The sequence below is a fragment of the Ricinus communis genome, chromosome 4 (assembly GCF_019578655.1).
Source record: "Ricinus communis isolate WT05 ecotype wild-type chromosome 4, ASM1957865v1, whole genome shotgun sequence".
NCBI lineage: Eukaryota > Viridiplantae > Streptophyta > Magnoliopsida > Malpighiales > Euphorbiaceae > Ricinus > Ricinus communis.
In genome coordinates, this window is record NC_063259.1 from 79,846 (window position 1) to 151,934 (window position 72,089).

Below are 72,089 nucleotides of genomic sequence, written 5' to 3' on the forward strand. Positions count from 1 at the left end.
TTTTACTGTAAAATATTTTTACTCTCACAAATATTATAAGTTGAAATTTTGAATGAAAAAATACAATAGTAAATATTAGGTATATATTTCTTTTATAAAATGGTATATTGTCATTAGCAATTTGATATATATTTTCATAAATTTTATGATATTTAATTTTTTTGATGTATATTTAATATATCTTTAGTATATTTTTTTATATCCATTCGATAACATGAATTTTGGTATATATAATTAGCATCTAAAACTATTTTTAGTATTTATTTTATATATTTTAATATATATAATATGTATGTAATGCCAAAAGTAATATTAGCACAAAACATGTAATGCCTCGATTTTCAATTTTATTTTTCAGAGGTACTGATATTATATGGAATTAAAGTGAATTTGATAATATATTGATTTATGTGGTATTCTATTTTCATAAATTTAATTTTTTTTACTTGTTTTATATTTTTATGATATTTATTTTAATATAATTTAATTAATAAATGTTATTATAGTGTATTTAGAAATAAATAAATAAAAATATATTTAGAAAATAAATATGTTTGGACCAAGCATCATATATTGACAGCATTTTTTTAGTCGGACAGATGAACTTTTAAAAGAGACGTTTTTGGATTTTAATTAGATTTTTTTTTAAGAAAAAAAAAAGGGAAAAGTATGTATGTGTGTCACTGTAGTGAATTATATGTAGGAGAGCTTAACAACAATTTGTCATAGTAGCTAAATTGTCATTTTGGTCCCTTTCCCGCTCTTTCTCCCTAGTAGCTCTTCCCTCGCTGTTCACTGGTGCTCCATTGTTGTTTTTCTACCAAACTCCTCCCAATTGCTCTTCTTGATGTTGCCAGCATTTTGCTGCTATTTGTTTTATTGGAAACGACCAGTTAGCGACAGAACGAGAGAGATAAACTTTCGTCACCATTGTTGTTGTTGATTGGCCTAGCTATTAGCGTCTTCTCATCAGTCCGACGTTGGAAATGGATTATCCAATCTTAGAAACTTTCAACACTGATGAACGAGAAATTATCAAACCCATAAACTATAAAAGTGAAAAAACAAATATAATATAAATGATATATTATATAAATAAAAATAATATATAAATAATTATAATATAAATAAATATAATTTCAAAAATAATAATATATGGTATAATTTATTTTTATTTTTAAGCTATATGAGGTCATCTAATTTGTACTTTTGCCATCGTGTACTTTTTAAAGCCTTTCTAAGTCTTTGGATACCAACATTCTCTTTTAATTGTTGAAAAAAAATTATCCAAGATTAAAAGAAACTAATGGCACTTCGGGTGTTAATTTTACCATTCAAGCCACTCAAATTGCATAAGTGGTAATATTGGAACAATGCATCAAAAATCAATTCAATTTAACGTTGAAAACTCAACATATGAATTGGTTGTAACTAGAGAAAATTTCAAATTATTAAATTAATGCAAAACAAACTAAATTATTAAAAATGTTGAAATATCAAGGTACTAAACTGATGTTTTAAATTTAGTACTTTCAAGTGTACGAACCGAATGTTAGCACATGAAAGTTCACCACGAGATCGATCTTATAAGGAACTGTAGAGGATATACTATAAAGACCAATTATCACACAAAAACACTAAAAATAAATCTAAACACTCTAAGCCAATGTTTGATAATAGTTTTGAAGTTTATAAAAGAAATTAAATAAACTAGAAAGTAAATAGGCAAATGAAATATTTAATGTAAACTATATAATAAAATAGCATTTAGTCTAGCTTATATTTAGTAATCCCTTTATTTTCCCTTAAGCCCGAATCTAATGAATGAGATGGTGATATGTCTTTTTCCTAAGTCACTCAAGCTAATGATGCAACCTAGATTTTTTATACCAACATAGATTAAAGTAAAGATGGTGTTTCTAATACTTTTAACCTAAAGATTTTCATAACAAATACTATATATTAAATTAATATGATGGTCAATCAACAATAATAATAAAACTAATACATATATGAAGGTAAAGAAATCATTAATTAAACTCAAAATAAATAAGGTTCATACATAAGTAAAGAGTCAAACTAAATACTTATGGAAATTAGCCTGACATATTTAATCTAATGGTCATTGTAATTAAATTGAAAGACATAAGAATATAAAATAGAAAATTAAAGCTCCTTCAAAATCCAGAAGTTCTTCAAGGGATGAAGATGATTGGTCATCAATCTCCACGTCCTGAAAAGCTTCTTTGATCTTTGAAAAAATAATACAAAATTAAGTAAGTGTTTGTGGAAGATTAACTGTAGAGAATTTGCAGAGAGAAAAATGATAAATCGATATCCTTTATTTAACTCATCTCCACCACTTGTAGAGATTACATATATTATATAAGATAGAAATATATAAAAACTTAATAATTTCTATAATAACTTACTATATAGAATAGAGTTATTATATAAATATAAAAAATTATTATATATTGTTAATAGATAGTTAGCTATTTATATAATATTTTATACAATATAAATTTATATAATATAATATAATTATAATTATATAATATTTTATATAATATAATTATAATTATATAGTATCTATAGCTATATCATAAGTATATATTTTAAAGTTTAGTAAATTTATGTTTATATTCTGTGATTTGATTTATATCTTATAAAAGTTTAGTATATTGACTATTATATAAATTAAGTATATAAAAAGAATATATTAATTATACATTGCATAAAAATGATTTTCTAAAAATAAATAAAAGAGTTTTAAATACATACAATAAACAATATATTATATATTAAGTATATAATGCATTTAATTCAGGTATATAACTCTTTGATACTTATTGAATTTTGCTCGTTCAACTTTTAAATTTTTTATATATTTCTTATTTAGACATGGATATAATATTTATTTTTTCACCACAATGGACATTGGAAATAAAAAGATGAGGTATGTAAATTTTGATATAACATGCATTCTCATACCGAAAGACAACAATTTTTCAAACCTCATTGTTAACAGTACATAGTATACTATGAGTATATAATTTACACTAAATTTATTTTGAGTATACAAAAAATATCATTGAAGTATATTATGAGCGTATAAAGGATATCATCGAAGTATATTATGAGCATATTCAACTTATGCTCAAACATGCTTATATTTAAAAATTCTAAATATATAAATATTAATTATAAAAAATTCAAATAAATATATTTTATAATTTAAAATATGTCTAGCTAAAATATCTTAAAAACGACTTCATTATATGATTTCTTAAGCTTTTAAAGTTGTAGAAGATGAATATCAGATTTCAAAATTCAGATTTATAGAAAACTAAGAAATTAGATTTGTTTTGTCAAAAAACCTAAAAAACAGTATATATCGAGTATATATAGGTATAATATAAGTATATATTTATTTGTATATAGCTTGTGAAATTTTTGTATATTAACTATTATATGAATATAAGTATATAAAAGAAATATGTCAATTATATATTATATAGAAGAATTATTTTCTAAAAGAGTATATAAATATAAATAGTTTTTAATGTATACAGTAGATAGTATATAATAAGTTTATTTCAGGTATATGATGCTCCAATTCTTACCAAATTTTCTCTGTTTAGATTTTAAAATTATTTTTTATATATTGATATAGAAACAATACTTATTCTTATCCTTCATTATAATGGACATTGGAAAGAAAACATGAGATATGTAAACTTTGATGTAATGAACATTCTCATACCAAAGAATAGCAGCTTTCAAACTTTATATAAATAATGTCAAATAAAATCAAAATTAAAATAGAGTGACCAAGAATGCAAATTCAATATTAAATATACTTTGAGTATAAAAATGGTATCATCAAAATATAAAACAAGTATATTTAACTTAAATTCAGACTTATAAATTTAACAGTATATAATATATGTTGATTATATTATGAGTATATAATGAATATCTACTATCATTTTTTAATTCATTAAAAAATCTATATATTTGTTGCAAAGTACTATAGATTCTAATAAATGATTTTAGCCATTCATAATAGCTATAAACTAATTATAAAAACTATTTAGTTACATAAGTTTTGATTTATGTTTTGATTTATGTTTTGATTCATAAAATCAAGTCATGAAATTGAATATAAAAGCTATTGCTATTAAATATCTTTTGCATCAAAATTTATATATCTTATAAATTTAACAGTATATAATATGTTTCTCTCTCGCTCTCTCTCTCTCTCTCTCTATATATATATATATATATTAAGAACCTAAATAGAGAACAAACAATGACAATTATAGTATCATATATATATGAAATAACTCATTATATATTTAATATATACTTTTCACTGTATACTTTAAAAATTATTTTATCTTTTTTGAAAAATACTTTTTCCTATCTAATGTATAACTATATATATATATATATAGGAGAGTGTAAATCCATTCCCCAATCAGAAGGGTGAAGGATTCTTTAAATGGTGCATGTGGAGTATGCAGGATTTTTATGGGTTTTGTTCTTTTTGAAATGTTTGACTTTGTAGTGGGCCAAAAGCCCAATATAAAAAAAAAAAAAAAGACAAAAGACAAAGTCAAAAGAAAAAACAAAAGAATTTCTCTTTCCAGAAAGGTTGGCTAGAATCTTCCCTAAGCATGACTCTGGTTAGGAAGGTGTCTTTGTAGGTTTGGAAATTGCTAAGCTTTTTGCAGGTTAGGTTTTCCAAAATTCTATCTGGAAACTTTGAAGTGAATGCAAGAGATCTCTCAATTGGGGTGATGGTGCCCCGAGAGATATAATGTCCAAGAAATCTTATTTTTGTTTGAAAAAGAGATATCTTGGGTTAGGATGTTGTTCCTATTTTCAATTTCTAGATCTGGAGCAGTACTCCTAGGAGTATGCCAGGTTAATCTAGGGGCTTGTAATCCCAATCTGTTGATGTTGGAGGGTTTTTCAAGCTCTGAATTATATATTATACACATAATAAAAACACAAAATTTACTAGATTTTAAGAATATATACTTATGATATACCTATATATACTCAATATATAATATTTGATGGGTTTTCTATAAATTTGAGTTTTAAAATCCAATATTCATATTCTATAATAATATCTATTCAAATTAAGATATCAATAATTTATAATATTTAATAAAAATTCTTGAAAATGATTGCATATTATAAATATATCTTAATATTTAAACTATGCAGTGATTAACATAAAAATATATACTTTATTAGAGACATATATCTAATAATTAATAATTTCTTATATTTATCTTATTCAATTTTTAGTCTATACTATTATTATTTTATTAAAAATGTATATCAAATGTATAATAAGACATAGGTAATATATATATTAGACTAAATTTGCAATAATGAATAAAAATATGGTAATATTGTTTATAAAATATTGTTCTTAAAAAGATATTTAATTATCGTATGATAAATTGTGTTAAATTAAAGAAATGTTACTTTATTTTTATATTATTATTAAGTTTATTTCTTTGGAGGAATTATTATTATTATTATATTAAACATCATAAAAAGATAAACACATATCATTATAAGTAAATTTATAAAACTCATTGATTAAAAGAAATTATAAACTTCTGAAATAAATAAAAAAAGTGTACAACTTGTTAATTTGGTGATTCATACGACAAGATCCAAATAGGCACAGCTTGGGCTATTGATAATACATAAACATACACAAAAAGCATAAAAACAAAAGAAATATTTAGCAGAAATATAAACTTTCAAAAGCCCACACATAAAAGTAAATGATATGAGAAGATGGATACTTGGTGTAATTTCCTCTTTTGATTTTTCCTTCACCTCAATCAATTAATAATAATATTTTAAATTTTAACATTGACTAATAATAATATTTTATATTTTAATACTGATATAATATAAACCGTTGATAATAATTAATTTTTTAATAATGTTACATCTAACCATACATCCTAAACTCATAAATATAATTAAATTTTATTTTAAAAAAAAGACCTTTAATTCAACTATTAATTACAAAAATAAATTTTAATGTTTTAAGCTCGCAATAACTAATCAGCTTGAAAATAATATATTAAAACTAAATTAATTTTAGTGATACATTATATTGATTTGGAATAAAGTATTAAAAGAAAAAGTATAAAAGTATTATAAAAGAATATCCTAGAAGACTTATTGTGAAAAAAACTACATGAGAAACAACAGGCATCGTTAGCATATCTGACAATAAAGGGTTAACGTATTTAACCACAGGATATTTATTTGTCAAAAATACTTATTTTTATCGTCGAATGAAACCATGTGAAATAATTTCGTCCTTTTCCACTTTGTTTTTCTGTTTTTTTCTTTACTTAGTGTCAAAAATTGTTTTTCTTGGATTGAATTTAAAAAGAATGATGGAAACAGTTCCTTCTTTTACTTTCCCAGAATAATAAATCCTTTCTTCATTGATTTTAAATCACATGGTGTTAGGGGCATCACTCCATCATGCAGCACTGATGCAAACCTCCATGAACTGGATGGAATAAATCAAAATCCATATCAGTAACAAGCAGCTAAGAAAAGGGACAGGAAAGAATATATTTTACAGTCATGAATTGTAGTCCCCCAGTGTCTTTTTTTGGCTCTCCCTTCTCCTAAAGCCTTATTTCTTTGCCTTTGCAAACCTCAGGCATCTATACTTTTCACCACTTACAGTGATTTCTAAAGCTCCATCTTGATTATCTTGATTTGATGCTGTTCCCATTAGAACACTTTTCTCTTTCTCAAGATTTTCTTTTTCCATCTTCAGCCTCGCTTCTTGGCGAGCAATCTCTGCCTGAAACCAAGGAAGAAAAAGGTTCAGGACATGACAGAAGAAAATCAAACAAGGACAGATGAACATAATTTGAGTGCTTTCCTGATAGATAAACCAAACTTCAAGAAGCAACATCATATACTCTTCATAACACTTATTTAGCAGGGATAAGGAGTTACTTGACAGAGAGCGCACCCATGTTCCCAAAGCTACTGAGGAAGATACTCTTAATTCCAATCATATAATTTTCAGTCAATGAGCAAAAACAATAATTGGATGCTCGGAGAAACAATACGTAAGAATAATCAGTATTCAATCTCTTAACAGTTTAAGACAAGCTTCCTTATTAGAATCTTAATGAAAATTCAACCATCTACTTTGAAATAACTTGATGTGGCAAATCCACTAGACACAGAATAAAACAGTGCTGAAGCTTGCTGCGAAAACAAGCATCAGTATGTATCATGAAAAATCTAACATCTGGGAACACTGAATGCTATTGAAGCTGTCTCAGTTCAAAGTAATACATTTTTAAACCAATTTTCACAATTATACCTATGCTATTGAAGCTATCTCAAATCTCAATTCAAAAGCTATCCTTACAGTCATATTTATCAAAGTGATTAGATGGCAATATTAAAGTATCAATGAGAAGCTAATACCAAAGGAATCTAAGTAAAAAGGAGAACCTAGTTACAACAAATTAGATTTAGAATTTCTTTTCAGCAATTCAATAATATGAATGTAAGATATTAATTTGACATTTTCTAGAAAAAAATTAAATTAATTATTGAGAATCAATTTATTATTTGAAAAAAGAAAAGCCAAGGAAATAGCCAAAAGACCTTCCACAAATATGCTAAGTAAAAAAAAAAGAAAAAAAGAAAAATTGTAAAGATAACTTTTGAGCCTTAAATCCAAACAAAGCAAGAGCGATTATCAAGTATTAACGCCTAAAAGACCATATGCAATAATGGTCATCTCTTGTAATGTAAATTGTTAACATTATTAGAACCTGCCAAAACTTTTAGAAGCAACCCTAGGTACAATAAAATTCTAAAGAAGAAATATCGTTTTCTTTTAGAGTAAAGTGCTTACACCTAAGAATGGTCAAGTTGCATAACTAGACCTGCTTTATACTGAAGTACTAGACGCAAGTATGAACACCTTAAGATATTCTGCTGCACCACATATACTACAGGTTAAAGAGACATCAACTACTGAAAAGGAAAGCATACTCTAATCAAGCACAGTTTCCAATCTTCTTATATGTTTCCTTTCACTCTTTCCAATGGGCATAATATTGGCCTCCATATTATTTGGGCATAATACTGCTCTCATGAGGTTCCCATTTCTAGATCTCTTTGAGGGGCCAAAATGATTACAAATCTTCTAAGGCATAGTATTTCATAGGCTAGAATATTCTACCCAATGAACTTCAGTGAGGCTAGGAATTACTACTGCAAAAGAAAAAAAAAACTCTTTAAAATAATGATACTTGACTAGTTCCTAATTCGCTTACACAATTGTTAGCATGATGCTTGATTAAGACTAGATTAAACATTAAAAGGCCACAAACTAAAACTTGACCCAAAGTATTTGCTTTATGAATTCACCAAATTGAAAATATAGATTAAAAGATGAAAAAGGAAAATAAGAACCTCACGACGAGAGAGCTCAGCCTTCCAAGCAGCTTCACGCTCAGCAACTTCGCGTTCACGCTCTTCAATATAACTTTGCATCTCTCTCTCCTTCATTATCCTGTCTTGAATATCAGCATCTAGTGCTTCCTTCAGTTCTTCCACGAACTTGTCTACCACTGCTTTTATTCTTAATGACATCTTATTATTCTTTCTTTTCAGCCAACAGTATGCTTGTTCCACTCAATCTCTAATCATAACATATGCTACACTATGATCATCAGCCCTTTTTGGCATCAAATGCTGTCATTATTTATTTTATGTACAACTAATTTAACAGATAGAGGAACATAGATTACAGATGGAGAGAGAGAAACATAGGGGTCCCCTGCTTCTAGAGAGAGGGCAATATGCTTGATCAAAATTTGGGGCCTTTTCAAATTTGTGGTGCCAACCAAACATTGACAACTAATGCGGACACCTGGTTGTAAGAAACCATTCTCATTAAGAGATATTCTACATATACATCCATACAAATCCACAGGCAGTAGATGACTATATCAACACTTAACACTGCCATAAGCACACTCAATAATTCCAAAACAAGCAAATGCAAATAACTATTCTTATACACACATAACTCATATATAGCAGCAAGATAATAGTGCAAGTAGATAATTGTTGACTTGATAACAATGTAATAAGTGCAAGAAAGAGCACCAAATTGGCACCATAGAGTGAGTGCAAATGGGCAATTAAGAGAAAATCATATTTTTTCACAACCTGGGTGGTCTTTTGGTTGGGAAGAGACATTCTCACTAATAAAATACACCAGCAGATATAGTTCTTTCCATTGGACAAAACTAGAACTGAATAGTACTAAAGAAAACAACTAAAAATGGGATTCAACCACCAATAGCAATAGAAACGCTATGACATAAAGTATTTCCCTCTAATTTCATTTTTTTTTTTTTCATACTCTCTCTTTTGAGTCAAAATGAAATCAGTTTTACAGGGGTCTAAAAGCATCAGAACGATCAATTTTGACTAGTGAAACAAGATGAACATAAAGAATCAGTTGACCAGATTGAAGATAGAAAAGAAAAAAATCAATTACCAAAGAACATAAAAACAGTTCTGTTGTGCTCAGGAATTTTAACGTCTCCCAATCATGGCAACAACATTGAAACTTTTCTACTCATCACAACTAATTTAAAATTAGACAAGCTTACAAGAAAGAATCAAGAGAAAAGAAAGAGAGAGAAACCTGCAAAAGTTGTAATCAATCAGAGTAGCTTCCCACAAGCAATTGAAACCTGCAACAACTTGTTTTTTTTTTTTTTCTTTGAGCTGGAGATGAGACAATGAAAAAGAATAAATGGGTTTTCACAACTTTCAGTTTTGTGGGTGCCCAACAAACACTGGCCTCTTTCTTTTCTTTCCTTTTTCTTTTCTTTTTTCCTTTTTCTTTTACTCTATATAGGCCACTTAAAACAAATTTTATTCTTTTGAAAACAAAACCCTAAGTGCTGCCATGGTTGGATGGGGCAAAAGACTTTCAAGTACCAAATCTTTGCACAAATTTACAATCGAGTCCTGAAAATTATTTTTCTTATATACTATATGTATAAAAATGTCTTAGTGCAAATTAAGTAAATATCTAACTCTATGAGATTTTATCCCGTTTCTTTTTTAATAATAAAAAAATTAATTTAAGAAATTATTTTTTTAATTTCAGGATATAAAGTCATGTAAATTTCATAATATATACGAGTAATATTGACTAATAAATTAATAATTAAACATATAATTATTATAATTATCAAAAGGCCTAATTACTTAAAAAATCTAAATTTTAATATTTTTACAATATCTAGTCCTTTCAACTTCTACATAACAAATGCAATGCTTGCAATTTTTCTTTTCTAGTAAAAAAATCTAACGCTTTTGAATTAAAAATCTAACTAGTCTTTACCAACATGGCACCATTACAAAATAAGAACATTAAGACTTTTGCTGACGTTGTGTGCCATTTACAGCTTAAGGATGAGCACCTTAAGGTTGCGAAACCTAATGCCTAAGCTTATATAGTTGAAAGCTCTAAGCAAGCTTCTAGGCACAAGCGCAAGAAGTTTGACAAAAACTGGAAAGGAAAGGGCAAGATGCATAAGGCTGGTCCGAAACCAAAGAAAGAAAACAAGCAGCACAAGCATAAAAGAGGAAAGCGCGGAGGGAAAAGGATAAGACAAAAGTGACTTGCTACAATTGTGGCAAGCTGGGTCATTTTGTTCATGAGTGCACTGAGCCTCGAAGGGTAATGTCTTATCTTAATTCCTCATATAAGTGTATTATTTCTAATATTTTTGTTTCTAGCACTGTTTTACTCACTGAATCTCATCCTATGTTGAACGTAGACTCAAGAACTAAAGACCATGTAGCTAAAGATAGAAATGCATTTATGAAATTTTGTCGAATTCCAAGAGGAACAAAATGGATTTATGTAGGCAACAACGCAAGAGCTGAAGTGAAGGGAATTGGCACCTGCAAATTAGATTTGCAAGAGGGTTGAATTCTATACCTATAATGTCCTTTATGCTCCCGATATCGATGAAATTTGGTCTCGGTGGTTGCTCTTCTACATTTAGGATATAGTTTGTTATTCAAGAACAATTATGTTAAGATTCTTTCGGTACAATTTACTATGGTTGTGGATTTTTTATGGATGGTTTTATGGTTTTAAACACTATGTATTGTAATAGTAATCGTAATGTTTATTTTTTCTTGTTTATTGAATCTAGCAATCATGATATATATGCTTATTTATGGCATGCTAGATTAGGACATATTAGGCAATATAGAATGAATAGACTAGCTTGTGATGGTCTATTAGGATCAAATGCAAAATTGCTTTATCCACTTGCGAGTTTTGGGTACAAGGAAAGGCCACCAAAAAACCATTTGGAAAAGGCACTCGAGCTGATTTTCCTATATAACTTATACGCTCATACATTTGTGGACTAATGAGCATTCAAGCAAGGCACGAAACCTCATATTTTATCACTTTTATAGATGACTTCACTCGATATGGTCATGTTTATTTGATCTCTCATAAGTCTGAAGCATTAGATTGCTTTAAAAGATATTTAAATAAGGTTGAGAATATATGTCTGACCAATTTAAAGAATTGTGTCATGAAATGGGTATTATGAGGTAATTAACAACCCTAAGAACTCCGCAACAAAATGATGTTACCGAGCAAAGGAATAGAACCTTACTAGAAATAGTTAGATCGATGATGGCTCAAGCTAATCTACCAGTACAATACTACGGTGACGCTTTATTAACAACAACTTATGTACTTAACTGTGTACCTTCAAAATCAATCTCCTCAACGCATTATGAGTTATGGACAAAAAGAACACCAAATTTGAATGAGTTGCATCCTTGGGGATCCACAACATACATTCTTGACTCTTCTCATAAATTTGGTAAATTAGGACTAAGAGGGAAGAAATGTATCTTTAAAAGATACTTTGAAAACTCAAAAGATTATGTAGTTCTCGGCGAGGATTCTAATGGAAGGATTACAGAAATTGAGTCCCGAGGTGTCACTTTTCTTGAGAATAACTTTCCTAAAAAGGAAGATGTGGATAAGGAATATCATCTATATAAGATGAAAGAAGAAAGGATTACAGCTTCCTTTCTTTAAACTCAACGTCGGCAGCAAGGAAAAGGAAGGAGGAGGCGGCGCCGACGAGGGAGGGAAGGGGAAAAGAGTTGCCGGCGGCTGGAGGGGAGGCAGGCGCAGAAGGAAGGGTGGCGATGAGGGGGAGGGGGAAGAGAAAGGAAGAAGAAGAAGAAGAAGAGAGGGGAGAAAAAAAGAAGAATTTTATTTATTTATTATTGTTTTATTATTTTATTATTTAATTTTTTTGGATATTACACTAGCTGTCACCTGAAAATTTAAAATTGAGATTGTCAGCCTCGAGAGTGAGTTAAAATAATATATTCTTAAAATAAATACAACATTCTCAATAAAATATTTATTTAATTAGAATAAAATATAATATTATATCAAAATACGTATCATGCCATGATTTAGAAAAAATACAATTTAAACGTTTATGGGACGAGTACCTCAACAGAAGCCTAATCTCAATACTAGCAGCATATCAGCTCTCTTACTCCAATAGGACTTGTGCCCAGAGAGCGAAGCTCAATCAAGGTCCTTAAATCCAGCCTAGTCACTTGATTTCCAATAAAGTCGGGGCCAGAGAGCAGCGCTCGACCATGGACCTTTCATCCTAGAGAGTTGTACTCGACCAGGACAAATCCTAAAAATAATCTTTTACTACCCGTCTCTAATTAATATCAGTGCGCACGCGGTCCTAATGCAATCCATCAGGTGGCATATTCTACTACCACCTCATTCTGAAGTTATAATTATAGCAGACATGAAAATTATATGTAATAATAATAATTAATAATAATAAAATAAAAATAAAGATAATAGCCAAAAATAATAATAATAATAAATGACATAGGGATATCGAGAATAACAAAAATAAAATTTATAATGATGATGCTACTATTATTCGTAATAATTATTAATCAAATAAAGTTAGTGATAATAATGCTAATAATAATCATAGTACTAGCGTTGCATGTAATTTAAACATGACACAAGTGCAGTTGACTATATGACTTTAACTCACAGCTATGCACACTCGGTTAGAGTTGGACGAATTATCTATTCACGAAAATAACTCAATTAATAAGATATTCTTAATTTTTTTTTAAGCCTAGACTCCTAAATTAGACTGCCTAAGAAATTCCGACTCGAAAATTCTACCGAAAATTCGGCAGAACTTGTACTAAAATATAGATGTTTACCCACCGTATAACGGGTCCAGAATATGCTAGAAACACTTCAAATATTATGCAATTATTTAATAGGAGAGTCGAGCCACCAAAACTGCATTATTTTTTCCCGATTCCGCAACACACCATACATCACAATTAATAACGAACGGTCCATCATTAATATTTATTCCACAACCTACTAAAAAAATTCTTGATATTTAAATTAATCAAACACAATCACATCTATCACAAAACAGAATAATAATTAATCATAGTAATTAATTTATAATATTTATAACTAAGTTATAATTAATTAAATCTAATTAAATTAAATTATTTATGATTGAAAATTAATAGTAATAATATTCTCTAAAATTATAAAATAATTTTTAAAGTCTAAACAAAATTATACCGAGCTGAAAATCCGAAATTCTGCACATCCGAAAAACACCAGGGTCCGAAAGCCGATATCGCCAACGGTGTCAAATTTTGAATCCAGAAGTGCCTACGCGAAGCTTGAGTTGTGGGAGTCCGAAAATGCAAAACCTTTTTCCGGAAACTCGCCGGAAGCCATCAGATCAAGGCCGGAAAATTTCAATTCCGACGAGGCTATACACTAATGTCGGTGGAGAACAACAGCAGGGGAGCTCAGCTTAGGGGTTTTCGACGACGGGAAGCTCGCTTTTAGCGTCGGGCAAGTGAAAAGATGGTGGCAGCTTCCTTTCTTCAAGCTCGACATCGGCAGCAAGGGAGAGGAAGGAGGAGGCGATGCCGGCGAGGGAGGATAAGAAAAAGGAGAAGCTTTTGGCGGCTGGAAGGAGGTGCAAGGGGCGAAAAGAAAAAACAAAGAAAAACAAATAAAAAGAAAGGGAGGTGAGAGAGGAGAATGAGGTGATGGGAAAGGGGGGTGTGGGGAGGAAGAGGGACAGAAGAAAGTAAATAAAATTTTTATTTTATTTTATTTTATTTATTATTTTTATTTTTATTTAAGGGTATTACAATATTTTTTTTGCACAAGTGAATTCTCTTGGATTACATAGAATTCAGATAAATTGATTATCAAATGTTGTTGAGCTTATATTTTACTATTTTAAATGAATAAAAATGATTATTATGTTCATGAATATTTGATATTCATTTTATAGCATATACACATCAGATATTGCTTTATTGAAAAGCTCAACATAAGGATGTAACACAGATTTTAGATTGACTAGCTCACACAAATAATTGCCTTTGCCGATGAATTGCGAGAAGAGATGAGACATTATATTAGGATTGTTGCCTTAAACGAAAATGAGATGAGATGGACTTTATGAATACATTCGTTTTTAGATTGCCCACATCCAAAATAACCTGTGCAAGCCAGATTTAAATTCTCAGTATTAGCCTGCTATAAGCGAGAACTTAGAAAAATTCAGGTTAGGCACTGAGTAGCGACTAGACTTAGATCTGTACAGTATTTTATTATACATCATAAAATTAGAAATACTATAACACGTGATTTATACCATGTGTGCTTATTCAACCAAGAAGGTAGTGGAAGGATAATCCCTTATATCTCCACTATGTGAGACTTATAGGATAATAAATATCCTCACATGTGTACCCTTATACTTTTTACTGACATTTGTATTTTATACTTTGTGCTTCACTGTCTTAGCATGTTACCTATGGTTATGGATTATTCAACCTATGAAACCTATCTAGAAAAGTAGCTAAGTCTGAATTACAAATCTCAAGTTAAAAAGAAAGACTTTGTCTAGTATATTCATTAGCTAGCCAATCTTGTCACTTAAATAAAAGAATGACTTGATTATGAATATACAAAATATGGATATATATAGAACATGCTCTTTAGGGGATTAAGGGATGATATGATATCTCAACGAGACAAAGTCTAGGGTACTGTGAGAATAACAAATAAATTTTTTAATTATTTATTTTTAGGTTGAAGCTACTATGTTATTCCTAATAGATGCATAGTAATAGGCTCCCAAATGCAGGTTTGCTCGCTAGGTCGCACAACCCATTTACTAGTATGAAAGTTTTAAATTATTTAAAAATTAAAAAGATTCGCAACAAGGTCTATTCGTTATGTGCGAGTGGGAGATGTTAGAATTCGAGTCGGTCGCCCATGATGAGTTGACCCAAACTTATTTATATATGTTGACCCATATTAATTATAATTAATATTTATTAATATAATTAATAATTGTTAATTGTTTGTGTTGATAACTACTAGGGAAGTTACTAACACAATACAATAAGAGGAAGTTAACTAAAACTGTGTAACTTCCACCAAAAAAAACATAACATCAATATTAGAAATTAAGAGAAAAGCTCTCTCTCTAGTTTCTAGAAAAATAATTAAGAACTTAAGATATTTGGGTTGTAAATATTAAAATACAATTCTTTAGTGAATTATGTTAGTGATCTAGTGTACATCAATATATTTATGGAATCATCAAGAGGTAAGTGTTTTTCTTTTAATTTCCGCATAAACTACATAGACTTATATTGATATACTTATTTTGGGGAGACTTATCTTTGTGGAGGACTCTTCTCTATATATATCTCTGCAAATTTTATTCTAAAAGGAGGATGAGAGGTTTCTCCTATTTGTTCTCTGTCATCTCTCATCTACATTTGTTCACTATTCTTTTTCTATGACTCTCTACAGTTCATCTTCCAAAAATATTTTAGCTTTAGTTTTCATTATTCTTTTAAGATCTAAGGAGCTTTTCAAGAAGTGAAGAACGAGAACTAATCATCTTTCTACTTGAAGAAATTTTGGATCTAGAGGAAACATTAATTTTCAATTTTGTTTTATGTCTTTCTATTTAATAAAATGATCATTGAGTTAAATATATTAAACTAGTTTTCATAAGTGTTTAGTTTAGTTTTTTTACTTATGTATGATCTTTGTTATTTATTTATTTAATGAGAAATTTCTTTACCTTCATATTTTTATTAATTTTAATTATTATTGTTAGTTAACCATCATATTAATTTAATAATGATAATTATTATGAAAATATTTAGGTTGAATGTATTAGAGAGACCATTTTTGCTTCAATCTATGTTGGTAGAAGAAACTTTAGTTGCATTATTAGTTTGAGTGGCTGATGTGCGTAAAATACACACATCTAAATGGGGTTTTTAAGATTGATTTTATGAACATTTGGATGTGAATTGGTCCCAACACTCACCCTATGCGTCTGTTTGTGTGCATTAGGTCCAAAAGAGGTCAAAGAATGATAAAGGGGAGAATTGGAGCATAATTGGACATCAAAGCTGCCGAAACAAGCTAAGTACGAGCATGAGGAAGCTGAACATGGCCGTGTTGGTTTCAACACTGGCCGTGTTCCCAACACGGTCACCAACACGACCGTGTTGGGTGCATCAAACATCAAAGAAAAAGTAATTCTTAGGGAGCATGGCCACAGAGAGTAACACGGCCAGGAACACCAAACTGTATTCCCAACATGGCCAGGAACACGACCGTGTTGGCGGCGACATGGGGAATTAATTAAGAGAATGAAGAGAGGAAAGAAGGAGAGAGTGGGGGGAGAACGTTCCAAACCCTAATTTTTCTCTCCCTAAGGGTTTTCTGAGCTAAAACCAAGAGAAAAGGAGACTTGGATCAAGATTTCAATCGGATTCCCTTGAAGGATTGAAGATTGGGTGAGGTTCATTGATTGGTTTTCAAATCGAGCAAGAGGAACAAGAATCGATTCAATTCGAGCAAGAGGAATTGGGGCTGTTTACTCTCATCCAAGGGTGTAATCGGGTTTTCTCTACCTTTACTCATTGTTGTAATTGAATTCTTGTGTATTTTGATAATGAACATGATTAGCTAGATTGATTAAATCCATTGGGATTTCTTTACTATGTTGGCTTAGTATTATATTGTTGGATTGTTTGGATTAGTTTTGTATTCTTCTTGCTTTCAGTATTAATAAGATAATGCATCATTCATGAGACGTTGTGAATTGTGTGTTTAGATTGCTTTGTGTGATTGAGAAGTCCATTTGGCAATTGGAATTTTGAATAGCAAGAACTGGTTAATAATCGCTTAGAGATAAGGATAATTAACTAGTCGGATTAAGAATTAACAAAGCTTAATAGAGGCGGATTAAAGCTTAATGCTAATTTAAGAATCAATCGTTAGGAAGAGATTCCAACTTTAGGTTATTAGGTTTAGGAATTCGGTCATCTCGAGAGAGAAACCGAATTCGGTTAAGAATTCATCCACGGGTAGCATAATTAGACTCACTAATCCGTTATTTTTTGTTTGATTGCCAATTAGTTTAGGTTCCCTTTGGGTTTGCTCTCTTGCCTTGGTTATTTTAGTTATCAATTACTCTTACATCTCCCTTAGAACTTAGCTTGTAGCTATTAGTTAGTTTAGAAATTATTCATCACTCATTTTAGGTTAATATAACAAAGAACAAAGGAGTAACTCTAGGCTTTCACTTTCTCGAGGAATACGACCTTGATACTCGCCATTAGTGCTAGACTGCATTGATAGGTACACTGCCTTAGATTGTAGCTAGCACGATTTAGCACACATCAAGTTTTTGGCGCCATTGCCGGGGAATGTTTGAAAACTAGAATGAAATTTGCTATTTGTTAATTATTTTTATTTATTTCTATTTTATTTATACATATTTATTTAGTTAAGCTTATGATTCAGGTAGTGGATGTTAATGAGGTTCAATGTTAAATTCAAACTCTTTGTATGATGCGTTGGAAAATGGGATTAGGAACCAAGAAAGTGCTAAAAATTAGGATACCCGTGCATCTTTAGAAGCTCGAGTGGAATCGTTTTGCAGGGCTACCGGTCAACTCTCCACTCCTATCCTTTCATCTCAAGTTTTTTGTAAATTTTGTTATAGTTTACATTTGAGTAATGATTGTCCATTGTATAGTGATGTTGCTCATTGTTCTTATAACTATGAACAGGTGAATTATACGGAAAGTTGGCCAAATGACTCGTATAGAAGCACCTACAATCAAGAATGGAGCACTCATTCACCCTTTGGATGGAGCTTAGATGGCCAAGAACCACCAGAATTTCAGCAGCCTAATCTTGCACCATCAACTCAAGGTGAAGAGTTAGTGTCAGAGGAGCTGATGATGAGGTTTATTGCAAGTCTTCAAGATAGATTCCAACAAACAGAGAGGATACTTGAAGATCAACAAGCCTCGATTAAGAACATAGAGCATCAAATAGGCTTAATCTTCAAGTTACTAGCTGAAGAGCAATTGGGAACTCCATCAAACACTACTGAATCCGAGGAACACTTGAGCTCCGCCACTTTGTGTTCAGGTGAAAATTTTTCTGGTTTATCTACTATGTTTGACGATGATGCTTCTGTGCAGGACGATTTCTTGAACATGGAGATGGAACCAGAAAAGGAAGAGGCGAACATGATTCCTTTGAAAGACTATTAACAGGAACGTACAATTGATGATATTGAGTTGCAGTTAGAGAAATTTTTGGTGGATTTCCCATAAGTCCCTTCGATGATGGAAGATGAGCACGAGTTATCCAATGAAGAAGTTTTGGAGGAGCTCGAGTTTCTTCTAGCAAGTGAACCAAGCCAAGGACTAGAGAAAACCATCAACGTTCCTGAAGAAATTGCCCAACCGTCGATCCTTCCAATTGTTGATACTCTAGCTTTCAAATTGGAAGAGCCCCTAGAGCACCATGACTACGTTCAATTATACGAGGAGCGAGTTTTGCCCATCATACTGGCAGCTTGCTTGATAGTCGGGAATAGGAAATTGACGATTATCCCTCTAAGCGGATACTTGAAGACATTTGCTTAGAAGAAGGATGGATGGTCGTCAATCCCCACCGTTTGCTTTTCACCATGAGTCCAGCTAAGAAGACTCATCACATCAAAAAGAAGTGCTTTTGGGAGGCATCCCAAATTCTATTTTTCAATTTTAATAATTTATCCTTTATTGGGAACTTAGTTTGATTAGATTTTACAGTTTGTTTTTGGTAAGTTTTATTTATGTTGAGTGTATGAGTTTAGGACTTATTGGTTGTGCAGGTGAGAAAGAGTGAGAAAGTACTGGGAATCGCAACTTTTGCATTTTTTGGAGATCAACACGGGCGTGTTCAAGACAGTGTTCATTAACACGGCCCGTGTTCTAATTGAAGAAAATCAAATTAAGATGAACACGTTCACAGTAGGCCACACGGGCATTTATGCCCGATCGTGTCCCTAACACGTCCCCGTGTTCCATAAACACGGGCGTGTTCTCAAAAGTTGGTAAGCCAGCACATTTTAATTCGCTTAACACAGCCCGATATCCAGACCGCCTTCATGAACACGACCCCTGTTAGTGAACACAGGCGTGTTCCGTACACTGCCTATATATACCACTTCATTTCGAAATGGCCAAAAAATTTTGCTCTCCTTTTAGTTTTAGCAATTCTCTCCTCTCTTACTCTCTCACTTCTTATTTCTCATCTCGAAGGCTTTGGATATTGCGTTTGTCAAGTAAGTACCCTCCAACTTTATTTTTCCTTATTTTATTTTGATATTAGTTTGAATTTATGTTTTTCTTTGTGTTTCAATTTTTTTTGTTTTAGTTTATTTCCTTATTTTATTATTTGGTGCATGCATTTACATTCATGTTTGTGCTTAATTTTCTTTTGTTTTCTTTAATTTAGTTTATATACCTAACTTGCTCATATTTTCCGTTTTTCTTTTCTACCATTATTCATGATTGTGATTAATTCTTTATTTTCCTCTTTATTATTATTGCTGGCAGCTAAACAATAGGCTCTATCATATATAGTCGACTCTGTTGTATCTGTTTTATATTAGCATGTTGGTTTTCCTTGTGATGGTGAAGTTAAACTCCATGTGGATAAATTGAAAATTTAATTGGTTGGTAGTATTGTGGATTGGATTTTCTTTGCAGGACATTGAGCGGTTTAATTTTATCAAGTTAAATGGTTCGATTTGTCCATTTTATGCCGTTATGCTGCCAGAATTTCGTTGATCCTTAGTACTAAAAATTTCTTTTTCAGGTACCATGTCCACTAGACGAGGATCAGGAGTTTACAAGAGGAGGCGGACCGATGGTTCCTCTTCCTCTCGATCGTCAGGCGCTGTGCTGACTAGTTCAGGCCAAATTAGACCACTGCAGTGCCATCTATTCCTACTTTTCCAAGGCCAGCCCACATTTGAGCAGAGATATCAATCAATAAGGCACAAAGATTTGGGAAAGGCGTGGGATAGGCCAAAGCCCATTTCAAAGATTTCTTTGAGATAGTTGAACCAATATATAGGGAGTTGATCATGGAGTTTGCCGTACTTTCTTCCGTAGAGCCGGTTCGCGGGACTTCCAATAACCGGATGCGATCGGTTTCGGACTAGCGAGCGGACTTTCACGATGAGTGTACAACAGTTTGGGGTATAATTGGGCTTGTAGTGCAGCGAGGATGCAGGTGGGAGGTTCTGATCAGTATACACACGCTGTGAGTCATATCCGCAGATGTGGTAGATTTACGATGACACCGAGGGTTCTGATGCCGGCCAGTCCAAGGCGCTAACTTGCTGAGGATTGTGCATGCATTCTGGCTAGGACCATCAGCGGGGAGATAGCGATGAGTGTAGTTACCAGTAGGACCTATTTATACTTTACAGCATGCACCAGCACCAGTCCATCGACATGGGATACTTATTGGCCAGACAGATTAGTGCCTTCTGCAACAACTCAAAGAAGGTATTTTTCTATTTTGGGACTTACATTACTCGACTGGCTAGGAGCTTAGGAGTTTTGGAGGAGGCGATACCACATCTGACAGAGTTGGGGGTGATAGAGACATTGGGACTTCCCCAGTTGATTAGTATGGGGATGGTGACTCATAGGCAGGGTCCACTAGAACCAGAGTATAGACTGAGGAATGCTCTCTTGACAGCACTCAGAGAGGAGCGACCTGCCCCACGAGCCCATGGTACACAGGATGTCCCACCTTCTTCTAATATTCTGGAGTCTTCCTCCAGACCATCTACTTCAGCTCCTTCTGGTTCTTCATCAGCTGTTTTAGGAGTCTCTCTAAATGAGTTTAGAGAGCTGCAGCTTTCAGTGCAGAGGTTGGCAGAGGAGCAGCAGTAACATTTCATTCGACAAGAGGCTTTTCAGCAGGACCTTTTACAGCGTCAGGCTGAGTTTCAGAGCCAGATGATGTCTCAGTTTGAAAGGCAGAGGGCTATGTTTCAAGCCCTGATTAAGCAGGGAGGTAGGTTAGAGGCCTCTATGGCCAATGACATGTTTGATGATATTTTTGCTATAGATTTTGCACCTGCCTGTCCACAGAGCTGGGTTCCAGAGCAGAGCCATTCTGACATCCCTCTAGCGGATGATCCAGCTAGCCCTCCCTCTCCGACTGAGCACCCTTCAACACAGTAGCCTGACGAGCCTCCTATTGACGCTGCTCCTGCTGATCCACCAGCTCCTACATGTGACACTACTTCTGATCCTCAGAGAGCAGTCATTCCTCCACCACAGACCAGCCAGCGCCCTGATATACTTGCTGATGCACCTCTTTTCACTCTAGAGCTATAGTCAGGGCAGTATTAGTTCTTTTTCCTTTTTCATTTCTTATATTTTGTACACTGAAGACAGTGTGTCCTTCAAGTGTGGGGTGGTGATATTTATATACACTTGTTTTCGTGTTTTTATTGTTTTGTATATGAAATTCAGATCCTTTTCTAGTGTATATATCACATTTCATTTATCCCATCTCAGTTATTTGTTTATTTTTTATGCATATTTTTATAAAATTTTGAAAATTTTTCACTTTGTTTCAATGCTTTTACTGTTGACTTGCTTTTGGAAATCCTGTTTATGTCCATATGATCGGGTAAAACCGATAGTGTTGAGTCTTGCAGAAGAATGTAAGATAATTAGTGATTCGGAGTTCTTGCAGAGTGGAGCCATGCAGTACCAGATACGAGATAGATCCTCCAAAGAACAAGGCTTTTTTCGAATAAGCCAATTCATTTGGGACCCTGCAGATCCACTCTTTTTCCTATTCAAAGATCAGCCTCTTTGAGTTTTGCACTAAGTTGCTTTGGTTTATTTAATTCTGTTTTGATGATTTTTGTTTGGAACCTACTCAAAAGCACACTTGTGAGAAATTGAGCCTAAATTGTAAGCATACACTTTATATGCTTGTATTTATTTCTTGTTGAGAGTGCGAATTACTGTTTTTTACTTTTAGAACTTGCTCGGTAATGCTTATGAGGGCCACAAGGAGAGTTTTAACACTTTGGTATGATAGAGGCACTTAGGTTTTTCATTCTAGCCAAATAGCCTTCATTCGTTTATTGATTCTGTAGATAACCCCTTTTTTCACCATTTTTTTATCATATTCCATTACCACTTAGTTTTATTCTGCTTTGGGTTATGATTTTGCATATGAGTTATTTTTATTGGGAATTTTTGTCTTGGGAATAGCATTGGAATCTTATAGCAGCTTTCTTCAATCCAAAAGAAATTCACTTTATTATGTGAATGTTCTTCCCTTATGAAAAAAAGAAAAGAAATAATAATAATAATAAGAAGAAGAATAAGAGGGAAGGGTGATGAAAAGAAAGGAAGTGAGTGAGCTAATTGTTCAATTGTTTTTCAGAGTTTACATTTTGACTTGATTCCTATTTCCCACCTTAGACAACTGTCCATTGTTTACCCCTTGTGATCATTGTGACTTGTGTGCAGGTCATGTAATTCATTGCAGAACGCCATAGGTTCAACTCTGACCAAATTTACCTACCCTTACCTAATCCCCATTACAACCCTTATAAAGACCTTTTGACATGGCTGTTGACTCTCCATAAGTGGTAGGAGTAGGATTTAAGAGCGAGCATATAGTAAGTAAGGCAGTAGTTGATGCATTGAGCAATTAAACACTACCCTTTAAACACTTTGAGTGATTTAGAGTGAATCTGGTGAGGAGTTGGTTCTGAATAATTTTTGTTCAGACAGTATTTTGTGAATTATAGGCATCTTAGTTGTGATACTTGAATTGATTGCTTCGTTTCTTTTTGTTTGACTTACGCTTGTTAAGGACATGTGCAGGAGCTCTCTAGCTTGTCTGTCAGTTTAAGTATTATTCTTAGTGGTTTATTTTTCTTATTTTACTTTTGATTGCTTGAGGACAAGTAATGAGCTAAGTGTGGGGTTATTTGATGTGCGTAAAATACACACATCTAAATGGGGCTTTTAAGATTGATTTTATGGACATTTGATGTGAATTGGTCCCAATACTCACCCTATGAGTCTATTTGTGTGCATTAGGTCCAAAAGAGGTCAAAGAATGATAAAAGGAAGAATTGGAGCATAATTGGACGCCAAAGCTGCCGAAACAAGCTAAGTACAAGCATGAGGAAGCTGAACATGGCCATGTTGGTTTCAACACTGGCCGTGTTCCCAACACGGTCACCAACACGGCTGTATTGGGTACATTAAACATCAAAGAAAAAGTAATTCTTAGGGAGCACGGCCACAAAGAGTAACACGACCAGGAACACCAAACCGTGTTCCCAACACGGCCAGGAACACGGCTGTGTTGGAGGCGACAGGGGGAACTAATTAAAAGAATGAAGAGAGGAAAGAAGGAGAGAGTGGGGGGAGAACGTTCCAAACCCTAATTTTTCTCTCCCTAAGGGTTTTCTGAGCTGAAACCAAGAGAAAAGGAGACTTGGATCAAGGTTTCAATCGGATTCCCTTGAAGGATTGAAGATTGGGCGAGGTTCGTTGATTGGTTTTCAAATCGAGCAAGAGGAACAAGAATCGATTCAATTCGAGCAAGAGGAATTAGGGCTGTTTACTCTCATCCAAGGGTGTAATCGGGTTTTCTCTACCTTTACTCATTGTTGTAATTGAATTCTTGTGTATTTTGATAATGAACATGATTAGCTAGATTGATTTAATCCATTGGGATTTCTTTACTATGTTGGCTTAGTATTATATTGTTGGATTGTTTGGATTAGTTTTGTATTCTTCTTGCTTTCAGTATTAATAAGATAATGCATCATTCATGAGACATTATGAATTGTGTGTTTAGATTGCTTTGTGTGATTGAGAAGTCCATTTGACAATTAGAATTTTGAATAGCAAGAACTGGTTAATAATCGCTTAGAGATAAGGATAATTAACTAGCTAGATTAAGAATTAACAAAGCTTAACAGAGGCGGATTAAAGCTTAATATTAATTGTTAGGAAGAGATTTCAACTTTAGGTTATTAGGTTTAGAAATTCGGTTATCTTGAGAGAGAAACCGAATTCGGTTAAGAATTCATCCACGGGTAGCATAATTAGACTCACCAATCCGTTATTTTTTGTTTGATTGCCAACTAGTTTAGGTTCCCTTTGGGTTTGCTCTCTTGCCTTGGTTATTTTAGTTATCAATTACTCTTGCATCTCCCTTAGAACTTAGCTTGTAGCTATTACTATGTTGGCTTAGTATTATATTGCTGGATTGTTTGGATTAGTTTTGTATTCTTCTTGCTTTCAGTATTAATAAGATAATGCATTATTCATGAGACGTTGTGAATTGTGTGTTTAGATTGCTTTGTGTGATTGAGAAGTCCATTTGGCAATTAGAATTTTGAATAGCAAGAACTGGTTAATAATCGCTTAGAGATAAGGATAATTAACTAGCCGGATTAAGAATTAATAAAGCTTAATAGAGGCAGATTAAAGCTTAATGCTCATTAGGAAGAGATTCCAACTTTAGGTTATTAGGTTTAGGAATTCGGTTATCTCGAGAGAGAAACCGAATTCGGTTAAGAATTCGTCCACGGGTAGCATAATTAGACTCACCAATCCGTTATTTTTTGTTTGATTGCCAACTAGTTTAGATTCCCTTTGGGTTTGCTCTCTTGCCTTGGTTATTTTAGTTATCAATTACTCTTGCATCTCCCTTAGAACTTAGCTTGTAGCTATTAGTTAGTTTAGAAATTATTCATCACTCATTTTAGGTTAATATAATAAAGAACAAAGGAGTAACTCTAGGCTTTCACTTTCCCGAGGAATACGACCTTGATACTCGTCATTAGTGCTAGATTGCATCGATAGGTACACTGCCTTAGATTGTAGCTAACACGATTTAGCACACATCAGTGGCCAAAGAAAAAGGCACATCACTATTTCATTCATTAGATTAATAAAGGGATTACTAAGTAAATAGTAGGCTAAATACTATCTTTAGCATATAATTTTAAATCATAAGCTTTTATTGATTTGTACATTTATTTATTATTTGGTTACTTTACTTTATAAATATTATTCTCTTAAAATAGTGGTTATAGTTTTTAATAAATTTACAAACTATTTTTATAATTATTTTTAAAATTGTATGATGTACTCCTACTCTATTGATGTGTCTAAGTTAGTATTCACAAATGCACGAACCGTTCTTATAGTAAAAATGGTAAAGCATTCCGAGATCAATCTCTTAAGGAACTATGTGCCACTTATTATAAAAACTAGTATTTTTAAAACACTATTTATTATTTAATATATTATTATATTTTAATATTATATTGACGAATAAATTAGTTTTGTAATTAGATAATAATTGTAATTCTAAAATAGTTATATTTTTAAAATTATATCCAATAATAAATTACATTTTTATTATATAATTAAATTTTTAATTCTAAAAAATAATAATATCAATTATAGTTATATATTAATTTATATAATATTAAATTAAGTAATAAATAATTTTTATATTATTACATTAATAAAATTTTAAATTCTTTAAAAATATTAAAAATATTTAAAAATAGTTAGTTTACTATTATTTTTTCAAATTTTATAAATTAATATTAATATAAATTTTTTTATTAAATTATATCTATCAACTTAATTTTATAATCAAAATAATAATATCAATCGTGCAACACATAAATAAACTATTAGTTTACTCATAGATTTAGTACTAAAATATTAAAATATAATGTTTTATAAAATATAAAGCATAAGATATAAAATGGTTTCTAACGAATTAAAAATGTGCAATTATACTCTCAAATTTTAAAATAGCTCAATATCACCTTTTAATTTTTAAAATAAATAAATAAACCAAATAATTAATGGGTTAATTTTCCATCAACTGCATGTGGGTCCCTTTTCACTCAAAGGGGCTAGTTTGATGGAAAGTTAATTGGAATTAATGCAATTAATGTGTCAAAGTCAAATTGTTATACTGAAAATACAGGGACTGAAGAAAAAATAAGAGTGGAAAATCTGAAAAAAAGAAAAAAGTCGAAGTTTTGTTTTTTATGCTATGGTTAATATGGACAGATGTTTTCTTTGGTGCGGTGGTGGTGACTTCGATCCAAGGTTCAAGAGAAGGACAGAGTCCATCGAGCGAGAGAGAAAATAGAAAAAGAAAAGAGAAGGATCGGAATTTTAGAAACAGAGAGAAAAAGAAAGGTTAAAGGGTAATGATGAATTTGTGCCTATTTTAGAATTTAAAGAGAGACCCACATGCAGTTGACGCCTTTGAACGAAAAAGGACCCGCATGTGGTTAATGGAAAATTAAGCTTCCTTTAACTATTGGGTTTATTTGTACCTATTTAAAGATTAAAGAATGATATTAAACCATTTAAAAGAATGAGGGTTTAATTATATATCTGTAATTAGTTTAGGGGTTCTTTTTACCTTTTACAGATGAGTTTGAAATTAAATTTGAAAAAATGCTTTTCCAACATTAAATTTTATTTTGAATGATTTTTTAATTTTTAAAATTACTTTTTCAAAAAACAGATAAATAGATATTTTTTTAAAAGCAAGCTTGGAAAAAATAGTTTGTAAATAAATTAAGAAAAATTTAAATTTTTTTTAAACACCCAATCGCAATCCAAAATACACTATAAATAGATTAAAATATGAGAACTTTATAATTTGGTTTTTAAATTATAGGGACTAGTTCATTAATTATTTCAAACTTCTTTATTTTTTTACAAAAAGAAGAATGCTAGTAATACTTTTTTTAATCGAGGTATTAAAATTTAACAATTAGGTAGCAAATACAAATTGAGCTAAATCATGAGCCATAACATTAAAGCAACGCGAAATAAAAACAAAAAAATGGAATGAAAACTACTAGTTAATGAAAAATGTCAGTAAAGATAGCTTGCACACAAGCTAGAACAGGAACCTCTTGGCATGCAATTTGGATGACTTACAGAGCATCACCTTCCATGATCAGTCGTTTCCATTCTAGACTCCTTGGCCATAACATACTTTCTCTTAAAGTCATGGCTTAAAAAATGAAAGGTTGACAGGGGTCAATAAACAGTTTGCAACTTGAACCCAGCAAAGCACCTTGTATATTACGAGCTAGAAAATCCACACTTCCTCTATGTATGTTAGATCTGCAACTCGCATCAAAGTTGACTTTAATAAAGTCTTCATCAATATTAAAATCAGCCACCATGGTAGGGTGAGGAACATATGGGATCCCTTTCCTATCCGCCAACCTCACACTTTGAAATTCATGGAAATCATGTTGAGCAACTTCAACAATAACTTTAGCAGAGTCTTGAGTATAATTAAAAACTAGGTTATTCCATGCCTTCCATAAACGCCACAAAATGAAGACCATGTGAATCAAGGAGTCATTAGCTTGAAAAGTTTGGAGATCAGCTTTGATAGTATCCCAAAAACTAGTGATCGACCTATTGAGCATCATTGATAGTAATCCCATTATTGACAACCGCCATATCTGTTGAGCTAAGGGACAAAGGAAAAAATATATGTTCTAAAGATTAAATCATGCCACAATTACTGTATCATTGTGATAATCCTAAGCGATTGAATAGCAATTGACCAACCGAGAGAGCATTAGAAAAGATTTTCCACGTAAATATCTTTAGTTTGCTCGAAAGTTTTATTTTCTAGAGATGCCTCAATTGCATAGTATCTTGGTGATTCAATTGGGCTCTATTCATGGATGAAAAGGAAGCTTGCCATTCAAAATATCTTGAACGAACCGAATATTCTCCTGATGCATGAAAATGCCAGATGAGCTTATCACTCTTATTGCATATGCTGAGAGGAATCTGTAGAATTTGTTGAACTTGAACCACTGAAAAATGTCACTGCAATATCCCAATTTTCCAAATTTTAAAACACTGATCTATCAAGAAATTAACTGTTTGAGATGCGATAGTCGATAATGGAATTAAAGTATCTCAAAATGGCGCTGTTGTAGGTAACCAGGGATCCTTAGCAATTTTAATCAACTGACCATTACCAAGCTACCATCTTAATCCATGCATGAGAAGTTCTATCCAGCACATATGCTCTTCCATGGCTATAAAGAATTGGATCCCCTTTGGCTATGAAATTTAAGACTGAAAAATATTTTTCTTTGAGAACTCTAGCAATAAGGGAATTAGAGTTTTGGAGCAATCTCCAAGCTTGTTTTGCCAGTAAAACAATGTTGATCTCATGCATATTTTTAAAGCCCATTCCTCCTTGAGATTTACTTTGGCATATATTTTCCCAATAAATCCAATGCATTCTTTTTTCATTTGACACATGCCCCCATAAAAAATTAGCTAAGATTTAATTGATTTCTTCCGAGTGGGATTAGGAAACAGCTCATAGCGAAAACTGGCACTACACTAGCTATCACTTTTATTAAAACTTCCTTACCTCCGGGAGATGGGAATTTCTCTTTCCAGCCTTGAACCTTATTTCAAACTTTCAAAATTAATTTTGCAAAGGTTTTTTTCTTTAATGTATTCACTATCACTGGTAGTCCAAGATATCTATCCAAAATGTCAATGTTTCCAATCTGAAAGATCCCAACAATATGCACTTTTAAAGATAGAGGTGTATTTGGAGAGAAGTAAATAGCAGATTTAATTGGATTCACCTCTTGACCAATGGCTTTGGCATAATAATGTAATATATTTTGAAGTGTCTCAGTTGTTGAAATGGAGCATTCACTAAAGAACATGGCATCATCATCAAATAATAGATTATTTACACTAGGACTATGCTTCGCCACTTGAATGCCTTTTAAAGAATTTTGAACCTTAGCTCCTATACACATGTGGGATAAGCCTTTAGCACATAATAAGAATAGAAGTGGAGATAGTGGATCATCCCGTTGAATCTCTCTTGATAGAATAATGAAACCTTCCAAAGCCCCATTAATATTAATCGAATAAGTAATAGAGGTAACACAAGACATTATCCATGTAATCCATATTTCAAAAAATCCCAAAGCTGCCAAAATATGCATGATATAATTTCATTCTAGTTTATCATAAGCTTTAGCCATGTCCATTTTAAGAGTCGTACCTCCTTTCTTCCCAATTTTCCAAGCTTTGGGAAAATGAACCGTTTCATGACATACTAGAATGTTGTTTATGATTAATCTTCCTGCTGTAAAAGCACTATGATTCTCAATGACTAATTTAGGCATAATTCGCTGCAATCTTCTGATAAGGATTTTTATAATTATTTTGTAGTAGACTATGCATAGGGTAATAGGGCGCTATTGACTCATTTTCACTAGATGCTGAACTTTGAAAATAAGAGAGATTGTAGTATGATTTGCACTTTTCACTATAGGAGCACCTGCAAAGAAACTAACAATAGATGAAAATAAATCATCTTTGATCACATTCCAGTATCGATGGAAAAAAAGACTCGTAAAAACCGTTCCATCTTGGGGCTTTGTCAGGAAGAATTGAGAAGGCAACTTCTTAAATTTCTTGATAAGTAACAGGAGCTGTTAGAAAAATATAATCCTCCTCCAATACTTTAGGCTCCATGCATTCAGTGACGAGCGCAAATCCTTCACTGAAGTAAACAACTCTTTGAAATATGATACAACTAGAGAAGTCATACTCTTATGATCTGAAATCCATTGGTCTTGTTCATTGATTAAACACCTAACTTGGTTGGTATGACACCTTTGAGCCACTGCTGCATGAAATAAACCAGTATTGCTATCACCAAGTCGAAGCCATGAACACCTTTCTTTTTTAGCCCAATAATTTTCTTCATGGAGTACGACTTTCGCAAGATTTTTTTCAAGTCCTCTGTTTGAATTATAATTGGTACCCCTTGACTGGATCTTAATCCATTCTATATTAGCTTTGATCTCATTAATTTCCTTATTTGCATTCCTGTAATTTGCTCTATTCCATTCCACTATTCCATACCTATAAGCTTTCAATTTCGACATGAATTGGAAAGTTGGCGACCCATGTTGATTTAAGCCCCATTTCTCTGAAATGATACCACCAATATCATGACAATTTGTCCATCTTTTATAAACCTAAACAATTTCTTATGAGGCCAAGTTTGAGGTGTCAAATGTAAAAGTAAAGGCTTATGGTCCGACCCAAGATCCTAAAGATGAATAATGCAAGCTTGAAGGAAGATAGTAGCCTATTCAGTATTGCATAAACCCCAGTCAATATGTTCCTAAACATTTGCTACACCGGCTCTCCTATTTGTCTAAGTGCATGCTACCCAATGAAAAGGAATAACAATAAGTCCCAATTTATATATGAGTTGATTAAAACTATGATACTTGTAATGTTGAAAGTTTGAATTACCTTTTTTATCAATAGACGATATCATAGCATTAAAATCACTAATCCATAAACAAGATTTGAGGTCCATATTACGAGCATAGGAGAAAATAAATTTCATTTGATTATTCCGAGTAGAAAGAGAACAACTAAGATAGCATATAAGAAAATCCCACATAGTACCAAAAGACACTTGACAATGATAAAAATATTCTAACTTATGTACCTGCACTGTTATACCCACCCAAGCTAATGTTATCTGATGGGTGCTACTCGTGTTAGCTACAATCTAAGGCAGCGTACCTATCGATGCAGTCTAGCACTAATGGCGAGTATCAAGGTCGTATTCCTCGGAAAAGCGAAAGCCCAGAGTTACTCCTTTGTTCTTTGTTATATTAACCTAAAATGGATGATGAATAAATTCTAAACTAACTATTAACTACAAGCTAAGTCCTAAGGGAGATGCAAAAGTGATTGATAAACGAAATAATCAAGACAAGAAGAAAAACCCAAAGGGAATCTAAACTAGTTGGCATCCGAACAAAAGATAAAGGATCGGTGAGTCTAATTATGCTACCCGTGGATGAATTCTTAACCGAATTCGATTTCTCTCTCGAGATAACCGAATTCCTAAACCTAATAACCTAAAGTTGGAATCTCTTCCTAACGATTGATTCTTAAATTAGCATTAAGCTTTAATCCGCCTCTATTAAGCTTTGTTAATTCTTAATCCGGCTAGTTAATTATCCTTATCTCTAAGCGATTATTAACCAGTTCTTGCTATTCAAAATTCCAATTGCCAAACGAATTTCTCAATCTCATAAAGCAATCTAAACATCACAATTCACAACGTCTCATGAATAATGCATAATCTTATTAATACTGAAAACAAGAAGAATACAAAACCAACTCAAACAATCCAACAATATAATATCAAGCCAACATAGTAAAGAAATCCTAATGGATTAAATCAGTCTAGCTAAACATGTTCATGTTTAAAACAATCTAGGAAATCAATTACAATGAAAGAATAATGAAAATAAAACATATACACCCTTTTCTCTCGAATTGGATGAACAGCTCCAAATCTGAATCTACACTTTGATTAATCTCCCAAACTGCCTCTTGAATTGCTTCCACTACTGTTTTGCACTCGGAACCTTGCGATTTCGGGATTCTTACTCCCCGCAACTCTCTTGCACTCAATCTGCAAAATCGAACCAGCCGTGGCTCTATGTCACTTCTTCCCTCTCTCCTTTCTAAGAAAAATTTATTTTTCTTATATATTTAACTCAAGACGGCCGTGTTCGTCAGGCCGTCGACTACCAAGTCCAGCCGAAATCGTGGATCTCACTAAGTAGGGTTTCACCACGGCCGTGTTTCTCCCCGTGTTGGCCACCACGGGCCGTGGTTGCTCCCTGTTATCCACCACGGGCCGTGTTGAAGGCCGTGGTGGCTACTAAACCGTGCCCAAAGTGCCAATTTCAAGAATCAAGCGATGGTTGAGCACGGCCGAGTCCGTGCCGTGCTCAATGTATGCATTGCGGGCTCTTGTCCGATCTTGGTGAATTCTCGTCCGTTTCCACACGTATTGATCTATAATTGCTTAAACACCGATGATGGTCCTATAAATGTTTCTGAAATGCAAAAGAACATAAAACACGGGTGATCTGGGAATAAAAGCACAATAATTGCTAAGAACATACGCAATAATATGCAAGCAAATATGTGTAAAACAATGCTCATCAAATTACCCCACACTTAAGCCATTGCTTGTCCTCAAGCAATTAACAACTCACCTCATAAAACTACAGTTAGCAACTCCTTTCAGTTTATGCCCCTAGTCCACAACAGAGAGTATTCAACACATCTCAAAGGATACTCAATCATAAATCAAATTACAAATCATTAACAAAGAATGGAAATAATATTAATGCATGAGTAACTTAAATGATAACTCAACACAAACATCATGAACCAATGCCTCACAGGGATCACTCAAGTCGCTCAAAGTGTATATTAGGTGAATAACAAATCCCTCAAAGCAAATGCACAAGACCCGCTCACCATAAGCTTGCTCATAAATCATATCTTCGCCATCGCGGAATAAGTAAATACCAAAATCAAAGGGTCTTTACCAAGGTTGAAATGGGGCTAAGGTAAAGGTACGAAGATTTGGATAGAAGTGTGAAAGTGCTGGAATTCGTGCAATAAACAATAGTATATGCTCAAAGGATTAAATGCCTAAGATCACAAAAACAATCATTCACTAAAATCCCTACTTCATAGAATAACGCTCGCAAATGCTCTAAATCCAATAAAAAGATAAATAATTAAAGAGATTTGTTTATTATATATTCTTTTTTTTTCTTCTTCTTCTTTTTTTTTTTTTTTTTTTTTTATAATAATGAACTAGCAGCTTATTAGCGACCGCTGAATACAACTCGAATAAACATAAAGAATAACAAATACAATTTGGATTAAAGGGAGCATTTAAAATATCAAAAAGATTTAGTGAATTTACCAACATAGCAACTAGCATTTTAATCCCACATAAAGTTGAATAAATCACAGAAAGAAATTCCAGCATAAGGGTAAAGGAAAGATAAATGTAAAGAATGGTATAATTGAAGTGTATAGGTGTAGATTATGAAGAAAAGGTTAAGGCTCAAAAACTGGCTAACTAATGGAAACATAAGGTGATAGGCTTTTGGTCAAATGTGGTGAATCCTAAATCGCCCAAATCATCTCATGGTATTTGCAATATTCATGTAACTTCAACACGCATTACAAAGCAAGTTCTAGAAGCAAAGTTAAGTACAATGCACACTCAAACAAGAAATATAAAGAGCATAAGTATAATGAATGCTCAACTGGCTCAAAATCTCACTTTCAGGTGTGGTATTAGGTGCAGTTGGTTCGCAACATCATTAATTGAATCATTACTTAAGAAACACATGCATATGATATTATCAACGTTCTAAGTTAAAATTCGACAATTCGAAAAAATAATTAAATAACATCGGTCTAACCCGGCAGGGTTGATGTGTAAAACACCATAAATTATTTTCCAAGGACAATGAACAACAAAGAAAAGTAACTACAATTCTATAAATCAAGTCATCAATCAGCTCAAAAATAGCATACTCAAGTGCATAAAAACACAGTGTCCTAACATCCCCTAAAAATACACAACACCTAGCCATAGCAATTTCAGATATATTAAAAATCCATATGAGAGATTAAGGTTTACCCATAAGCACCCCACACTTGAAGAACACACTGTCCTCAGTGTAAAATGTTATGGATACCCCGCATGGAATGCTCAACTAAGAGAACAAAGGCAATATAATCCAAGTGCATGACATGTATGAAAAATAAAGTAAATAAATGCGGAAAAATAAAAGATCTAGGGATCGCCTGATCATCCATCGAGGCCGATGTCAGGAAATTCGAGTGCCTCCTCGGTAGAATCTAAAAGTAATAAAATAAAGAAATAAAATCGAAACTGAAAATATGAAAACTAAAACTAATAAAATGTTTCAAAACAAAAGGTTAAAATATTAAAGATTAAAGATAAAGTTTGGGGTGCCTCTCAAAAGCGCTTCTTTTTTATGTGATGAGTCTTTTTAGCTGGACTCATGGTGAAAAGCAAACGGTGGGGATTGGCGACCATCCATCCTTCTTCCAAGCAAATGGCTTCAAATATCCGCTTAGAGGGATAATCGTCAACTTCCTCTTCCCGACAGTCAAGCAAGCTGCCAGTATGATGGGCAAAACTCGCTCCTCATATATTTGCACATAGTCATGATGCTCTATGGGCTCTTCCAATTTGAAAGCTAGAGTTTCAACAATTGGAAGGATCGATGGTTGGGCAATCTCTTCAGGAGTGTCAATGGTTTTCTTTAGTCCCTGGCTTGGTTCACTTGCTAGAAGAAACTCGAGCTCCTCCAAGACTTCTTCATTGGATAACTCGTGCTCATCTTCCATCATCGAAGGGACTTATGGAAAATCTACCAACAATTCCTCTAACTGCAACTCAGCATCATCAACTGTACATTCCTGTTGATAGTCTTTCAGAGGGATCATGTTTGCCTCTTCCTTTTCTGGTTCTATCTCCATGTTCAAAGAGTCGTCTTGCACATAAGCATCATCGTCAAACATAATAGATAAACCAGAAAAATTCTCACCTGAACGCAAAGTGATGGCGCTCAAATGTTCCTCGGATTCAGCAGCGTTTGATGGAGTTCTCAATTGCTCTTCCGCTAGTAACTTGAAGATTAAGCCTACTTGATGCTCTATGTTGTTAATCGAGGCTTGTTGATCTTCAAGTATCCTCTCTGTTTGTTGGAATCTTTCCTCAAGACTTGTTATGAACCTCATCATCAGCTCCTCTGACACTAAATCTTCATCTTGAGTTGAAGGTGCAACATTAGGCTGCTGATGTAGTTGCTGAATTCCTAGTGGTTCTTGGCCATCTAAGCTCCATCCAAAGGGTGAATGAGTACTCCACTCTTGATTATAGGTGCTTCCATATGAGTCACTTGGCCAATTGCCCGTATAATTCACTTGTTCACAGTTATAAGAATAAGGAGTAAAATCACTGCACAATGGAAAATCATTACTCAAATGTAAACCACAACAAAATTCATAAAAAACTTGAGATGAAAGGATAGGAGTGGAGAGTTGATCAGTAGCCCTGCAAAACGATTCCACCCGGGCATCCCAATTTTTAGCACTCTCTTGGTTCCTATTCTCTTTTTCCAATGCGTCGTACAAAGATTTTGAGTTTAGCATTGAACCTCCTTATCATTCACTATCTGAATCATAAACTTAAGCTAAATAAATATGTACAAATAAAATAAAATAAATAAATAAATAAAAATAAAAATCATAAAATAATAAGAAAGAAAAAAATGGCTAAATTAACAAATAGCAAATTTCACTCTAGTTTTTAAACATTCCCGTAGCAGCGCCAAAACTTGATGGGTGCTACTCGTGTTAGCTACAATCTAAGGCGGTGTACCTATCGATGCGATCCTAGCACTAATGGCGAGTATCAAGGTCGTATTCCTCGGAAAGCGAAAGCCCGAGTTACTCCTTTGTTCTTTTTATATTAACCTAAAATGGATGATGAATAAATTCTAAACTAACTATTAACTACAAGCTAAGTCCTAAGGGAGATGCAAGAGTGATTGATAAACGAAATAATCAAGACAAGAAGAAAAACCCAAAGGGAATCTAAACTAGTTGGCATCCGAACAAAAGATAAAGGATCGGTGAGTCTAATTATGCTACCCGTGATCGAATTCTTAATCAATTCGGTTTCTCTCTCGAGATAACCGAATTCCTAAACCTAATAACCTAAAGTTGGAATCTCTTCCTAACGATTGATTCTTAAATTAGCATTAAGCTTTAATCCGCCTCTATTAAGCTTTGTTAATTCTTAATCCGGCTAGTTAATTATCCTTATCTCTAAGCGATTATTAACCAGTTCTTGCTATTCAAAATTCCAATTGCCAAACGGATTTCTCAATCTCATAAAGCAATCTAAACATCACAATTCACAATGTCTCATGAATAATGCATAATCTTATTAATCACCGAAAACAAGAAGAATACAAAACCAACTCAAACAATCCAACAATATAATATCAAGCCAACATAGTAAAGAAATCCCGAATGGATTAAATCAGTCTAGCTAAACATGTTCATGTTTAAAACAATCTAGGAAATCAATTACAATGAAAGAATAATGAAAATAAAACATGTACACCCTTTTCTCTCGAATTGGATGAACGTACTCCAAACTGGATCTACACTTTGATTAATCTCCCAAACTGCCTCTTGAATTGCTTCCACTATCGTTTTGCACTCGGAACCTTGCGATTCCGGGATTCTTACTCCCATGACTCTCTCGCACTCAATCGTGCAAAATCGAACCAGTCGCGAGGGCTCTATGTCACTTCTTCCCTCTCTCCTTTCTAAGAAAAAATCATTTTTCTTATATATTTAACTCGACGGCCGTGTTCAAGGCCGTCTTGGTCAAGACGAAGTCCAGCCGGGCCGTCTTTGAAACTGTGGATCTCACCAAGTAGGGTTTCACCACGGCCGTGTTTCTCCCCGTGTTGCTCCCCGTGTTATCCACCACAGGCCGTGCTGAAGGCCGTGGTGGCTACAGAAATCGTGCCCAAAGTGCCAATTTCAAGAATCAAAGCCAATGGTTGAGCACGGCCAGAGTCCAGGCCGTGCTCAATGTATGCATTGCGGGCTCTTGTCCGATCTTGGTGAATTCTCGTCCGTTTCCACACGTATTGATCTATAATTGCTTAAACACCGATGATGGTCCTATAAATGTTCCTGAAATGCAAAAGAACATAAAACACGGGTGATCTAGGAATAAAAGCACAATAATTGCTAAGAACATACGCAATAATATGCAAGCAAATATGTGTAAAACTATGCTCATCAATGTTATCCCACCTGAAAATCTAATAGGATTTAAAATTTCATAATTTGAGAAACCACAGGATCTTAATACTTTCCTAACATGGTGAGTAGTCTTTTTAGTTTCACAAAGAAAGATAAAATTTAGGAAATAAATTTAACCATCTCTTTAAAATGACAAATTGTCAGGGGTTTCCCAACTCCTTGACAATTCCAACTTAAAATCTTCATATTGGAAACTAGTGCCAAGTAGGGCTAGCTTGCTCCACCTCCTTAGGATCATTAAAAGAAAAGTGGCTGGTCTTGACCTTTGGTTCGGTTAAGCTAGTATCTAGTTCAATGCTTTGCTTGCAAGGTACTTGGGAAGAGATACCAATGATGAAGTGACTATTCCAAAACTACGGGATCGATGCTTCCATTTCCTTGTAGAAATCACAGTCTCAGAATTTTACAGCGAGTTATTGTAGAAAATAGATGTTGCAAGGCAAGGCCAGGTGAGCCTTCTATTATCTAGATTGAAGATTATGTTCCATAATGGCCTTGATAAAAAGAAGGCCCAAGAAGAAAGGTCCACCTAAGAGAGATTGAAATGAGTTAGAAGTTGGGGTCACCTGGATGTAATTCTGACATGCATGCAAGACTGGATTTACTTGTCCTCTCATACCCCATTGACGTGATTGTTACATCAGTCATGATTGCCATCTGTCCACCAATCGTGCCATTTGGAACTATAATAGTAGGCTGAGTAAGAAACAAGTCTTCTTTTTGGTTGAGTGTGACTGTAGCAATCCCTGTAGTATGCAAGCTTGAAAGATACTTGTGTTGTGGATTCAGAGATATGGTAAATGAAGAAGCAGGGCATTTTCCTTGATCAACAGTTAAAACATGAGAAACATTAGTACTTACTAGCTGACCATGAGCACTTTCAGAAAACCCTTGAGTCTTCATTCCTATATGAGAAAATAGTTCTTGAAGCCATGTAGCATAATTTGGCAATCTGTCCTATAATACCACATAAGTGGCAAATATTCGGAGGTTTTTCAAACTGAAATGGACACCAGCTTTCTGTAGTTTGCTCTCCTTTTAGTTTGAACCCTTTGGGCAGAGGATGATGTATAAGAGCATTGATCCTCAATCTCATGTATTTAGCATATAGACCTCCTTGCAAACCTCAAAAGGCAACTTCTAGAAAACTTTCGAAAGAAGCCCCAATCTTCATTGCATTAGCCTTAGTAATTTGACTAAAGGGAAGATTCTTTAGTTGAACCCAAAAGGGTGATAAACATAAATCCACTTCAAACAATACTTTATCTTCTGACCATAGTTGAATATTGATTATTTGGTGTTGCACTAGCCAAGATCTACCAGCTAGAATCGTAGTATAATCCTTTGTATCTTTAAAGTGAAATAAGAAGAGATCTCGACTAAGCTTGGTTATCGAAAGAGAATAAGTTAGTCTCCATGCAGCCGTTATTGCTTCCTGGATAGACCTGTTCATGGGTCGAGCCTAGGCGGGCTCGGGCCGGGCCTGACTTTATTTTGAACAAGCCCGAGCCCGAAATTTTTAAAAGCAGGCTTGGCCCTACCAATTGTTAAACCCAAATACTGGATCGGGTCAGGCGGGTTCGGTCGGGCTTGGGCGGGTTCGGGTCGGGCTTGAGTTTAGTTTTATTTAAATATATTATTAATAACAATAAAATTATGAACAAAAATAATAGGTAGCTAAGTGGTATGTAACACTTAATTATAAGTTGAAGGCCACAGGTTCGAATGCCAGGTATGACATAGTTTTTTTCTAACTAAACTAGACATCGGGCCGGGCCGGACTTGGATTTTTATGAAAATTCCAAGCCCGGCCCGAAAAATCAAGGCTTTTATGGATTCGGGTCGGGCCGGGCTTGTACACAAAAATTGTTGTCCAAGCCCGGCGAGGGCCTAGGCGGGTACCCAGGCCCATGAACCGGTCTATTCCTAGATAACATGACTACTAAAAATTTTAGTGAAGTATACTTTACCAACTAGTTTTGACGATAGGGTTTCTCCTTCAGAAGTTTTAGGAGATAATTCTAGAACCAGGTCTTCACAGTGCAATTGTTGAGTTTGTTGGATCAACTCTTGTATGGAAATATCAGCATATTTCCAAATACAATTTGAAAAAGTATAAAAGGATAGAAGGAACATAAAGACTAAAAATAATAAAAGTAAAATTTAAGAGAAAAAGATGTTAAAAGGACACACAAGAGAAATCTATTTATTTGTAAACAAAACCTAAAGCATATTGTATTAGGTAAGCGAAATTTTAGGAATATGAAAGGATGGACAATAACTCCACTTCAATTAGGGACTAACTCCCAATTATTATCAGAGCTTCTCTCTCATCTTATCTTAGAGCTTCTCTCTCATCTCAATATTGGACATTTAGTAAAAACTGATACATTTTTCTTGAATAATTGCTCTTTTAATGATTCACTTTATATAATTTTCTAATCTAATAATTTTTTATTTATTTAGTAAATTAAATTAATTTTATATTTTTTTAATAGATAAAAATAAATGATTAATTTCAAAAATAATTTATTATGTGAGTAATAATTTTTTTATTTTTAACAATTCTAGATAGATTTTATTTTTATATAAATAATGTATTAAAATATAAAATTGTTAAAAATAAAAAGATATTATTATTTATGTAATAAAATGTTTTTAAAAATTAAAATTAATATAGTAGATTTTAAATTATAATATTTTCTATATGTGAAAGAGATTTATTTTTTTTAGTAGATAAATTTATTTTATTTTTATTTATTAAAAATAATATACAAGTAATTTAATTTATTAAATAGATAATATGCTATTAAATAAAAAAGTTGGGATAAAGTAAAAAAAAACATATAATTATCTAAACAAAATGATTAAAGGAGAGCTTCCTCTTTTAAAAAATACAACAATATCACCAAAAGAAAAACATACAGGGGCAGTAGCAGAAGACCATCACAAGTGCGAGGAGACAAAAATGGGAAGCCGTAATTTGCCAAGTAAAACCTTGGGTTGCAGCAACCACAATCTCTTCTTGATTATCCATGCCTGCTTAATTCTTACAAATCCAGTGGCACTAGCAGAAGAAGATTCATCATCATCATCATCATCAATCATATCAAGATTCCAGCAATATCTTCAAATCAACACTGCACAACCCAATCCTCACTACCAAGAAGCAGCAGAATTCATTATTTCCGAGGCCAAATCAATAGGACTTGAATTCCAATGTATAGAGCTGGTGAAAGGGAAGCCACTTGTCCTCCTCAAGTGGCAAGGCTCTAACCCTACTCTTCCTTCCATACTTCTCTACTCCCACACTGATGTAGTCCCTGTTGAGCAGCACAAGTGGTCTTACCCTGCCTTTGGTGCCCATCTTGATTCTGATGGCAATATCTATGCTAGAGGTTCCCAAGACATGAAGTGCGTTGGCATGCAGTATCTAGAAGCTGTTCGTCGCTTGATGTCTTCTGGGTTCCACCCACTTCGATCTGTTTACATCTTGTTTTCCCCTGATGAAGAAATTGGTGGCCATGATGGTGCTGAGAAGTTTGCTCATTCTGATATCTTCAAGTCCATGAATGTTGGCATTGTGCTTGATGAAGGTCTTTCTTTATTTTTCTTTTCTTTTTTCAATTTTACTGTACTTCTAGTTGAATCCCAGGTAAAACTGATAGCTAGGTGTCAAATACCTACACTCAATGATGTATGGTACTGCCTCTGGAAACAGGTTTGGCATCTCCTACTGAGGAGTATAGGCCTTTTTATGCAGAGAGGAGCCCGTGGTGGCTGGTGATTAAGGCCATTGGAGCTCCAGGCCATGGAGCTAAGCTTTATGATAATAGTGCCATGGAGAATCTCCTGAAAAGTATCGAGACTATAAGGAGATTTCGTGCTTCTCAATTTGATTTGGTGAAGTCTGGTTTGAAGGCTGAAGGAGAGGTTGTTTCTGTTAATATGGTCTCTCTTAAAGCTGGCACTCCATCTCCAACTGTAAGCTTTTACTTCTATATGCTCATTTACTCTGTTTCAAATTAATTTCTAACTGCTCAATTTCTATTGCCTAGTCAGACTTGACCTTCGAATGATGAAACACCCGTATTTATTAATTTCAACTATTTATCTGCTCTGTTAATGTCCCATTTTTAAACATTGAAGCGCGAAGAATACTTCTGGTAGAAAACAGCAATGATTTATAAACTGAGACTTCCACAATCCAAAGGGCATACGTTGTGTGAGTGTACCTTAAGGTCTGAAAATGTATTTCTATGAAGTCCTTATGTGCTTGTGATGCACTTTTCGTGAAACATAAGCCATGTTCAAAATATATTTTAAGGTCTGAAAATCTTATGAAATTTTGTTCAATTATTCAAAATGTTAATTTTATTAAAATCCTTCTATCAGTGTTCGTCAACAATTTCTGAATTTGCAGTAATCAATAATATTTATTGCTCTATTGGTGATACAAAATTCCTGGTATTCTTTCTCTTCCAGGGATTTGTCATGAATTTGCAGCCATCAGAAGCAGAAGCTGGTTTTGATATTCGGGTCCCGCCAATTGCTGATCCTGAATCTTTGGAAAGACGAATTGCTGAAGAATGGGGTCCAGCTTCACGCAATATGACATTCCAGGTGCTGATAAATTACTAGAAACTTTAACAGCTCTGCTTATGTCTGGTGACATGTGCTTATTTCCTATCTGGCACCAATGATATTCTAAGTGTAGATCAGGGAAGAAAAATAGGGACCATTATGTTTATATGTATTACCCGTTGTTGGTTGGTCTATACTTGCTGTGTCTGGTTTATATAAAAAAAAATGTCATTGTTTTTTTAACTTTCAATACCTTCTTGCGATGCTTTAGCTGAAATTCATCGGCATTTCCACAAATATGGAAGATGGAAGAGGAATATTTTTTTTGTTTTGATTATCTAGCTAAATAAAAATGATTATCATATTTAGGGTCTTTTCTTGGCAAGACTAATATTGCCTTTTCCATCTGCTGTGGGCAGTAATAAGAAACTCATCAGAGCAGGAAATCATTTGAGTCTATTGCAAATATTTTAAGAATTTTGTCAATGCAAGATAAGGAAATTTATTTGCTGGTGGAAGTCTAGTGTTTATCAGGAACTACTTGCTTAATAGGTACATATTCAAGAAAAAATTATTCAGAAGAAGGATAAAATATAACGGGAGATATTGGCTTGTTTTGAATAGTTAATGAAAAAGGCCAGTCTTTCCAATATGGGATACATTATTGCATTATAATAAGTCACTTCTTTGTTTTCTTTTTCCTAATGTTTTTATAGCTTGGGCAGTTTAAACAGAAAGCTATTTTACACGACAAGTTTGGGAGGCCACTCCTTACAAAGACCGACAGTTCCAACCCATGGTGGGCCCTGCTTGAAGAAGCTGTACAAAAAGCAAATGGAAAACTTGGTAAACCAGAGATATTTCCTGCTGCCACTGATGCTCGTTACTTCCGGGAGCTAGGATTACCAGCAATTGGCTTCTCTCCTATGGCAAACACGCCTCTTCTTTTGCATGATCATAACGAGGTAATATGAAATTCAATGCTTCCTTTAACTATTTGATGGTATCATAATTTAGTAACCCAGGACTTTTTTGTTTGTTTGTTTGTTGTGATTATTTCCATGTTAGCACAATTTTGCTTATAGTCAGTACGCATGTGAAATGTCTCTTATCCATTTACCTCTTCACGTGCTTGTCTTAATGAACATATATACGCAATGTTCTTGATCTAATAGATTTTGTCCTACTATCTTGGTCATTGGTTAACATAAGCATCTGGCTTTGACCAATTACTTTGCAGATTATATGCTCAAGAAACTTTCCTTCTCAATGGTTATTATGCATTTAATCATGTGTAATATAACCCTCATGTTCTCTTCCTTGCAGTTTCTTAACCAAGCAGAGTATCTGAAAGGCATTGATATATATGCATCAATAGTAAAAGTCTATGCTTCTTATGTTAACCATGCAAGCAGTGAAGTCGTCAAAGATGAATTGTAAGATAGCATAGCAACTTTCAGGTACACAGGTTACTAAAGCTTCTGCTGGTGTAACATGGTGAGAATTCAAATTAATAAAATTTAATGCTGATGCATCAAGAAGTCGGCCATATATAGGATTTGAACTTGGTTATGGTGCAGGGTGTACTCAAATCCTCTTTATTTGACATTAATGAGTTGATAATTCTTCATGTTGCACTTCCAGTCGAGTTCACGTGATGTAATAACAGAGAAAAGAAAAAAAAAAAAAAGAGAAAAAGAAAAAAGCTTTACGCAGTTTGTATTGATGCTATTGGTACTAATTCAAAGTTCAAACAGTTCCCGAGGCTCAAAGCCATGCCCTAGATTCTTAATGTGTATGTTACATTATGGGCAGATCATAAGTAAGATCAGCAGGTAATGGATTTAGGCAGTCGCACAGACTTCCTTTGACGAATATAGATGGAAATTTCTTTAAATTGCTGCTGTTTCTTAGACCCATCCTCTATGAGTGCAACTGTGAAATTGATTTGTAAGCTAGGTCTTCTACTTTTCCTGCTTCTCCCTGAAATTTTTAATTTGTTCACTTGTAACATACACAGATCTTCTGTTACCAATAATCTCCGCATGAACAAAACCCATCTCGGAAATGATGGTATCTGATGGGATCTCTGATTATGATAGTCCTGTGCTCCATCTTTGCTACAAGTTTCACGAAAAAATGACAATCTCCGCATATCCTGATGTTTTTTCTGATCCTAATTATATGCTCTTTGGACAAACTCATCAAACCAAAGACAAGCGCCAATTTCTCACTGTGATACTGTAAGGAGTCTTCTTTTTGTTCCCCCTCGAGATCTTGCAAAACAAAATTTGTGTCTGGAACATAACCCAACCCCCTAAGCTTATGAATCAACTCACTCAGCTGCTTGTTGATCTCATTGAACTGCGGATGCGAGTTGTCTCCTAAAATGAAAGCATGAATCTGCTTATTCACTTCAACCCAGCTGCATCCTGGTTCTTTCCTAATTCCCATGTCATTCATGATCCTCCTAATCTGGGCAACATCATCCCACCTTTGAGCATTGGCATAAATATTAGACAAGAGTATGTAGCTTCCTGCATCATCAGGATCCAGCTTCAGAATCTTTTTAGCGGCATATATAGCCAGATCCACATTCTTGTGCACCCTGCAAGCACCAAGCAAAGTTCTCCATGTTACAGCATCTGGTTCACATTCCATTTCATTTATCAACCCGACCGCATCATCAAGTTTCCCTGCTCTTCCAAGAAGATCAATCATGCAACCATAGTGTTCCCTGCCTGGATCAATACCGAAAAGCTTCTTCATTGATCGGAAATAGTGCCAGCCAGCTTCTAGAAGTCCAGCATGGCTGCAAGCAAACAGCACTCCAAGAATGGTTATATAGTTTGGTTTTGTCCCTGAAACTTTCATGGACTCGAACAATTTAAGTGCCTCTCTGCTGTAACCATTTTGTGCAAACCCTGCAATCATTGTGCTCCAAGAGATTACATCCTTCTCCACCATCCGAGTGAAAACATAATTGGCATCTTCCAAACTGCCGCATTTACAATACATATCCAGGAGGGCATTATTCAATACTAGATCTTGATCATGCTTAAATACATGAACATGAACTTGTCTCCCCAATTCTAATAGTGCTAGTCCAGTACAAGCTCTCAAGACACTTGTAAGCGCAGACTGATTAGCAGGGAAACCATTTCTCTTCATGCTCTTGAAAAGATTTAAAGCTTCATCACCATCATTGTTTTGAGCAAATCCAGCAATTATAGAATTCCAAACAATCAAATCCCCTGTTACCATTTCATTGAAAACATACAATGCATTTTCAGATTCACCCCATTTTGAGTAAATATCAATGAGAGCGCTCCTAACATAGACATCAGAGTCCAGCCCACTTTTAATTATATTACCGTGGAGCTGCCTAAGATTATATACACCATCACAAGCCCTCAAAATAGAAGAATATGTATACACATTTGGCTTCACACCTTCTCTAAGCATACAAATCAGAAATTCCAATGCCTTGTCATTCAGCTTTGCATTAGAGAAAGCAGATATCATTGTGGTCCAAGAAACAACATTTCTCTCAGGCATTTGGTCGAACAGTGTCAGTGCTTCATCTAACAGATTAAATTTCACGTACATATTGAGCAACATGTTGATGAGAAAGATATTGGGCTGGTGCCCATTAGAGGAAAGGTGTTTGTAGACTTGTTTTCCTTGTTCAATTGCGTTTCTAGCCAAGCAGCATTTTATGAGCTCAGAGTAAGTGAATGAATCAGCCCAAATTCCATGCTTGTGCATGGCATCCATGGCTTTCATGGCTCTTGGTAGGTCTCTTTGGTAGCAAAACTCTGTGAATTCCCGAAGCAAGGACGATGAATTAGAGGTTGCCGTATGATATCGCCGCCATACTTTGAAAGCGAAGCCATTGGCTTTATGCATCGTTTGGATGGCAAAGACATTGAAATGTTGCATAACATCTTTAATGTAAAAGTGATGCATTAAGAATAGGCAAAACCCACTTTTTTGGTCTCCGGACTTTTGGATTTTATTTTACTTATTTTAACAAATCCTCATATTTTTATTTTTGTCTCACTTTCATTACTTTATTTATTTATTTTTTAATGTTAAAAAAAAATTTCCTAAAATTTTTATGCGAAATATTTTGTTAAATAAATAAATTTTCCTTATCTCAATACATCAGAAATATTTTATGAAATATTAAATTCAATTAATATCAAATTAATAGCATTAATCTCTTTTTATTTACAAGCTATATTTCTAATAAAACATCATTCAAAAGAAAATGTATTATATTATAACATATATAAAAATACGAAGAGGGAGGAGGATAGATAAATTTACTCAAAGGAAATTAATATTGTTAAGATTAACTAATTTAGTTTTTTTACTAATTTAATATAATTTAATAAAAATAATAATAAACAATAGTAGTATAAAATTAAAATTTATAAGAAAAAAGTACATTTTTACCCTCAACATTTAGTGCAAGGAGCGAATTAGCCCTTAGACAATACGTAGGCGCAAATAAATTTTTAAACTGTCAAGAACCTGTAACTTGAGCCCCTTCCTTAACAAAACACTAAACTTTCTTCAAAGTCCAGCTGACGTGGCAATTTGAATTTATAAGACTAAAAGAAATAGACTCCACTATAAGTGATGTGTCAATAAAATATTAGCGCATCAAGAAAAATTTAACAATCAATTTTCAATAACAATAATGTACAAAGTTATAATTGTTTTTTTACCCTTAGTTTCAAATAATTCTAACCATCCGCTGCTGCCACTCTCCAATGATGGCTTGCTAAGCTGAATTAACATTCTTCTCCAATAATAATTGCAAGTGCGGAATGCATTGAGGTCAACGGGATAATACACAAACAAAAGTTACTAGTTGTGGGAGACATTCAATAGCAGGTTTACACAGAATAAGGAATACCCATGAGTGCTTGTATTAGAGGCTGCTAACACCTTGCAAAATGAGTGAACTGTTAGACATTTCAATGGGGATGGATAAACACTTGTTAAAAATAATTCCAAGTCATCAAAATACAATCGTTGCCTAAACATCAGTAAGCTTTAAACGAATTGAATACTCCATATATAAAATAGAAAATAAAAAAGAAAAAACAAAATTATTTCTTATATCTGTATTGGCAGCAAAGTAATTTGTGCATGAGATGCTCATCCTCCGACTCGAAATTACAAGTGATAACATACTAGTCTCTTGACGAGCAAGCCGTCTCACTCCAACATGCAAACCCCATCCTTTTCCACATTAACTCTGTGCTGAAATCTTCTAGTAAGCTTATTATTTACATGTTTCTAGGTTGATAAGTTAATCAAAAGATTGATTAAACATGATAACTTAATATCGTTGTTTTGATTATATCATGTCCAAGATTAGCGCTTATTCTCTTTTGGATTTTGAATTAGTTATTTCGATTCTGTTAATTCATCAGCAAGGAGAAGAAGATGGAGAATTATCACTATCAATATGATCCTCATGTCGCGAAGGAGGTCTAGGCAATGGTGGAAATGGCTGCAAATCAGGATTAGGCCTATAACGATCAGATGTCTGTGGCTGGTGAAGAATTCTTCTGTGACAGGTAATTATGGAGATGAATATGATGAAGAAATTGATGGTGATAATAGAACTAAAAAGAGGATGAAATGATGATGGTGATTATAGCTATGAGCTTTCATGGTGATAAAATTTTGTAGCTTCTTGTTAATTTGTCCTACTCTTCTTTTTCTAGTCTTTCTCTTTCTCTATGATCATTGTTTTCGGTTGCAAAAAAATTTCTTTTGCGAGATAAAGACACAGAGAAAGATGGACAAGCCATTTTTTCAATTCAGAAAGGATGTCTGAGCTGATATTCCTGACATCAGTGTCCCACTCTTTTAGTCTTAAATTTATTTATATGCCACGTCATAAAAGTTAAACACTCGTTAACGTGATTTTTTAGTACCGTTTAGTGAGGGCCAAAAGTAAACTAAATCTTAAGTTTCTAATATATTTGCGCCAAAAGAAAAAATAAGGGCAAATGTGTTCCTCGACCTAAACATTAAGGTTGAAAATGCACCTTTGCCCAAATTTATATAGAGATAGAAAACTATAAGATTATAAATAAAAAAACAATTAGAATTCTATTTAAAGCGTTGGATTTAAATTCTATCTTATAAATTTTTTATATTCATTCTAGGTAAAATGCTTCGTTGGTACCAAACATTTTCCCCTTGTTTCTATTTCGTACTAAACCTTCAATTTGTTTTTTTTTGGTACCCTTCCTATTATTTATGTTACTTCTGACATTACCAATGAGGATTCCGACAGTTAATTGATGATGTGGCTGCCGGTTTTATAAAAAACCATCCCGACTTGACAGATGTTTTGCTGACTCCTTTATTTAATCATAGTCAGCAATTCACTTGTGTCTCACCCTCAAATAAATAGCCCTAAATCATTAAATACTTACCTTTACCTAAAATTATTTATTACTTACCTTTACCTTTACCTAAACAATTTCTCTCGATTAAACCTTTTATCCTTAGTTGAAAGAGTAACTACTTTCCTTTAGCTTAGAAGAAAAACGTATTACTTCCACCTCCATTGTCCAAACTCTTTGAGCTTCCTCTTCCTAGTTTTATTTCATAGAAACAAAGCACATTTCGAGATTGGGTAGCAATGTCACTTGACTGGCGAGTAAAGGAGAAATGAGAAGACCCACCATAATACTGTAAGTAAAGGCACCTCAAGTTCTTCTGTGGTAATTCAAATAGTTAAAGTTATTTTTCATGTTAAATGTGCATCTTGTATGCGTATTTCATGCTGCATTATTTTGGAAGTTATTTTACCATGAAAGCACTAAATATGCATATTGGGTTAGGGGTTTCTCATTACTTACTACTGTGAAGAGATCTCTTTTATCGAATGAATGTTGATAATGTTTATTAATACTACTTCTGTTAAACTAATTAATGTATGTTTAATTAATTTAGGATAATTGTATTTTGTAATGCTTAATTTCGAGTACTTTAGTTTATATTGGCATGATTATGGAGTTGATGGTAGAGGTCAGCCTAAGCTATAGGATGTGGGAGCTATTGATTTTTGCAGTTCAGATAAGATCTCTAGGTTAGAAATTGATTCAATGGTTAGAGAGCTAGGAATGAAACCTGAAAATAAAACTATTATGTGGAAGCATCCTAAGAAGAGTATGAATGATGGATTAAGAAGCCTTGAAACTGACAATTATGCTTTAGAAATAGCAATGTCTGTAGAGGATTATAAAATGATGCATGTTTTTTACTAGGGATAAGTTTAAAGGAATAGAAGAGGTTGGGAAACCACATGCTAGTGAAGAGGCTGTGAAAAATATGTCTGAGATGGAATGAGAAGAACCATAGAATGAACAAAATATTGATGATGAATGGTGCAGATTCAAAGGACAGTGAGTTTGTGGACTTTGATTATGACCTCAGGGATGAAGATGTTGATGATGATGCCATATTTGAGAGGGATAGACCATCTGGATCTAGTAGTGCTAGGCAACCTGGTGAGGAGTTGTGTGGAGATTCAGATGTGACAGTGTATACTCCATCAGATGAGCTGTTGTTATGCTCTTCAACTGATGATAATGATGCAGATTTATGGAAGCACAAGTGGCTTGTGTTTAATGAGGAGATTGACATGATGAATCCCAGCTTCACGATTGGAATACTATTCAGTTTCTTCAAATAATTCAAGGATGCAGTTAAGAGCTCATCAATCAAAACTAGAAACTAGGTAATATTTGGACCAAATACAAGACAGAAATGCAAGGCTAAGTGCAAGAAAAGATGTCAGTTCTTCATTTGGGCTTACCTAATGAACAGAGGCAAATAAACATTTCAATTAAGTTAGCTTGCTTGACTTACAACTACTTAAAAGAGGCATACAATAGGCATGTTATGCTAAATTTATAACTGACCATTATGTTGAAAGGTTCAGAGCTAATCCCACTTAGGCAATTCAAGGGATCATACAAGCTATAAAAGAAGACTATGGTGTTGATGTGTTAAGACTTAAAGCATGGAGAGCAAGAAATGTTGCATTCAAATTTATCAATAGTGATGAGACAAAACAACTTTCTAGACTTCATGATTATAAGCTAGAACTATAGAAGTAATCCAGAAAGCACTATAGTTTTTTATTTGAATGAAGGAGTTTTTAACAGTATGTATGTGTGCTTTGCTGCACTGAGGGAAAGATTTAAGTCTTGTAGGCCTTTGATATCTTTGAATGGGTGTTAGCTTAAAGGAGTATTTGGAGGACAACTTCTCATAACTATTGCTATAAATGCGAATGACTGCATCTATCCAGTGGTATCGTGTGTTATCTAGAAAGAAAACAAGCAATATTGGAATGGTTTTTGGAGTTTCTGGCTGAAGATTTGTAAATATCAAACAATTATCATTGGGTCTTCATGAGTGACAGGCAGAAGGTAATTATTCTTCACATTTTCCTTTTTTTTAAGCAATTCATATATATGTGATATTAATTTTGTGTTGTGATTTTGTAATAAGTCTTATTCCTGCCATTGAAGAACTATTCCCTAATCATGAACATAGGTTTTGTGTAGACATGTGCATAGTAATTTTAAAAAGAAATTTAATAGTCTAGGGCTGAAATAACTTGTGTAAGGTGCTGTTAGGTCAAGTTATATTCAAAAATTTTAAAAAAATAATGGACAAGTTAGCATCATTGTCAAAATAGGGACATAACTACATGAATAACATCCCCCTTATCATTAGTATAGGTCTCATTTTAGGACTGATGCTAAGTGTGACATGTTGTTAAACGATTCATGTGAATGTTTTAATAATTTTATCTTAGATGCTAGAACCAAGAGTGTGATAGCTATGAATGAGATTATAAGAATAAAATTAATGAAGAGGATACATAAAGATGCAGTTGACAAATAGGAAATGACATGCACATGTAGGAGGTGAGATCTAACTGGTATACCTTATTGTCATATGTTGTGTGTGTACTTTGGTATAACAATGAAAACCCTGAATTTTATCTACACGAGTACTATAAGGTTGAAACATACCTAAAATGCTATAGCCATTTGCTTAACCCAACTACTAGTACAGAATTTTGGCCCAAGGCAACTTATGGAAGCTCTAATAAAAAATGGTGATGTGCGTAAAATACACACATCTAAATGGGGTTTTTAAGATTGATTTAATGGACATTTGGATATGAATTGGTCTCAACACTCACCCTATACGTTTGTTTGTGTGCATTAGGTCCAAAAGAGGTCAAAGGATGATAAAGGAAAGAATTGGAGCATAATTGGACGTCAAAGCTGCCTAAACGAGCTAAGTATGCCCATGCGGAAGTTTAACACGGCCGTGTTGGATTCAACACTAGCCGTGTTACCAACACGGCCGTGTTGGATGCGTCAAACATGAAAGAAAAAGAAGCTTTTAGGGAGCACGGCCACAAAGAGTAACACGGCCAGGAACACCATCCCGTGTCCCCAACACGGCCAGAAACACGGCCGTGTTGGCAGCGACAGGGGGTATTAATTAAAAGAACAAAGAGAGAAAAGGAGGAGGAAGCTAGGGTTAGAACGTCCCAAACCCTAATTTTTCTTTCCCTAAGGGGTTTTTGAGTTGAAACTAAGAGAAAAGGAGACTTGGATCAAGGTTTCAATCGGATTCCCTTCAAAGATCGAAGATTGGGCGAGGTTCGTCGATTGATTTTCAATTCGAGTAAGAGGAACAAGAATCAATTCAATTGGAGCAAAAGGATTTGGGGCTGTTTACTCTCATCCAAGGGTGTAATCGGGTTTTCTCTACCTTTGCTTATTGTTGTAATTGGATTCTTGTGTATTTTGAGAATGAACATGATTAGCTAGATTGATTAAATCCATTGGGATTTCTTTACTATGTTGGCTTGATATTATATTGTTGGATTGTTTGAGTTGGTTTTGTATTCTTCTTGTTTTCAGTATTAATAAGATAATGCATTATTCATGAGACGTTGCGAATTATGTGTTTAGATTGCTTTGTGTGATTGAGAAGTCCATTTGGCAATTGGAATTTTGAATAGCAAGAACTGGTTAATAATCGCTTAGAGATAACTAGCCGGATTAAGAATTAACAAAGCTTAATAGAGGTGGATTAAAGCTTAATGCTAATTTAAGAATCAATCGTTAGGAAGAGATTCCAACTTTAGGTTATTAGATTTAGGAATTCGGTTATCTTGAGAGAGAAACTGAACTCGGTTAAGAATTCGTCCACGGGTAGCATAATTAGACTTACCAATCCTTTATCTTTTGTTTGATTGCCAACGAGTTTAGATTTCCTTTGGGTTTGTCTTCTTGTCTTGATTATTTCGTTTACCAATCACTCTTGCATCTCCCTTAGGACTTAGCTTGTAGCTATTAGTTAGTTTAGAAATTATTTATCGCTAATTTTAGGTTAATATAACAAAGAACAAAGGAGTAACTCTGGGCTTTCACTTTCCCGAGGAATACGACCTTGATACTCGCCATTAGTGCTAGACTGCATCGATAGGTATACTGCCTTAGATTGTAGCTAACACGAGTAGCACCCATCAAGTTTTTGGCGCCGTTGCCAGGGAAATGTTTGAAAACTACAGTGAAATTTGCTATTTGTTAATTTAGCCATTTTTTTCTTTCGTATTATTTTATGATTTTTTTTTGTTGTTTATTTATTTTATTTTATTTGTACATATTTATTTAATTTAAGTTTATGATTCAGATAGTGAATGATAAGGAGGTTCAATGCTAAACTCAAACTCTTTGTATGATGCATTGGAAAATGGGATTAGGAACCAAGAGAGTGCTAAAAACTGGGATACCCGTGCATCTTTAGAAGCTCGAGTGGAATCGTTTTGCAGGGTACCGATCAACACTCCACTCCTATCCTTTCTTCTCAAGTTTTTTGTGAATTTTGTTGTGGTTTACATTTGAGTAATAATTGTTCATTGTATAGTGTTGTTGCTCATTGTTCTTATAACTATGAACAGGTGAATTATACGGGAAATTGGCCAAATGACTCGTATAGAAGCACCTACAATCAAGACTTGAGCACTCATTCACCCTTTGGATGGAGCTTAGATGACCAAAAACCACCAGAATTTCAGCAGCCTAATCTTGCACCATTAACTCAAGGTGAAGAGTTAGTATCAGAGGAGCCGATGACGAGGTTTATTGCAAGTCTTGAGGATAGATTCCAAAAAACAGAGAGGATACTTGAAGATCAACAAGCCTCGATTAACAACATAGAGCATCAAGTAGGCTTAATCTTCAAGTTACTAGCTGAAGAGCAATCGGGAACTCCATCAAACGCTACTGAATCCGAGGAACATTTGAGCGCCGTCACTTTGCGTTCATGTGAGAATTTTTCTGGTTTATCTATTATGTTTGACGATGATACTTATGTGCAGGACGATTTCTTGAACATGGAGATGGAACCAGAAAAGGAAGAGGCGAATATGATTCCTTTGAAAGACTATCAACAGGAATGTACAGTTGATGATGCTGAGTTGTAGTTAGAGGAATTGTTGGTAGATTTTCCACAAGTCCCTTCGATGATGGAAGATGAGCACGAGTTATCCAATGAAGAAGTCTTGGAGGAGCTCGAGTTTCTTCTAGCAAGTGAACCAAGCCAGGGACTGAAGAAAACCATCGGCACTCCTGAAGAGATTGCCCAACCATCGATCCTTCCAATTGTTGAAACTCCAGCTTTCAAATTGGAAGAGCCCCTAGAGCATCATGACTACGTTTAATTATACGAGGAGCGAGTTTTGCCCATCATACTGGCAGCTTGCTTGATAGTCGGGAAGAGGAAATCGACGATTATCCCTCTAAGCGGATACTTGAAGCCATTTGTTTGGAAGAAGGATGGATGGTCGTCGATCACGCCCAATTGCTTTTCACTATGAGTCCAGCTAAGAAGACTCATCACATAAAAAAGAAGCGCTTTTGGGAGGCACCCCAAATTTTATTTTATTTCTTTTTCATTTTTAATTTTTTAATTTTATTTTTTTTACCCTTTCATTTTGAAACATTTTATTAGTTTTAGTTTTCATATTTTATTTAATTTTTATTTCAGTTTCGATTTTAATTTCTTATTTTATTATTTGCAGCCACTCCTCCACCATGCATCACCAAATACGATATACCCTGCTGATGCACCTCTTTTCACTCCGGAGCCATAATCAGGGCAGTATTAGTTTATTTTTCCTTTTTCATTTCATATATTTTGTACACTGAGGATAGTGTGTCCTTCAAGTGTCGGGTGGTGATATCAATATATACTTACTTTCATATTCTATAATTTTATATATGAAATTCAGATCCTTTTCTAGTGTATATATCGCATTTCATTTATTCCATCTCAGTTATTTGTTTATTCTTTGTGCAATTTTTAGTAAAAATTTTGAAATTTTTTCACTTTGTTTCAATGCTCTTACTGTTGACTTGCTTTTGAAATCCTGTTTATGTCCATGTAATCGGGTAAAACCGATAGTGTTGAGTTTTGCGGAAGAATGTAAGATAATTAGTTTGAGTTTTGCACTAAGTTACTTTGGTTTATTTAATTATGTTTTGATGATTTTTGTTTGGAACCTACTCAAAAGCACACTTTTGAGAAATTGAGCCTAAATTGTAAGCATACACTTTATATGCTTGTATTTATTTCTTATTGAGAGTGTCGATTACTGTCTTTACTTTTAGAACTTGCTCGGTAATGCTTATGAGGGCCACAAGGAGAGCTTAACACTTTGGTATGATAGAGGCACTTAGGTTTTTCATTCTAGCCAAATAGCCTTCATTTGTTTATTGATTCTGTAGATAACCCCCTCTTTCACTATTTTCTATCATATTTCATTGCCACTTAGTTTTATTATGCTTTGGGTAATGATTTTGCACATGAGTTGTTTTTATTAGGAATTTTTGTCTTGGGAATAGCGTTGGAATTTTATAGCAGCTTACTTCAATCCAAAAAGAAATTCACTCTATTATATGAATGTTATTCCCTTATGAAAAAAAAGAAGAATAAGAGGGAAAGGTGACGAAAAGAAAGAAAGTAAGTGAGCTAAACATTTTGACTTGATTCCTATTTCCCACCTTGGACTACTATCCATCGTTTACCCCTTGTGATTATTGTGACTTGTGTGCCGGTCATGTATTTCATTGCAGAACACCATAGGTTCAACATCTGATCAAATTTACCTACCCTTACCTAATCCCCATTACAACCCTTATAAAGACCTCTTGACATGGTTGTTGACTCTCCATAAGTGGTAGGAGTAGGATTTAAGAGCAAGCATATAGTAAGTAAGGCAGTAGTTGATGCATTGAGCGATTAAACACTATCCTTTAAATACTTTGAGTGATTTAGAGTGAATCTGGTGAGGAGTTGGTTCTGAATAATTTCGTTGAGACAGTATTGTGTGAATTATTGGCATCTTGGTTATGATACTTGAATTGATTGCTTCTTTTCTTTTTGTTTAACTTACGCTTGTTAAGGATATGTGCAGGAGCTCTCTAGCTTGTCTGTCAGTTTAAGTATTGTTCCTTAGTGGTTTATTTTCCTTATTTTACTTTTGATTGCTTGAGGACAAACAATGAGCTAAGTGTGGGGTTATTTGATGTGCGTAAAATACACATATCTAAATGGGGTTTTTAAGATTGATTTAATGGACATTTGGATGTGAATGGTCTCAACACTCACCCTATACGTTTGTTTGTGTGCATTAGGTCCAAAAGAGGTCAAAGGATGATAAAGGAAAGAATTGGAGTATAATTGGACGTCAAAGCTGCCGAAACGAGCTAAGTATGCCCATGCGGAAGTTTAACACGGCCGTGTTGGATTCAACACTGGCCGTGTTACCAACACGGCCGTGTTGGATGCGTCAAACATGAAAGAAAAAGAAGCTTTTAGGGAGCACGGCCACAAAGAGTAACATGGCCAGGAACACCATCCCGTGTCCCCAACACAGCCAGAAACACGGCTGTGTTGGCGGCGACAGGGGGTATTAATTAAAAGAACGAAGAGAGAAAAGGAGGAGGAGGCTAGGGTTAGAACGTCCCAAACCCTAATTTTTTTTCCCTAAGGGGTTTCTGAGTTGAAACTAAGAGAAAAGGAGACTTGGATCAAGGTTTCAATCAGATTCCCTTCAAAGATCGAAGATTGGGCGAGGTTCGTCGATTGATTTTCAATCCGAGTAAGAGGAACAAGAATCGATTCAATTGGAGCAAAAGGATTTGGGGCTGTTTACTCTCATCCAAGGGTGTAATTGGGTTTTCTCTACCTTTGCTTATTATTGTAATTGAATTCTTGTGTATTTTGAGAATGGACATGATTAGCTAGATTGATTAAATCCATTGGGATTTCTTTACTATGTTGGCTTGATATTGTATTGTTGGATTGTTTGAGTTGGTTTTGTATTCTTCTTGTTTTCAGTATTAATAAGATAATGCATTATTCATGAGACGTTGCGAATTGTGTGTTTAGATTGCTTTGTGTGATTGAGAAGTCCATTTGGCAATTGGAATTTTGAATAGCAAGAACTGGTTAATAATCGCTTAGAGATAAGGATAATTAACTAGCCGGATTAAGAATTAACAAAGCTTAATAGAGGCGGATTAAAGCTTAATGCTAATTTAAGAATCAATCGTTAGGAAGAGATTCCAACTTTAGGTTATTAGATTTAGGAATTCGGTTATCTCGAGAGAGAAACCGAACTCGGTTAAGAATTCGTCCACGGGTAGCATAATTAGACTCACCAATCCTTCATCTTTTATTTGATTGCCAACTAGTTTAGATTTCCTTTGGGTTTGTCTTCTTGTCTTGATTATTTCATTTACCAATCACTCTTGCATCTCCCTTAGGACTTAGCTTGTAGCTATTAGTTAGTTTAGAAATTATTTATCGCTAATTTTAGGTTAATATAACAAAGAACAAAGGAGTAACTCTGGGCTTTCACTTTCCCGAGGAATACGACCTTGATACTCGCCATTAGTGCTAGACTGCATCGATAGGTACACTGCCTTAGATTGTAGCTAACACGAGTAGCACCCATCAAATGGCAAGGTCATAAAGAAGGGCTCTATGCTGACATGCATAATTTGTGGTGCTAAAGGCCACAACAAGAGGTTTCATAGTGCTGGAACTTCTACAAGGCAACAACAGAAAAGGAAAAAACTACTTGGAAGTATTCCTCTCATATACTTCTGATTTTAATTCATAAATGTCATATGAACTAATGTGAATATGTTATACTAGGTGATGAGGAAGACATAAAAATGACAAAAGAAAAAGGGACCCAATGGTGAAAGTAGTGCACAGAATATAAGCTACTAATCTACTGAATATACTTCTGCTTGTATTAATCAATGTATTTTTGTTTTGGTTTACCAAGCTTTTTTGAGTTGTACTTATAGGTGCAAAGTGGTGCTGCCATTTATTGTAATACACATGAAGATAATCATGGAGCTTCAAATGGGTTTGAAACACATGAAGATAATCATGGAGCTTGAAATGTGTTTGATACACATGAACCTAATCATGAAGATGACCATGGAGCTCCTATAGGCACAGCTCCTTTGGGGACAACTTCAACATTTGTTAATCTGTCACCATTAATACCATTATCATAGGTAAGTATTTTGTCACCTCTAATATTTAGTTGTGTAATATAAAATAGAGGTATTTGAGATTTTATTATACAGTTATTCAATGTAACACCATCAACAACACAAGCAAAAACAGTTGTAGTTGAGCTTGGCATACCAGCTCATTTAGTTGATTTCCATGATTATGCTTCAAAGTGGAAATCACATTTACAATCTATCACATCACCTTAAAGAATTGCAACCAAGAAGACTAAGAGCATTAATGATTTTTTGAGTGAGGTACCACCGGATCTGGGTATTGGAAGACTTTCACAAACACATAAAGGAGGAATTGCAAAAAAGCCAGCATTTGAAGCTAAGGGAAAAAAGACATCTAAACCCCCAAGGTTGTTGAGCATGGAGATTGGGACTGAAGGAAGTGTTGCAATAAATAAGAAAGGAGTTAGCACAATAATAAAGCTTCAAGACAAAGGAAAACAAAAGATTGATCAAAGTGTTTCAGCAAAGAAGAGAGCTTGGGTGCCTCCAGGAATTACAAAGAACAAAGGAATTATGATTGGAAAGAAGACTTAGATGAAGAGGACCTAAAAAATAATTGTTTGTGTTTTTGAAACCCTAATTAATACTGTTTGTTTTGATTGTTATGTTGTTATTATCTGTGTGGACCTAACATGTGGTTGTTTAACATATTTTTTTATAATGGCTTTTGACAGCCTTGGTTGTAGGGTTCATGTGCTCCCTTTTTTGTCAAGATAGGAACAAAATATAACACAGGAATTCCACACCCATTCACTTTTTGTTCGAACATTTGATTATTAAAAGCAATTAATAGCCTATATTATTAAAATGATAGCATGTTGTTGCTATGCTTATTATTAAATTCTCACTCAATTTCTCTGTTTCCTAGCTTGATTTTTATATAACAAATTGCTATGCTTATTTATCATCATATTAAAACAAAAACCACAAGAATCTATAAAGAAAACCACATTTCATTTCATTTCATTAATTCATCATCAAAATACAAAAGTAACAGTAGTCATAAAAACTATTATTTCCAAAATACACCCCACCACCATCTAACTACCTATGTCACCAAAATATACCCCACCATCTATCAAAAGTATATATTCAAATTAAGCTAACAAAAGTACATCTTGTAAATCAGAATCCCAACCACAGCATAAAAACAAGCTATACAGGTCCTTACTACGTTTCATGCTCCCTTTTTCTTCTTTTATTTTCTTCAACTTTAGATTTAGCAAACTAACTCCATTCTTGTGCTCATTCAGTAGCACACTTGTAATGTTAGATTTAAACCTCTCCAGATCACCTTAATTCTTACAGCATCACCAGTATCTTCTTATTAATTTATATGTTGTGCCACTTAAAAAAAATCACAGCTTGATCCTTGTACAAGAACAATCCTTCATTACAACTAAAACCAGAACAATGTAAACTAAGGAAAGCACTCTTATACTTACTATAAAAGAGCATCCCTAAAACTTGCGACCAAGGTTCCTCTCAGTTCGAGAGATGCACAATTTTGCAAGCCTTCCACATGGACAGTTAGAATCCTCAACTCCAAAAATATATTTCTTCGGATTAAGCACCGTTTTAACTATTTCTTGCTCCATTTTCTCGATAAGGTAAAGTACAAGGAAGCTTAACAATTGATTATGAGAGATAGGAGAACCAAAGAGTGAATTGAGCCAAATTTTTATAAAAACTAGGGTTCGAAATTGGAGTTTTTTTTCACATTTTACAATTTTATTTGGGGATGGGACACAAGTGAATTGCTGAATAGGATTAAATAAAAGAGTCAGCAAAACATGTGTCAAGTGTGGTGGTTTTTTATAAAACTGGCAGCCACATCATCAATTAACTGCCGAAATCCTTATTGGTACTGTCAGAAGTAATAGAAATAATAGGAGGGGTACCAAAAAGAAACAAATTGAAGGTTTGGTACAAATTGGAAGCAAGGGGCAAAGCTTTGGTACCAGCAGGATACTTTACCCTTCATTCCATCTAGAGTTAATGATTATTTTATTATTTAATATATAAAAATTAACAAGTCTAATTACTGTTAGAAAAAAGAATATTTTAATTTTAATTTAATGGAATATAAATATTTAAATAGAAAATAACTGCCTATAAATCTAGCTACTTAAATAATGAGTCTCAACTATAATTTAATTTATAAATATAAAATCTAATTATCAAGAACAATTGTAGATACAAATATAGAGATATATTATTTTATAAAAAATTATAATCAAGATAAAACCAGTAAAGTAATTATATAATAAATTTACATGTTCTTACAAACTATATAGACTTTTCATATCTCTAAAAATTAAACCATTGACATTTAATGAATGAAAACTAATTTCTTTTTAAGAGAAATAAAATCAATACTAAATCTATTTGATAAAATACCAATAAATTTATATGTTGGCTAGCATCAAAGTTTTTAGTTTTTTAAATTGAAAAAATACGTGGATATTGACCACTAGAAAAGTTATATGATTAATTCAAAATTTGAAAAAATGCTTAAATAACGCTAATAATTTATATAAAATCTTATATTTATTTTGTTTGAAAATAAAGAAATTGAGTCAATATTTTAGAATATTGACCCAACCATAAATTTTACTTAAAGTATATAAAATTATAGAAATGATATGTATTATTTTACACATGTTTATATGCCCAATTACTTCCATTTTTGTGCATAGTTATCTTCTTTTATACCAGAATCACCTGTGTTTTGGTTCCTTTCATGTTTCAGGTGATCATCGATGGATATTATCAGTATTTGAGGGAGATACGTGCGGATATGGACCATAATCCATCAAAATTAAGCAAAGCCCAGCCTTTCAAGGTTGAGCACCGCCTGGACTCTAGTCGTGCTGAACCATCGATATTTGACCCTCAAAATTGTCCTTTTGGAATAATTTTCGAGGCCACCATGGCCTCTATCACGGCCCGTGGTGGCTCAGCATTGGCGTAGGCATGGCTAGGGAGAAGACATTTTGGGGACTCGAAGGTCCGGCCGGCTGGACTCGCCTGCGGCCGACCAAAGATGGGCTTGACCACTACCGTACGGGACATTTATATAGGCAAAATTGATTTATTTTACTAGGGTTCGATTTTCTGACTTTATATCTCACATACAAGCGCGAGCCACCCTTTTTCAGACTTTGATATTCTACTTTGGGAGACTATTTTACATAGTGAAGGACGGATTTCAGTGGTTCAATCATCACATTGAAGATCAAGAGTGGATTTGGAGGCATTTAAGAGACAATTTGAGGTTCATTATCCAGATTTGGAGATTTAGGATTGTTCGTTTGACTTGAAGAAAAAGGGTGTACATGTTTTCAATTTTCTTTTATGTACTTATTCCTTATTTTGTGTTATTCGTTAGCATAAGTAGCTAGAACTGTTGAACCCATTGGGGTTCCTTTGTTTATTGGATTGCACTTAATGTTTATGAGATTTTGATTATCAGATTGCTTTATATAATTAAGAAATTCATTTAGTAGTTGGAAATTTGAATAGCAAGAACTGGTTAATGATCACTTAGAGATAAAGGTAATTAGCTTGCTGGATTAAGAATTAATAACTCTTAATAGCAGTTGATTAATCTTAAGGCTAACCTAAAATCAATTATTAGGAAGAGATTCCGTCGTTTAGGTTCTTAGGTTTAGGAATTTGGTGCTCTCGAGAGGAAAATCGAATTCAATTTAGAATCTGCTCACGGGTAATCATAATTGGTAATCAATCTAATCTCTACTTTCACCAAAATCCAACTAGCTTAGGTCCCTTTGGGTTTGCTTTCTCCCTTTGATTGTTTCACTAAATCTTTGCAGATTGTTTGACATTTAGCTAATCACTTAGCTTGCATCTAGTCATAGAAAAGTAACTTCATCAATTTTGTTTAAGGTTAGATAACATAAGACGCTGGAGTAGTTCTAGGATCACCCTTTTCCGAGAATACGACCTTGATACTCGCCATTAGTGTTAGTTTGCATCGATAGGTTTACTGCCTTAGATTGTAGCTACATAAATAGCCTATCAAGAAACTCTTTGAATTTTGTGTTTTAGGAATTAGTATCAATTGATATATATATATATATATATATATATATATATATATATATATTATAGAAGTTATAAATAGAAACTCTTTCGATTTATGTGTATTCTTTTATTGTGAAATAGGATTGGATGAGATGAAAGTGTGATAGGATTACCATGTAATATAAATTATCATATGTAATATAGATAAATAAAAAATATACAATATATTTATGAGATGAAAATTAAACTAGAAGACTAAGAATATTTAAATTGAATGAATCATATTTACTAAACAAACATATGATGAGATGCTTGGAGAAATAAAATTTCCATTTTGGTTAATAACGTATCAAATTATTGATGATAGATTATTAATATTAATATAAATTTAATTTGAATTATGAGAACATTGAGTTTAATTATTCAGAAATTTAAATTAACTCAACTAATGCAGTATGGAAATAAATGGATTAATTAGTTATTAAAAATAAAATTTACACGAACCAATTATAATTTAAGAATTATGCAATTTTCATATTATTAGTATTTATTATTCTAAATTTAGTAACTATATTTATATATATTATAAAAGTTATAAATAGAAACTCTTTCGATTTATGTGTATTCTTTTATTGTGAAATAGGATTGGATGAGCTATTTTTATTTACATATTGCAAAAAAGTGTGATAGGATTACCATGTAATATAAATTATCATATGTAATATAGATAAATAAAAAATATACAATATATTTGTGAGATGAAAATTAAACTAAAAGACTAAGAATATTTAAATTGAATGAATCATATTTACTAAACAAACATATGATGAGATGCTTGGAGAAATAAAATTTCCATTTTGGTTAATAACGTATCAAATTATTGATGATAGATTATTAATATTAATATAAATTTAATTTGAATTATGAGAACATTGAGTTTAATTATTCAGAAATTTAAATTAACTCAACTAATGCAATATGGAAATAAATGGATTAATTAGTTATTAAAAATAAAATTTACACGAACGAATTATAATTTAAGAATTATGCAATTTTCATATTATTAGTATTTATTATTCTAAATTTAGTAACTATTTTATCTTGAATTATAAACGAGTTCAATTATTAATATTCATGCACAATGCATGTAAGTAAAAGACTAGTATACTTAAATTTAGCCTTGGCCAAACCTAGTGTAATACTTAGAAAAAGGAATCATAAATAATAAATAATAATAATAATAAATAAATAAATAAAAATAATGATAATAAGAAAAGAAGAAAAATTTCCCCTTTTCTTCCCTCCCTCCCTCTCTTTCCTTCCTTCCTCTTCTCCTTCTCCCCCCTCCCATCATTGACAGCCTCCCCTCTCCCCTGCTTACGCCGAGTTGCTGCCGCCGCCTAGCTTCTCTTCCTTCCCTTCTCGCCGCTGCGTCACCTTCACCTTCTCTTATTGATCGAAGGAGAAAAGTTTCCTATGCCGCTGAACTAGCTCCTATCGTCCACCAATCGCTCATCCGACGCTGGAATCGAGCTCCCCGCCACCAGAAACCCCCGAGCCGAGCTTCCCAGCTGTGATTTCCCCACCGATAGCTGTGTGCGTCCTCACAAGAGCTGAGATTTTCTAGCCTCGGTCCGGTGTCTTTCGCCGAGTTTCTGGCCAAAACTCTTACGTTTTCGGACTCTCCGCAACTCAAGCTTCTCGTAGGCCCTTTTGGATTTAAATTCCAACACTGTTGCCAGCACCGGCTTTCGGACTCCGGTGCTTCCCGAACGTGCAAAATTTTGACTTTTTGACTCAGAATAATTTTATTTAGACTTTAAAAATTATTTTATAATTTTAGAAAGATTGTTGGTATCAAATATCAATTTTGGATAATTTAATTCAATTAGATTTAATTAATTGTGATTTAGATATAAATGCTGCAAATAACGGGTGTGATTAATTAATGTGTTGTTTTGTGGTATATGTGATTGTACCAAAAAATTATGTGTTGGTTGGTTGTTGAAATAAATACTAATGTCGGATCGACTGTATGACTATTGTGATCTGTGGTGTGTTGTGGAGTCGGGAAAAATAATGTAGTTTTGGCGGCCCGACTCCCGTTAATTAATCACAAAATTGAAGTGCTTCTAGCAGGTTCTGGATCCGTTATGCAGGGGGTAAACGTCCATATTTTAGAGGAGGTTCTGCTGAATTTTCGGTAGAATTTCCAAGTCTGAATTTCCTTAGGTAGTCTGATCTAGGGGTCTAAGCCTAGGAAAAATTAAGAACATCTTATTAACTGAGTGTTTTTGTGAATAGATAATACGTCCATCTAGCCAGCTCCACCTGAGGCGTAGGAACAGAGTATAGAGCGTGGCAAAACTATGAGTTAAAGTCATATAGTCAACTATGCCTTTGTCATGTCTAAATTAAATGCAATGCTAATTGATAAATAATTATTATAATTATTATTATTATTATCATTTTTATGAGTAATTTCATTAATAGGTATATATTCTGTGAGAAAGCCCTCCAAACCAAGACTATATTGGCCATGCAACTCTATAAAGGCTTAAAGAAAGCCATCCAACATTTATTGTCACTATTAAAAAGGATACCAGCAGTTTGATCTCGATGCCTAAGGATATAGAGCATGTTCTTGGAGAGTTCAAGGACGTCGTGCCAAATGAGCTACCCAAGCGCCTACCACCGAAAGGAGAGCTGGAGCACCACATAGAGTTGGAACTAGGGATAAGGCCACCCGCCATATTTCTAACCGAATGGCGCCTTCCTAGTTGGAAGAATTACGGAAGCAACTAAAGGAGTTGTTGGATACAAGGTTCATCCAACCATCAAAAGCACTCATCGCAGATCTATTCGACTAGCTAGGAGAAGCATGATGGTTCTCCAAATTGGATCTTAGTTCGGGCCACTACCAAGTAAGGATTGCTGAAGGTGATAAGCTGAAGACTACATGCGTCATAAGGTATGGCTCGATCGAATTTTTAGTAATGCCCTTCGGGCTAACGAATGCCCTAGCCACTTCTTGCACACTCATGAACAAGATATTCCAACCCTTCTTAGATAGATTTGTCATAGTGTATTTGGATGATATTGTGGTGTATAGCAAAACATTACAAGATCATATCCAACACTAATGACAAGTCTTCCGAGTGCCAAGGGAAAATGAGTTATATGTGAAGAGGGAGAAGTGTGCATTTGTGCAATAGGAAATATCATTTTTAGGGCATATCATTACGAAAGGCCAACTTCGTATGGATTCGTCTAAGATGCAGGCCATTCTAGAATGGAAACTACTGAAGAAGGTACTTGAGTTACGATCCTTCCTAGAGCTGGTCAATTACTATCGAAGATTTATCCAAGGCTACTCAGCAATAGCAGATTTATTGACAGACTTGCTTAAGAAGAATTGCAAGTGGGAGTGGGATGAGAAATGCCAAGGGGCAATCAAAACCTTGAAGCAAGATATGATGCGGGAGCCAGTTCTAGCTCTTCCAGATTATATGCTAGGAGCTATAAGGTACAAATCGACGCTTCAAACTTCAATATAGGGGGCTTCTTAATGCAGGAGGGGCATCCTATTGCCTACGAGAATAGAAAGCTTAATGACATCGAGCTCCGCTACACAGTCCAGGAGAAAAAGATGACAGTAATGGTGCATTGTTTGTGAACCTGGAGGCATTATTTGTTGGGGTCCAAGTTCATCGTGAAGATCGATAATGTGACAATAAGCTACTTCCTCAACCAGAAGAATCTTTCCCCGAAGCAGTCAAGGTGGTCGGACTTTCTAGTCGAGTTCGACTTTACTATAAAGTGCAAGCCCAAGAAGGCCAACTTGGTGGCAGACACACTAAGTCAGAAAGCAGAACTTGCTGCCACTGCCCAACAACGGTTCCCTCTATTGGATCGCCTAAAAAAGGGACTTTAGTATGATCCGCAAGCCAAGAGCTTATGCGAGCTAGTGATGCAAGGGAAGACTTGCAATTTTTGGCTTAAGGATGGGATGCTTGTTACCAAGGGGGAACACATCTATGTGCCGAGATGGGACGACTTAAGGAATGAGATTATCAAAGAGTGCCACAACTCTTTATGGGCAGGTCACCCCAGGATGAATATAACGGTTGCACTTGTGGAGAACGTGTTCTATTGGCTAAAGATGCGGGAAGATATTGAGCAATATGTCAAAACTTGTCTTGTGTGCCAGCAAGACAAGATCTAGCAAAGTCGATCAACGGGACTATTAGAGCAACTACCTATTCTGAACATGCCATAGGAAAGTAACTCCATGGATTTTGGTTTGGGACTACCGGAAGTAGATGGATGCAACAACATCATGGTGGTAATAGATTGCTTCAGCAAGTATGGAGTGCCCGTACCAACCCAGAACAGAGTGAAAGATGCTGCTAGGTTATTCTTTCGCTACGTAGTGAAGTACTAGGGGTTACCTCACTCCATAGTAAGTGATCGAGACAGCCGCTTCACTAGGAGGTTCTGGACAAAATTATTAAAAATATTGGGGTTTGAACTTAATTTTTCCTCAGGTTTCCATCCGCAAATCGACGACCAAACAGAGAGGGTGTATGCCTTGTTGGAATTATACTTACGACACTATGTGAGTGGCAACCAGAAGGATTGAGTGAAGCTGCTGGACATTGCCTAATTCTCATATAATTTTCAAAGGGATGAGTCTATGGGGATGACTCCCTTCGAGTTTGCAATGGGACAATAGCCCACGACACTGCCTACCTTAACCATGAGTTACGGTAGCAAAAGCCTGCCAACTTATAACTTTGCTAAGGAATGGCACGAGAAGACGGAAGTGGCATAGTCTTGCTTGGTTAAGGCAACATAGAAAATGAAGAATTAGGCCAATAAAAAAAGAAGGCATCAAGAATATGAGGAGGGATAGGTAGTATTAGTGAAACTTCTCCCTAACCGAATTTCCAAATTGATGCAGCTGCGCAAAGGCTTTTTACGACGGTACAAAGGCCTCTTCCTTATCAAGAAAAAGATTGTTAAGGCAGCCTACCGAGTGAAGAAACTAGATCACATGCAGATCCATTTGGTGTTTCATATGAGTCTACTAATGCCTTATCATGAGGAAAAGGCAGATCCGAGCAGAAGTGAATCAACAAGGGCCCCTAAAGCTGTCATAACATTCGAGGAACGAGAGACTGATGAAATTTTAGCCCAATGGATAGTATCAAAGCATAAGGAATACTTTGTTAAGTGGAAGGGCCAACGAGACAGTGAGGCTAGTTGGGAACCAGAGTTTAACTTATGGCAATTCAAGTAAAAGATTGAGAAGTTCCACAATCGCACCTTAGAGTCACAATGAGGACATCGCGCTATAGGTGGGGCAGAATGTCACACCCTAAAATTTTTTCCCCATAAACTGATGTTTAGTTGAGGCAAAATTCATATTAGAAGTAGTTTTCAGCAATGCAGCGTGGGTATCATAATTGCGACAGACGACTTGCGGCAGCACAGATAAGCATAGGCGAGCTAGCACATTGAAGGGCCAATATAGGTGAGCTAGGTAAGCAAATAAGGGGACTATGATGGTAGTTTTGAGTGCACATTCAAGTATCTTTAGCGACTACGGCACTGTAAGGCTTTTCAACCTAATCGGGAACACGCTAACTAGTCACTAAGACTAGCACGGAGATGGGCGTCGCCACCCGAGTAATCACCAAGACACTTTTACTAATGAGTTGCGTTTCTCAGATTCCATAAGGAAGCTTACTGTCATAAAACTTGAGCTTAGAGGTTAGCCAAGTCGCACGACACTTAGTTAACTTGCTTGACAAAGTCGAACTAAGTAAGCCTAGATGAGAATTGGGAGCAATTTTAGGTGAGCAAAGTAGGCAACAGGGGTTTAGGACTTGGGTAGGGTAGAGAGTGGAGAGCACTTGAGCTTTGAAAATATGGAGAGCTTTATTAAGTTTCCCAACTTCCTCTTGTATGTTACAAATGATGGATGGAGGGGGTATTTATAGGCCTCCCTCCTCCTCAACTTGTGGCTAGAATTCATTCTTCTAGAATTCTCTACAAGTTACATATGTACAAGGCTTCCTTTGGAAGCTACTCTATGTGCAAACAAGGGAAGCTTCTAGGCAGCTCCTTGGCTTGGCATACAGCCTTGCTTCTTCCGGCAATCTCTAGATCCTTCCCTTGGTTTCCTTGGGCAGCCAACTTGGGCTAGGCTGCAGCTTTCGGGCTAGGCATATGTTGGGCATATTTCTGCCCATGGACAACCTTGCCCAAGATGAGGCGGGCTATGACACCCTCCCCCACTCAATCTCGCGACGTCCTCGTCGCACCTTGAGCTTTGTAATTTTGGATATGCTCGGGAAATTGCCATAGCAAATCTTCACGTTCCCACGTAACCTCGGTGTCGGGCAAATTTTTCCACTTTACCAAGTATTTGGTGTAGTTGGGAACTCTTCTTCTTCTTATCACTCTGTCCGTAAGGATGCATTCAATCTCCTTATCAAACTCGATGACAATGGCTGTTGGAGCTCTTCTAGATTCACCACGGCTGGGGTCTTCTTTGTCTTCGTGGTATGGCTTGAGCATACTCACATGGAAGACATTATGAATTTTTAGTCTCGAGGGCAGTTAAAGCTGGTAGGCAGCAGCGCCAACGCATTTTATGACCGGGAACGGGCCTTCATATTGCCTTACCAAGCCTTTGTGTACTTTGCGGAGGGACTTGAACTGATTAGGCAGCAGCTTCACCACCACCAAGTCGCCAGCATTGTATTCCTTAGGGCGTCTCTTCACGTCAGCCCACTTCTTCATGCGCTTCGCTGCTTTATTGAGGCATGCCCTTGTTATGTCCGCCTCTTCGTGCCATTCCCTTGCAAACTTATAGGCGGAAGGGTTGGCTCCTCCATAACCAGTACCAATGGCATTTGGCGTTAATGGCTGCTGTCCCATAATGATTTCAAAGGGACTCTTACCCGTGGACTCGCTCCTTTGGAGGTTGTACGAGAATTGGGCTACGTCAAGCAGTTTTGCCCAATCTCGCTGATGAGCACTAACATAGTGCCTTAGATAGAGTTCCAGCAAAGCATTAATCCTTTTCGTTTGGCCGTCGCTTTGCGGATGAAAGCTTGTGGAGAAGTTGAGGTCTGTGCCCAGTAACTTGAACAACTCTCGCCAAAACTTGCCGGTAAACCGAGGGTCTCTATCGCTGATTATACTCTTTGGCAAGCCCCACAGCTTCACAACATTCTTGAAGAAGAGGCGAGCCACCTCGTCTACCTTGCAGTCTGCCGGGGCAGGGATAAAAGTAGCGTACTTGCTAAATCTATCCATGACAACCATGATACTTCTGAACCCTTCGGATTTCGACAGGGCCACAATGAAGTCCATTGAGACACTCTCCCATGCTCTTTCAGCGACGGGAAGAGGTTCAAGTAGGCCAGCAGGCTGTTGTTGTTCCACCTTGTCTTGTTGGCATACAAGGTAGGTCCAAACATAGGCCTCGACATCGTCCTTAAGTTACAGCTAGTAGTAGTTTTGCTGGACTAGCGCAAGTGTGCGAGTCATTCTGGGATGTCCAGCCCACAAGGAGTCATGGCACTCCTTCAGAATTTCTCTCCGTAGATTTCCCCACTTCGGCACATAGACTCGATTGCCAATAGTGAGGAGAAGGCCATCTTTCTCCCAAAATCGTTGAGTTTTTCCTTCGATCACCAGCTTGATGATGCTCTTGGCCAAAGTGTCCTGCTGCATTCCTTCCTTGATGCGGCTAAGGAAGTCACTCTGCAGTGTACTAGCAGTAATGGAAGCCAACTCCGCCTTTCTACTCAACGCATCAGTGATAACTTTGGCTTTGCCCAGCTTATATTCAAGCTTGTAGTCGAATTCGGCCAAGAAATCTTGCCAGCGTTCTTGTTTAGGACTCAACTTCTTTTGAGTCTGGAAGTAGCTTGTTGCCACATTATCCGTTAAGATAGTGAACTTGCTGCCGAGCAAGTAGTGTCTCCATGTGCGCAAGCAGTGGACGACGGTAGTCATCTCCTTCTCTTGGACAGTATACCGCCTTTCTGTTTCATTGAGCTTGCGGCTTTCATAGGCGATAGGGTGCCTATCTTGCATAAGGACACCTCCAATGGCATAGTCCGAGGCATCAGTGTGCACCTCAAATGGTTTTCCGTAGTCGGGCAGCATCATGATAGGCTCCACTGACACGGCATCTTTCAAGGCTTCGAATGCAGCTTGGCATTCCTCACCCCAATTCCATGCCTTATTCTTCTTGAGTAGTTCCGTCAATGGGGCGGCGATAGCTGAATAGCCTTTGATGAACCGCCGATAATAGTTCACCAGCCCAAGAAAAGATCGCAACTCGGGCACCTTGGAAGGAGGTTGCCATTCTTGGATGGCCTTAACTTTTGCTGGATCCATCATTAACCTGCCATCCTTGATTCAATGGCCATGGAGCTCCACTTCTTCTCTCACGAATGAGCATTTCTCGCGCTTCACATACAGCTCGTGTTCGCAGAGTACTTGGAAGACTTGCTTGAGGTGTTGCACATCCTCCTCAAGACTGTTGCTGTATACAACAATGTCATCCAAATAAACAACCACGAACTTATCAAGAAAGGGATGGAGTACCTTGTTCATGAGTGTGCAGAAAGTGGCAGGGGCATTAGCGAGGCCGAAAGGCATGACCAAGAACTCGAAAGCTCCATATCGCGTCACACATGCTATTTTCAGCACATCACCAAGTGCGATGCGGACTTGGTAGTAACCAGACCGCAAGTCCAGCTTTGAGAAATATCGAGCCTTCCCCAATTGATCGAACAAGTCAGCAATCAAGGGGATCAGATACTTGTTCTTGATGGTAATCTTGTTTAAAGCCCGATAGTCTATGCACATCTGTAGCGAACCGTCCTTCTTCTTTTGAAAGTGGACTGGCGCACCGTATGGGGCCTTAGACGGCTGGATGTAGCCCGAATCAAGTAGATCTTGGAGCTGTTTCCTCAATTCAGCTAGCTCCGGAGGTTCCATGCAGTAAGGTGCCATGGCAGGAGGCTTCGCACCAGGCTTGAGCTCGATGTGGTGATCCACATCTCGCTTTGGTGGCAACTTTTGCTGCAGCTTCGGGGGCATCACGTCCTTGTATTCATCAAGGACTGCTTTGATGGATTGTGGCAAATGCGGGGCAGATTACTTAACATCGTCCTCATCGTTGAGCTCCCTCATGGTTGCGACATAACACTTCCCGTTCTTGAGACCCCGCTTGAATTGCAAGGCAGAAATCACAGCAGGTTTGGATTTCGCCATGCTCCTCAAGGGGATCACTCGAAGCTTGGAAGCGTCGAGGATCACTAGAGAGCTCATGGAAGGGACCGGAATGGCATAGGCTTTGTAGAAGAATGCTAGACCAAAGACAGTTTTAAAATCATCCATAGGCACAACAGTAAAGTCTAGCGTACCTTGCCAATCACCAACTTGCACCTTCACATTTTCCGCAATGCCATGCACAAGCTTTTCCTCTGAATTGACAGTCTTAATCGTGCCTACTCCTTTGGACAGCTTCAGACCTAGGCTCTTCGCCTCGTGCACGTCCATGAAGTTGTGCGTAGCACCTGTATCAAGCATGGAGCAGGCAGCTCTGCCCTCAATGAAAGCATCGACGTAAAGCAGGCCTCTCTCCTTGGAGACGGAGCGAGAGAGGAGCTTCGACAGCGCACCTAAGTGCTATAGGGAACCCATGCCAGCTTGGGGTTCTCCTTGGCAGTTATCTTTGTTAAATTCTGCCACGATGGCATTCATCGCCTTTCGATTTGGGCAGTCCCTCACCCAGTGTGGTCCATCGTAAATGAAGCAAGGCTTGGGCGGCTTAGAGGCAGCAGGTTTCTCCTTGTGTGACGAGCCTTTGCCGTGCTTCGAATTGCCGCTAGAAGACTTCTGGTAGCTACTCTCCTTGCCTTTGTTGAAGTCCCTCTTTTGGCCTCCCCTACTCTTGGAAGAGCTAGACTTCTTGCCCTTGTCTTGAGTAGAGTAGTCCTTGAGGTTCTCCACTGCAGCAATTGCTTCATCAAAGGTCTGCACTCCGCATCGCTCGAGCTCCATTTTTACCCAATCTTTCAACCCATCCTTGAAATAAAAAAGGAGTTGATCATCGATTAGGTCTGGAATCTCTAGCATGAGAGTCGTGACCTCCTTGACATACTCGGCAATGCTTCATGTTTGCCTTAGCCTTCGCAGCCTGCTTGAACTGTTCCCACGTGTTGATTATGCAAAGCCCCTTCTCCCTATCGGAATGTTTCCTTCTCTACCAGAGTTGTGCGGAATCCC

General features: G+C 35.0%; 3 protein-coding genes across 4 annotated transcripts; 1 reads left to right on the forward strand and 2 right to left on the reverse strand.

Annotated features, from left to right (window-relative positions):
• Positions 1-6,546: 6,546 nt before the first annotated feature.
• On the reverse strand, positions 6,547-9,964 carry LOC8285380. The gene is made up of 3 exons (XM_002514364.4): positions 9,755-9,964; positions 8,509-8,968; positions 6,547-6,868 (listed from the first exon to the last, which is right to left on the reverse strand). Exons 2-3 carry the CDS (start codon positions 8,686-8,688, stop codon positions 6,695-6,697), a joined length of 354 nt encoding a protein of 117 aa, XP_002514410.1. The 5' UTR covers positions 8,689-8,968; positions 9,755-9,964; the 3' UTR covers positions 6,547-6,694.
• Positions 9,965-40,332: 30,368 nt separating this feature from the next.
• On the forward strand, positions 40,333-43,805 carry LOC8285377 (aminoacylase-1). Of its 2 annotated transcripts, none has more exons than XM_015716368.3 (5): positions 40,333-41,045; positions 41,171-41,433; positions 41,935-42,072; positions 42,750-42,998; positions 43,360-43,805. In XM_015716368.3, exons 1-5 carry the CDS (start codon positions 40,418-40,420, stop codon positions 43,471-43,473), a joined length of 1,392 nt encoding a protein of 463 aa, XP_015571854.2. In that variant the 5' UTR covers positions 40,333-40,417; the 3' UTR covers positions 43,474-43,805. The 2 variants fall into 2 exon arrangements, with proteins under 2 accessions (XP_015571854.2, XP_002514407.2); XM_002514361.4 differs by having other exon boundaries at positions 40,334-41,045; positions 42,759-42,998.
• On the reverse strand, positions 43,728-46,050 carry LOC8285376 (pentatricopeptide repeat-containing protein At2g03880, mitochondrial). Its single transcript, XM_015716367.2, has one exon. It carries the CDS (start codon positions 46,000-46,002, stop codon positions 44,062-44,064), a length of 1,941 nt encoding a protein of 646 aa, XP_015571853.2. The 5' UTR covers positions 46,003-46,050; the 3' UTR covers positions 43,728-44,061.
• Between the last annotated feature and the right edge of the window lie 26,039 nt (positions 46,051-72,089).

What these genes read in the sequence shown, in the direction of transcription:
- LOC8285380 (XM_002514364.4), bottom strand. Translation starts at nt 8,688, where the DNA reads ATGTCATTAAGAATAAAAGCAGTGGTAGACAAGTTCGTGGAAGAACTG. An exon ending in CTGAGCTCTCTCGTCGTGAG is followed by an intron (nt 6,869 to 8,508) that starts GTTCTTATTTTC and finishes CCTTGGTTTCAG; the next exon opens with GCAGAGATTGCTCGCCAAGA.
- LOC8285377 (XM_015716368.3), top strand. Translation starts at nt 40,418, where the DNA reads ATGGGAAGCCGTAATTTGCCAAGTAAAACCTTGGGTTGCAGCAACCAC. An exon ending in CTGGCACTCCATCTCCAACT is followed by an intron (nt 41,434 to 41,934) that starts GTAAGCTTTTAC and finishes TTTCTCTTCCAG; the next exon opens with GGATTTGTCATGAATTTGCA. An exon ending in TTTTGCATGATCATAACGAG is followed by an intron (nt 42,999 to 43,359) that starts GTAATATGAAAT and finishes TCTTCCTTGCAG; the next exon opens with TTTCTTAACCAAGCAGAGTA.
- LOC8285376 (XM_015716367.2), bottom strand. Translation starts at nt 46,002, where the DNA reads ATGCATCACTTTTACATTAAAGATGTTATGCAACATTTCAATGTCTTT.